General features: G+C 41.9%; 1 protein-coding gene across 1 annotated transcript; it reads left to right on the top strand.

The window, feature by feature from the left end:
- The first annotated feature begins 2,471 nt into the window (after positions 1-2,471).
- Positions 2,472-49,144, top strand: ZDHHC5 (zDHHC palmitoyltransferase 5). Its single transcript, XM_082211454.1, has 12 exons — positions 2,472-2,622; positions 17,565-18,924; positions 37,205-37,326; positions 38,330-38,487; positions 39,106-39,278; positions 39,449-39,551; positions 39,631-39,722; positions 41,161-41,293; positions 41,686-41,809; positions 42,754-42,866; positions 45,658-46,547; positions 47,445-49,144. Exons 2-12 carry the CDS (start codon positions 18,821-18,823, stop codon positions 47,608-47,610), a joined length of 2,178 nt encoding a protein of 725 aa, XP_082067580.1. The 5' UTR covers positions 2,472-2,622; positions 17,565-18,820; the 3' UTR covers positions 47,611-49,144.
- Positions 49,145-57,339: the final 8,195 nt, after the last annotated feature.

The raw sequence follows: 57,339 nt of genomic DNA, 5'->3' as shown, positions 1-57,339 counted from the left end.
ATCGCGCGGCGGCAGCGGGAGGCCCCATTAGCTAAAGTGGTGCTTCAGGTTAAGAATAGTTTCAGGTTAAGAACGGACCTCTGGAACGAATTAAGTACTTAACCAGAGGTACCACTGTAATGTCAGAGAATTTTCATAAACACAGTTGTTCGAGCTTCTGTGACCCCTTCCAAAGCTGGCAAACAGCAGGCAGGATGAAATCCTGCTGCTTAAAGTCTGCAAATCGAGAGCAGATAGTGAAGATAAATATCCTGGTGAGTAAGGGGAAGAAGACAACACTTCTGTCCCCTGCAGGGTACTCCCCTCCCCCATGTTGTAGTGCTCAGCCCGTCACTGTTAGGTGGAAAAAACTGTAGACGCTAGCTGTAATTTAATAAACTGGAACTAAATCATTTCAGTTTAGTCTGTTCCAACCACTACTACTTAAATTGCCTGGCTTGTGTCTGGACATCTTAGTTCTTGTGAAGTATTACACCACAGAGGAAAGTGATCAAGGGATCATATGATCATGAATACAAAAGCTTATTTATTTTAGTAATGTTATCTTACTGTAGCCCTATTTATCTACAAACTATGTGCTATGGAGCAGTTTTATGTGACATTTCCCACCCTGCTTTGTAGCAGATGCTAATTCAGCCAAACCAAAATTGTAGGTTCAAAGTATTCAGTGCCCCCTAAAAATATTCAGTGTCACACACTGATACGATGCCTGCATATCTCAAAAAAACCACTGTAAATGTCTATACAGTATATCTTGGTGCTTCCTTCTGGAACATACTCTGTTGAAGTCTTGTTTTTTAATAGAAAAAAGGTGCCGGTACTCACCATGAAGTTGTTACAGTAAGTGCCACACTTTTAACATTTGGGGGGAAAGGTACTGCGTACTCTTGAGTACTCCCAGGGGAAAAAAACACTGAATGCATCTAAAGCACAAACTTCTATGTTTAACAGTCATGTCTGTAAACTACCATTTAGCAAATGTGCTGGAAACTTCTATAGCCTTTCTGCACAAAATTATCATTCCTTGGGAAGAAGGAATGAATGGCTGTTTAAACTATTTTAAGTCTATGCAGTACTGTAGATATGCTTTCAATCCTTGTTACCGCAACATATCTTGCTTCTCTGTTTTCTCCACAACTTATGGTCTTTTGTCATTTCATTAAACCTGCAATCCCATGGTGTTTATTTGTCATCAATCTCAAGTATTGCCCTCAGGTTCCAAATCCTAGGGATGTGTGACACTGTACTCACCATCCCTCTTTCATCACCTTTTAGACAACTGCTCTCTTGACTTTCTGCATTCCATGTTTCCAAATACAGTAAGTTTTATTCTGAAAATAGAATACTGTACAGGATACAAGAATTGCATTTTTTAAAAAAAATCACATCTCTCACAGCTAGATGGAGAGATTGCTTCACAAGGTGTAGATGAAATATGGTCTTAATTAAAGTACAGATCAAATAATACATTTTCAGGCTAATATTAAATACAACAGAAACTTTGATCAGTGTCAGCATACTTCAGATACAGAACTGTATAAATATTAAGGTAGGAACACGAGATGACATGCAAATTTGTTTTCACACATGCTGACTGTGAAATGTTTATGTTTAAGAGTCCAAACTTGTCTTGTGCAATGAGTCCTTTTGTCAAAAGTAGAAGTGTGTTTAATGCTGCAGCGATCCTATAATTTACTAGGGATTAAGACCCTTTGAAATAAATGAGTATACACGTTTAAGGTTGTGCTACAGGACAGTGCCCAGCACATTTTAAACATTAATTTTTTTAAAAAAACAAAAACAGATTTTTTAAAAAGGTGCAGATGAAAATGTTTGCGTAATATTTAATTAAACTCATATATATACATACACAAACCACATTTATGTATATTAAAAGAACGTTGAGATATCTAGAAATACAATTACTGTACAAATGATCCACTACAAACTGCAACAGAGATTTTAATCAGCAATTCCGTGTTAAATCAATGACACCACTAGATCGTCACCTTATATGAAGTCTAATAAACGACTGGATATCAGGTTTGTCAATCTCAGCCGCAGCGTTCCAATAAGGTGCTTGGAAGCGGGACGTCAAGAAATAATCTGCATACGGGAGGACGATTCACGCATGCTCGCCCTATACTTTCGTCCCTACCCCTCCCAGTTCTTTCGTAAGGTGGTCCTGGTCCTCTCGGGTACCACGAGACCGAGCATGCGTGTGGAAATGCCGCTGTTGCTATTGCTGCTGCTCCTCTCTTCCCTCAGTCACGATTTGTAGACGCGCGGCTCCTCCCCTTTTACGCAAACGAATCCTTTCCTTCATTCAGCCTATCGCTTCCCGCGCATGCCCGCGAGAGCGCGAGCGAAGGAAGGCGAAGGCGGGGTGAACTGGGGAGCGAGTGCGCACGCGCGCGTGGGGGAGCGCGGGCGAGCAGCAACCTGACCAACCGGCGAGCCGCGTCGCGAGCCCGGACGGCTTTGAGAGCGCGCGTGCGCGCCCCGCGCCCCTTGCTTGGTGCTTCTCCTCACTGCTTGGGCCGAGCGAGCGAGTTCCTCGCCTCACAGGGCGGGAGCCAGGCGCGGCGGCGGCGGCGGCACCAGTGGGAACGTTTTTGGCGGGTGAGTTGCCAGGCGAGGCGGGCCGGGGGGTGACGGTAGCGAGGGCACGGGAGGGAGAGGCTCACCTCCACCTAAGGGCGAGGCGGGCGTGGAGGGGGACTCCCTCAGCAACGGCTCGGCGGGGCCTAACGTCTCCCTGCCCTTCCTCGGGGTAGTGAAGAGTGAGGGAGTAGAGAAGGAAGTAGCCGCGTCGCCTGCTTCCCCCTCGCTCGCCTTACCTCCCCATCCCACCCTTTTCCTGCCGTGGGCTGGCCGAGAGTGTAACTTCCACCCCACCTACGTCCCCTCAGGGCCCTTCCCGCGTAGGTGGCCCCCGCCGCACCCCCGCTCTCTCTTTGCGACAGCTACTGTTACTTTCGCTTTTAGAGGGTTGCGAAGTGTTTTTCTTTTGAGTTCCGTGCCGGTAGCAGCTTGTGTTGTCGGTAATACTCATGAGTGGATAAGTTCCTTTCCCGATAAGCTCCTTCTCTCTCCTCTCTTCCTCCCCCCCCACCACTTTTTGTTCTATAAAACCGTGGTCACTTGACAAGGTGGTGGCCTACTTAAGGCCGCTTGTTTTAAGGGTAACGTATCTACTAATAGGTTTGTAATTATAGTTTTGGGCCCGGCCTATAGGTGTGTGGCGATAGTTGGAGTGAGGGGACCAAGTTGGAAATATAGAAACGGGGCTTGTCTTCCATACTGTGTTGGGTGTGTAATCATAGCCTTGCAAAATGTAGATGGCATTGCTTATTCTCCTGAGGATAACGCTTTCCATAAGTAACCCTTTGAAAGATCTTGCTGAAAAGCAAAGATACTTGTTAACTAGCTGATACTTTTATATCTTGTACATCATATTTCACTTCTTACCTTTACCAAGCCCTCCTCCCCTTTGCTTCTTACTTTGTGTTCATATGGTGGAAAAGTGAAGAAGTTTAGTTTCTTCTCTAGGGATTATTCAGGAGAGCATGCCATCTGTATTTCTCACAAATGCTTCCTGGGCAGTTATATAGACCCCATGTTTTTACTTAAGGAAGACTGATTGAAAGTGTTAAGATATCCCAGCATTTGCCTCTGCCCTGCTTTTCAGGAAGTAAACCTTTTTATCTCCAGTACACAAAGTCACCTTGGTAATGGATGGAGCAGGTCCTCCCTCATCTGTTAATGTTTGCTTGAACAAGCACTTCAGGAATTGAAGTATCTTATGTTTTCCTTATTATCCTAACTCCTCAACAAGAAAACCAGGCATGTACAATTTAAATGAATTTGAAGGCCACTTTTAGATATTAACTTAGATTGCATGGTAACATTAACTAGGAAATTTGGGGGGTACTATTCTAGCTTGTTGTTTTTCCTTTTAAGTCATTACCTGTTAATCCTTTTTCTTCCTGAACCCCCTCTCTCTCTTAAGCCTCTTTCTGCGCCTATACAGCATGCACACTCCTTGATCAGTACAATCATTTATCAATTGTTTCCTCCTTTATATTTCCATACTTGATAATTCTCCCTGCAACCCCAACTGTTCCCCTCTGTTCTATATGGCATGTCACCTATACAGTATTCTGATGCCCACTATTTTCTATGCTCTGTAACACCTAGGCTTAATTACTGAAATGTATTATATGTGGGAATCTTTGAAGAATTAACTGCAGTTAGTTCTAGATATAGCCACCAGGGGCTGGTCAGTAGAAACGCATCGCACTGGTCTTCAGAAACTTACATTGGCTTCCAGTCCATTTCCAAGTACCATTCAAAGTGCTGCAGCTTATCTTTAAAGTCCTACAAGGCTTAGGACTCAAGTACTCAAAGGGATGCCTGCTCTTGCACCAACCTGTATGTGCATTAAGGTCCTCTTTGGAAACTTCACTCCAGGCACTTCTGTCATCTGAGTATAGCCTTCTTGGTAGTAGTGCCCATCTGTGGAATACCCAGAGAGACTCACATGGCATTGTTTTATTTCTGAAAATTTATTCTTTTTATATCCTACCTTTCTTCCACTATGGAACCCAAGGCGATGTACATGTGGTTCACAGAGAGTTATTGGGCTTTCAGCTTTGCTTCCATGGTGTGTTTGTGTGAAATCAACACCCATGTCTGAAGGTGGGGCCAGTGTGATTCACATGTGATAGAGGCTTTGATTAGGTAAAAGTTACACTACATCATATCTAAATCTTGATAAAGTTTAACTAATTAGTGAGTATACTGTGGTAATGTCTCCATTCCTTAAATGTATTTTATCATGAAAAGTATAAATCACAGTAATGAATCACAGCTGTATATGTGTTTCCCGTTCTTTCCAGTTGTTTGGAAAACCTGGTTCACTTAGAAGAGACAGTATATAGTGATAAGCTGATCTTTGTGCAAGAAAACATATCCTGTACTGTATGATGAGAACTTTGCCCTTCCCTGTAGATAATGAAGAGAAGAAGGTTCTAGCAACTATTCAGGCAAGGACACATGTCAGAATATTTCAGAGATCCCTTCAAATGTGATTGGAAAAATAAAAGGAAAGCAGGAAATATTGAACCCAAATAGAATTGTAAAGCACTTTAAAGAATAAGTGTACATTTTAAAGTTGAGTGTGGGTGCATTTCAGTTGGTGCCCTTACTTTCACTTAAGTGCTTTTGATCCAGCAAAGAGAAAGCAAGCAATTTTTTGTTGATTTCACCTCTCCCGCCTCTGTGTCACCTTCTTCCCTCTTCTGGCAGGTGTGCCAATTATCTGCAGCCTGTTTTCAGGGGCTGGGGGGATAATATGCAAATATAGCCCCCACACTTCCATTAGTAGCGGCATATGCTGGTTCAGAAGCTCTTTAGTGAGCTCAAGAGCACCAGCTTGAGTCTTCCCAGCCAGCAAGCTTTAATTTAATATGAGCAGGGTGGATATTACTGCAAGACTGTGTGTCTTTATTGCACTGTACAACGACAACAAACTTTATTAAGGTCGCAGACCAGCATAAGATACTAACATGCGAATAAAATAAAGCACATAAGACTTAAAGAGGAGAGGGGTAAAAGCAAATAGTTAAAAGTGGTTATAACTCACATAAATTTAAAGCAGAAAGAGAGAAAAGACAAACAGTTAAAAGTGACTATAAGGGAAGGAACGTGAAGCAGCAGAGGTCTTGCATTATGGGCCTTCTGTTTAGGCCTGGTTTGTGAGACAAACCGTCCTTTGACGTATGTCCATCAGGGCAGTGCAAAATCTAGCAACTGAGTATGTGACATTGCACTGTATATATTTTGCGTGCTATTCTTTTTGCTATACAGTGGAACCTTGTGTTACGTACCGCCCTCCTTACGAATGCTTCGGGTTACGAGCTCCGCTAACCCAGAAGTAGGTCTCCTGGTTGGGAACTTTGTCCCAGGATGCGAGCGGAAATTGTGCAGCAGCAGTGGGAGACACCATTAGCAAAAGCGCACCTCATGTTAAGAACGGTTTCGGGTTACAAACAGACTTCCTGAATGAATTAAGTTCGTAACCGGAGGTACCACTGTAGAGGTAATGTCCTATATAAGAATTATAGCACTTGTGACAGTTTGTGTATTTAAATATGGGAATATAGGAACCTGCTGACTGGGTAATATTGTAATTGCTGCTGTAATGTGTTTTCTACTTTATTTTGCCTTGGTCCAGCCTCCCACCCTGCAAAATTCCATACTTACATGTAGAAGCGAGATCTGATGGTGACTGGTCAGACTAGAGCTGTTTTTTTATCAATGAGAATGAAATGCATATGTTTAGGTGTAAATATTCATATCTGAAAAAAGAACAAAATGGTTCTTCATTTTACATAGAATATCTTCTTTTCACTCAGTGAATCTGTTAGGGCAGGGACGTCCAACTCCCAACAAACTGCAATCTACTCACAGAATAAAAAACTGGCAGTAATCTACCGCTTTGTTGTGGGGGGGAGGTTTCAGGTCAGAACCTCCTGGTGATCCCAGTCAAACACAATCAACCTGTTGGACATCTGTGTTAGGGCATTGATTTGGTTTAATGATGAACTGTAGAACTAGCATTCTTATGGCTAAATTAATATTAACCTAGTTGTTTAAGATGGCAGGAAAGTGACATTTTAAAAAACAACTATTCAAGCCAAACTTTTTTTAATATGATGGAAAGCTGTTGACAATAATTTGAAGTTAGCTGTTTAAGAGACACTCCTCTTTAGGATCTGAATAAAGATATTCTTGGAACTTTGCAGCACTAGAGCTAAAAACTGGACCTTATTTGGATAAACATCTTTATAAACAGTTGCTAGCTCTTGTGAGATTGCTTTTAGGAAGCTTTGTAGTTACATCTATATTGTGCAAAGTGGCTTGAGAAACAAACCAACAGCTTAATTTGTAAAGTGGCTTGAAGAAGTGGGCTTGTGTATCGTATATGCCGCTACTTCCTCTCCACCTATTATGATCATTATTTCCCACCTTTTACTCTGTCTGGGACTCAAGGCAGCTTACAGATAAAATAGAAAAAGCTAAAAACCTACAGCAGCATGTGGCACAGAATTGTATCCTTAGAATTCTAGTCTAGTAAGGCTTGGTGAATACAGATAGCATCACCGTATTTTTGCTCCATAAGACGCACCTGACCATAAGATGCACCTAGTTTTTAGAGGAGGAAAGCAAGAAAAAAGCTCCCCGTCCCAATTTGACAGAGCACGCGAGGGAGGAAGATCACCCTCCGTGCTGGCTCCTGGCTGCTCTCATGCAAGTCACAGAGCCCTTCAGACGGAGGGAACTCTAAAGAGTGTTCTAAAGCCCTCTTCCCCCGTCTCACCTCTCCCCACCCACTCGCACAGGCGGGGGACGCTTGCACGGGTGACGTGCCACTCCGGGAACCAAAGTCCCCAGCTCCACCGCTGCCAGGGACCACACATTTGCTCCATAAGACACACAGACATTTCCCTTTACTTTTTAGGAGGGAAAACGTGCATCTTATGGAGCGAAAAATACGGTACTTTGAGGTGGTGAGTGAGATGCCAATAAGTTTTTGAAAAAAGAATATGGTATTGTTTCAGGAAGACTAATGCCTAATATAAACACTGTTGATAGTGTTCTAGAGTGAGGAAATTATGGGTTTAGGGAGCAGAAGAAATTGTAATCAGTAGTACAGCCTTTGTATATGTATGAATTGGAGGTGTAAAGAATAATGGAGCTTCTGTAAGGAGGCAGATTGAAGGTACTGGTGTGATGGTTCACCTGAGACTATTGACGCTTTAATGAAAATTTAAAGGATAAGGAATTGGGGAAAGTTGTGGGGGGGAAATGGGTGAATTTCAAAACTGGCTGCCTTGAATAAGGGTTTGGAGTTGAGTTCAGTGAGGTGAAAAAACAGTATGGGTAAGTAAAGACCTGAGTAATGGTGTCTGGGGAAAGGTGGGGGAAATCACGAAACAGATTCTTCTAAAAGGAAGCTTAGGTGGATAAGAGACAACTAGAAAGGCTATAGAAGGTAATATTTGGACATGAAGAAAATAATACCAGGGAACACTTTAGAGAGTCATTTTACTTATTCTGTATTGGTAGCCTTGGTAAATCGGGAAGCATGGTGGCTGAATGAAAGGACTTCAGTGTGAAAATCAGCAATACAGTCATACCTCGGGTTACAGCCACTTCAGGTTGCGTTTTTTCAGGTTGCGGACCGCCAAAACCCGGAAGTACCAGAACGGGTTACTTCCGGGTTTCGGCGGTTACGCATGCACAGAAGTGCTAAATTGCGCTTCGTGCATGCGCAGAAGCGCCGAACCACAACCTGCGCGTGCACAGACGCAGATTGCGAACGTGCATCCCACACAGATCACGTTCACCACCCAAGCGTCCACTGTACATGTTCATGATTTAACTATAGGAAGATGATAATGTGTGAAAAGTGTGAGGGCTGATAATTCAAGTCAAAAAATATTTTTTTTTAAGAAGGAAGAGTGAATAAAGAGGGTAATATCAGATGTACTGGAAATGAGGTATCTGAGTCACATTGGAAGAAGAAATTGCAGAAAATTAAAACTGAACACCAAGTATTTTTTCTAATTTGATATAACATAAATAACAGAATAAGCAGTTTGCTGAGGATGGTTCAGGTAAAGCTGCTGCATGAAACTCCATTGACAAGCTCTTACCTGTATTAGAATTATTCTTATTCTGTATGCCAGCAAACAACACAGTACTCTTTGAGTTTTCATTATTATATACAGTTGAAATTTAGGGTAATTGTTTGAAATACCAATTGTTGATTTGGATTGAGTCTTGTGGTCAGAGTACTGGTGTGCTGGCAGAAGGGTACAGGGAGATGATTTTTGCCAATACCCTCTTCCCTATGTGCCCCCTAAAAAGCTGATATAGGGCATTGGGGTACTTTTCAAAACAGTATGGTAGGTCACCCTGGGGGGCTGTAGGGAGGCATATGCCCTTTCCTCTAGCAGGATGTTGTTGTTGAAACTGTACAATTTATGGAGGTGCAAATCTGCATATAAACGGTTGTAATTTGAGCATTTGGGGGGGTGGAGACGGGCATCTTGAAAGGAAAATATTGCAACTGGTATTTTTCTAGAGAGAAATGCATTTATTTGACCTGTGCCTGGGAAAAGATGGACCTATACTGAAGATAATGGAGCAAACAAATAGATTTGCTGCTTTTAAAAGGATTCTGGAAGTATATTGTCTAGCTGAGATAGTGATATGGGTGTAACATTTTCCAGTGCTTTATTTCTCCATAGAAACTTTTCACTCATAAGTTTGTTCGTAATACTGAATGCACGCCAGTTACTAATAAATATTTAAAAAGCTTGGCAATGTTTTTGGCTTTTTCCTCTAAATACAAATAAAATAAATATTCTAATTTAAATCACTTAACGAACCACAAATTATCTCACGCAATTTACTCTATAATTTGTATCGAAATTCCCTCCAGAAGTTTTCCAGAAACCCCACATCACTGGTTGACAGTGACAACTAATTACTGCTGTTACATGCAAAAGTTAAATCATGGTTAGTTTTCAGTATTGCTTCCAATCTTAGTTCTGTTCATAGTAAGTTCTGTTGAAATTAATTGATGTGATTAACTTAGATCCATTAATTTCAGTGTACCTTGACTAGCATCAGTTTCTGAATTCTTAACCACTTTTCAAGTGGCATATAAGTAGAAAATGTAGGAACATAAATGCTTGTTGTTTTCACTCAGTTGCTGGTGGGTAAAGCAACAAAAGCTTTTTGGGGGACCATAGGTCTGTCAGATAACATTTCTGGTTTTAAAAAGCCCACATATTTTGCCATGCAACAATTAGTCATACAACCAATAAAATGAGGCAACTATTGAATTATCCAAAGTAGTGCTCAGGATCTAATAGAAGATGTAAGTGCTGTCCGAGTGGTTGGTGTGCGTCTGTCTTGGGAGACAATAGGAGTCAATTTGAGGGTTAAACTGTTGGAAGGTTACAGCGCTTGTTGCGATTGTAGAGACTGATACGGGAGAGGCATGGTTGTTGCAGCTGGGGCAGATTGTTCTGCTGCTGCAGATGCAGCTTGATGTTTCTTCTCTCTGCACTCTCTGCAGTAGTCATTCCTCCTGTGGTCACTTCTAGAAATGCTGTCAGTCTGCTTGGAAATAATTGCACAAATGCTATCAGATTTATTTTTAATTTAATTTAGCATGTGAGTGTGGGAAATTTCCCAAAAAGGCCAACATTTCACTATATTTCTTTGTGTGTGTGTAGAGTGCTGCAGTTCCAACAAATTAGAAATTCAGTGTCATGTTCTTCCTTGCCATGCATAGCAATCCCCCTCCCATCCAGGGTTTTCCCTGATCCTCCCAGAGTCAATTACTTTTAGCATGTGTATGGGGTGGGGGAAGCCCCATTGCACAGAGAAACAGAAGAGGGCCTTCTCGGTAGTGATGCCCGCTCTGTGGAACGCCCTCCCATCAGATGTCAAAGAAATAAACAACTATCTCACATTTAGAAGACAACTGAAGGCAGCCCTGTTTAGAGAAGTTTTTAATGATTGATGTCTTACTGTATTTTAAATCTTTTGTTGGAAGCCGCCCAGAGTGGCTGGGGAAGCCCAGCCAGATGGGCGGGGTATAAATACATTATTCTTATTCTTATTAGTCTTTGCACAGGACTTTCACTGAGAGGACCCATTAGTTTAAACCCACCCTTTGAATCTGTTAAAAGGAAGATGGTAAGACACAGAAGTGGTAAGACACAGAAGTATCAGATCTCACCAGGAACCCTGGAAGTTATTTAAAGCTATGTAGAAGGTCAAATAAAATTCATGTCACTGTTCGAAAAAGACGCAAATAAGACAAAGGGGGATCAGCATGGTTAAACAGCAGTGGAGGATGGTTTCCATAAAAATGGTCTTAGTATAGTTACTGTCTGCAAGGTCTTGTCTGTCCTCTCTCACTGCCTGCTGCCTGCCCTGGAAATTACATTAGCACCATTTCTTACCCCTTTGCTCCAGAGAGCCCAAATGGCTACATTCTGGATGTACAGTTAAATTATATACAGATTCATTGCCTTTGCCTCCTTATGTTCTTCCTTTCTCTAGTTCCTTTGTCCTTTGTATTTCGACTCCCTTTTTTATTGGAGATGGGTAACTTTGAACTTGAGGTATTGTAACAAAAAATTGTACATATTCATTTATTGTACCGTCCTGCAGGGTTCTGTGATATTCTGAGTTTGCAGGGCAGCAGTTGAAGAAGGAGCAAAAAGGGTTTTCTTGTCTGTGTCTGTTTCTTTGTGGCTGATTAGCTGTTTTCCCTGTGTAAAGGTCAGAGGGGGCAGGGTTTCTGTTGAGGCAGGGGATTAGCTGTGGGAGGAGCTTATCAGAGTTTGCAGGGCAGCAGTTGAAGAAGGAGCAAAAAGGGTTTTCTTGTCTGTGTCTGTTTCTTTGTGGCTGATTAGCTGTTTTCCCTGTGTAAAGGTCAGAGGGGGCAGGGTTTCTGTTGAGGCAGGGGATTAGCTGTGGGAGGAGCTTATCAGAGTTTGCAGGCCAGCGGCGCGCGCCTAGCGGCGCGCGCAGTTATACCCATCTTTTAGATTTAGGGGAGCTAGTCTCAAACGTTTGTTGGGGGAGACCTAGGGTTTTTTTGTGGGGGAAGTTATTTGTCCTGTCTTCAAGCTTTTTATGATGGAGGACCTCTGTAGCCACCCCCAACGACACGATCTCAAGATGGAAGGGGAGGGAACAGCTGCAGTCGCCTGCGATTCCTGCGCAATGTTTGCCATCTTGCCAAAGGTTGCAGGCAGCTTTACCTGCAGCAATTGCATGTTGATTGCCCTTTTAAAAGACAAAGTCCAGCAACTGGAGGAACGTGTAGCTACGCTCCAAAGAATTAGAGAGCTGGAGCTCTTCTTGGAAGCAACAGAGCACACCGTCCCCACCAAGGAGGAGACAGGGGACTCCCCTGAGAAGGAGGCTAGTTCACCAACACAGGAGCCAGATATATGGAGAAACGTGACTCAAAGAAGTAGGAGGCCCAGGGTTCACTCTGATTGTTTAGAAACACACAATCGCTTTGAGGTCCTCTCCCCTAGCATGGAAGACGGAGAGCAGACTCCATTTGAGGATCTCTCCCTCATTACAGTCGATCAGGTAAATAAAGACGAGCAGCAAAGTCAGTCCTCAGGGAATGTGCAGGCGACCTTGGAACGGACAGCTCACGGAAGAACCCCGACCAAACCCAAGAGGAGGCGTGTAGTGGTGATAGGGGATTCCCTACTGAGGGGAACAGAAGCAGTGATCTGTGGGCCTGACAAGATGTCTCGGGAAGTGTGCTGTCTCCCCGGGGCTAAGATCCAAGATGTAACTGAACGACTGCAAGGAATCATAAAACCCACTGACAATTACCCCTTCCTCTTGGTTCATGTGGGAACCAATGACACTGCAAGCAATAGCCTCCAGAAGATCAAAAGAGACTACGAGGCTCTCGGCAGGAAATTGAAGCAACTAAATGCACAAATTGTCATCTCGTCTGTCCTCCCAGTTGAACAACGTGGCCCAGGGAGAGAGGGGAAAATAGTGGAAGTGAACAGCTGGCTTCGCAAATGGTGTAAACAGGAACGGTTTGGATTCTTAGATCACGGACTGCAGTTTCTTGAAGATGGACTTCTGGCAAGTGATGGGCTGCACCTCACAACGGTTGGGAGAAATGTTTTTGCCAAAAATATCAGAAACCTCATCAGGAGGGCTTTAAACTGACTAATGTGGGGGAGGGAGACAGTGCTCCTGAAGGTAGGAGTTTATCAATTAATGAAGATGATCATCCAGATGTCATAGACCAAATGGAGCAAACAGCACGCAGACCTAGTGGTGGGAGGAAAAAATCCTTAAATAAGAGACACGGGGGAATGATTAATGGACTTCAATGTCTGTACACTAATGCGCAAAGCATGGGAAATAAACAAGATGAGCTTGAGCTCTTGGTACAGCAAACTAAATATGACATAATAGGCATCACTGAAACCTGGTGGGATAAGTCCCACGATTGGAATGTAATAATGGGGGGATACAATCTATTTCAGAGAAACAGACCAGACAAGAAAGGAGGAGGAGTGGCGTTATATGTCAGGGATATGTATACCTGTGAAGAGATCCAAGATTTAGAACCTCAAAGCCAAAGTGAGAGCATTTGGGTCAAAATTAAGGGAGAGAAGAATAACAGAGACCTCATTGTGGGAGTTTACTATAGATCCCCAAGCCAAACGGAGGACATAGATGATGCCTTCCTGGAACAGATGGCCAAGCATGCAAAAGGAAGGGAGATAGTAATGGGGGACTTCAATTACCCGGATATTTGTTGGACGTCAAACTCAGCCAAGAGCATAAGGTCAAACAGATTCCTCACTGGCCTTGCAGACAACTTCATTGTCCAGAAAGTGGGAGAGGCAACAAGAGGAACAGCCATTTTAGATCTGGTCCTAACCAATGTCGATGACCTGGTTGGTGGGGTAGATGTGGAAGGATCATTAGGCGCGAGTGATCATGCTCTTCTGAAGTTTACTATACAGCGGAAAGGAGCAGCCAAGCATACTAGGACTCAATTTCTTGACTTTAAGAAAGCCGACTTCATAAAACTTAGGGAAGTGCTGGGTGAGATCCCATGGACAACAATACTAAAAGGAAAGGGAGTTCATGATGGCTGGGAGTTTGTTAAGAGGGAGATAGTAAAAGCACAACGTCAGGCAATACCAATGAGACGGAAACATGGAAGGTGCCTAAAGAAGCCAGGGTGGCTATCTAAAGAACTTTTAACTGAATTAAGATTAAAAAAGGATGTGTACAAAAAATGGAAAAGGGGGGAAACCACCAAAGAGGAATTCAAACAAATAGCCAGCACGTGTAGACACAAAGTCAGAAAAGCTAAAGCACAGAATGAACTCAGGCTTGCTAGAGAGGTTAAAAGCAACAAAAAAGGCTTTTATGGGTATGTTCGTAGCAAAAGGAAGAACAAAGAAACAGTGGGGTCACTCAGAGGAGAAGATGGTGAAATGCAAACAGGGGACACAGAAAGGGCTGAACTCCTCAATGCCTTCTTTGCCTCAGTCTTCTCCGATAAAGAAAACAATGCCCGACCTGAAGAATTTGGAGCAAATGATTCAGCAAAGGAAACACAGCCCAGAATAACTAAGGAGATAGTACAAGAATATTTGGCTAGTTTAGATGTATTCAAGTCTCCAGGGCCAGATGAACTGCATCCAAGAGTATTAAAAGAACTGGCAGATGTGATCTCAGAACCACTGGCAGTCATCTTTGAGAATTCCTGGAGAACAGGCGAAGTCCCGGCAGACTGGAGGAGGGCAAATGTTGTCCCTATTTTCAAAAAGGGGAAAAGAGAGGACCCAAATAATTACCGCCCAGTCAGTCTGACATCAATACCAGGGAAGATTCTGGAGCAGATCATTAAGCAAACAGTCTGTGAGCACCTAGAAAGGAATGCTGTGATCACCAATAGTCAGCATGGATTTCTGAAAAATAAGTCATGTCAGACTAACCTGATCTCGTTTTTTGACAGAATTACAAGCCTGGTAGATGAAGGGAACGCAGTGGATGTAGCCTACCTTGATTTCAGCAAGGCATTTGACAAGGTGCCCCATGATATTCTTGTAAAGAAGCTGGTAAAATGCGGTCTTGACTATGCTACCACTCAGTGGATTTGTAACTGGCTGACTGACCGAACCCAAAGGGTGCTCATCAATGGTTCCTCTTCATCCTGGAGAAGAGTGACTAGTGGGGTGCCACAGGGTTCTGTCTTGGGCCCGGTCTTATTCAACATCTTTATCAACGACTTGGATGATGGACTCAAGGGCATCCTGATCAAATTTGCAGATGACACCAAACTGGGAGGGGTGGCTAACACCCCAGAGGACAGGATCACACTTCAAAATGACCTTGACAGATTAGAGAACTGGGCAAAAACAAACAAGATGAATTTTAACAGGGAGAAATGTAAAGTATTGCACTTGGGCAAAAAAAATGAGAGGCACAAATACAAGATGGGGGACACCTGGCTTGAGAGCAGTACATGTGAAAAGGATCTAGGAGTCTTGGTTGACCACAAACTTGACATGAGCCAACAGTGTGACGCGGCAGCTAAAAAAGCCAATGCAATTCTGGGCTGCATCAATAGGAGTATAGCATCTAGATCAAGGGAAGTAATAGTGCCACTGTATTCTGCTCTGGTCAGACCACACCTGGAGTACTGTGTCCAGTTCTGGGCACCACAGTTCAGGAAGGACACTGACAAACTGGAACGTGTCCAGAGGAGGGCAACCAAAATGGTCAAAGGCCTGGAAACGATGCCTTATGAGGAACGGCTAAGGGAGCTGGGCATGTTTAGCCTGGAGAAGAGGAGGTTAAGGGGTGATATGATAGCCATGTTCAAATATATAAAAGGATGTCACATAGAGGAGGGAGAAAGGTTGTTTTCTGCTGCTCCAGAGAAGCGGACACGGAGCAATGGATCCAAACTACAAGAAAGAAGATTCCACCTAAACATTAGGAAGAACTTCCTGACAGTAAGAGCTGTTCGACAGTGGAATTTGCTGCCAAGGAGTGTGGTGGAGTCTCCTACTTTGGAGGTCTTTAAGCAGAGGCTTGACAACCATATGTCAGGAGTGCTCTGATGGTGTTTCCTGCTTGGCAGGGGGTTGGACTCGATGGCCCTTGTGGTCTCTTCCAACTCTATGATTCTATGATTCTATGATTCTAGTGGGAACATCACATTTAATATAGTTACTCCTAGACATTGAGTACCACATCTTCTTGCTATGTTTCTATTGGCCTTGCAATTTTTTGTCTGGTCCAGTTAAAATAACTCAGTCTATAGTTGGCTCTAGGCCCTAGGGAATAGCTTTTTAGTGAAATTTTATTTGGATTTGGGTAGTCAAAGTATACAGACCTCATACTGTATTTCTAGGGGCCTGACTCATCCTGTAATCTCAAACAATAGTCTTATTCTACTCTGATCATTGATGTTTCTTTTTCCAAAGTTGTTCTGAGAGACAGTACTATCATACTTAGTAAATAATTAGAAAAGTGGGTTTTAAGGTTCTGAAACGTCTTTGTTAAATGAATTAATCCCACAGTTCCCTGTATCATGTCAATTAGTTCACTCTTCAGGTGTCTCATTTCTCATATGAGTTTTTCATTACTACTGATCACACCTCCCTTCTTTGTGGGATGTTCTTGTTGATAGATAGCAAAGAAGCTAAACTGTGACTGCAGTTTGGGGGAAGGGTTGCTATGGGAGCTGGGTGCTGGCTGTTCACCAGGCTGTTTCTCTGTTCCAGTGTCCTCAGGGCAAGTTGGTTCTACAGGAATCCATGTGATGACATTTGGATGATGGAGGGGCCACAATGGGAGCAGGATGGGTGGAATCCCCAAGCTTCTTTCTTCTCCCCTTCCTTCAGGGCAAGGTGGTTTTCCAGATGCCCCTACAGAAAAATGGCATGAAGTTAAAAAGAAAAAAGCACATATTTTCCCTTTACCACACGTCTTAGAAGCCCCCCCCCCATATTGTTATAAACTGCTCAGTTATAAACTGGGCTTGCAACCAGTCCAGATAGTGGGGTAAGAAAAGGCTTGGGGGAGTCAAAAATAATCTCCCTGAAACCCCACCCAATGGCGGGGGGGGGGGAGCAACACTGACCATTCATTCCAGGCTGGCTGCAGGAGTTATTTTATTGGTTGGGGATGCACAACAGCATTATGAGCTGGAAAACACTACAAGGTTCCTGCTTGTAGGAATCTATTTGTTAAACCTACAAGGGAAAGAGAAGGCTATTAATCATCTTGCAAGCAACATCCAGAAGGCATATCAGAAGGAAGGAGAGAGAATCTGACCAATAGGAAATACAGTCAAAGGGGATGTGCATAGCTGGGGAGAGGCTTAAAGGACTGATGGGCAAAGTAACAGATCTGAAAGTTAGGTTCTGCAAATCTATTTTAAGGATAAAAACTTTATAACAGTAAAGAGTCTGCCTTTTAAGATACAAGCCATGAAATATTTGACCCTGACATTTTGAGAAACAATCACCTAATTCTGGTAGAACAAAGAGTTAGCTGTCTTAATGTATACTGTCTTTTGAAAAGAAAATCTGCCTTTTTAAAAGAGTGGAGTCCTGGCTCTGAATATGCTGAAAATAAAGGTAAGCCACCGGGTTTTGGGTTTCAGTTTTATTAACATTAATAGATAATTTTAGATAATCCCAAAATCCGGAATGAGTTAATGGATGTTTGAAGTTCCCTGAGTGCAAAATATGTCCTGGTGTGTGTCCTAAATATAACATGTCTCACAAGTTTTACAGATGTGGAAACTGAGTCACATAAGACTGTTACCCATAATTATAGGTTCTCATATGGGAAAAGTACTTTGGCTCTTAACTCTCAGATCTGTACTAAGGATCAGTACTGCATTGCACTTTCTCTTGAATGCTTAACCTTATTTTTATCTCTTCTAGGTACAAGAAGCTCAAGATGACAAGTTGGCAAAATGATTTAAAGACTTTTAAAGCAAATATGAATGAATAAGGATTAATTTTATTTGTGTGAGAATGCAACAGTTTGGAGCAGACAAAGTGCTCTAGGACATGGGTGTGGAGGTCCCAGGCATCTTTTCTTTTTACTGTCAGTTACATTTTGGATTTTTAGGAAAACATTTGAAAACTCAGTCTCTAACTGGGTCTACTCCAGACACAACTGATCCATAATTAATGAAGCAATCTCAAACTTAATTTTCAGTTTTTACCAGTAAAACTGGACTTGTTGAAGGATTTTTGGTGCACACAAGGGAACAAATAAGGAGACTAAAACGCAAGACCTGCCTTCCAGTGTGCCCCCTACTCCCCCTTGAAAGAAAAGGATTTTCAGCTCAACCTTGCACCAGCTGTTACCCGGATTTAGTAGTCAAGAGAGAAATAAACAAAATTAAACAACGAATGCCAGACAACCCTAGTTCCTGGTGAAATCAGGGGAGAGTGCTCCTACTTTAAAAGAAGAGAACATTTGCGGCACGAGGTGGGGGGGCAGAGAATGATGTGCACAAGCATGGCAGATTTGCTAGCACAATAACCTGCTGAGCAACAACAAACAGATTAAAAAGGAGAAACTTGCTCCAGAGTCTACATTGCAAAATTACCATGTGTTTTCTGAAACAAAAATAACAAAGCAAACCATACCTTGTGTCTTTCATTGATCACCTTCCTTGGGCTGCTTATTTGGCTCATCCTGCACTCTTGCACTAAAACGTCTAGCCCAATTCTGATACTTCATTTGCTGCATTTTCAACTCTGTGTCACCTCAGAAGAGGATCATCTCTACTCTAGGAAGCGCACATTTTTACAGGGCTTTCCTGGTACAGGAACCTGTGCAATTTCTTGAACCACTAGAATTTTCAATTGGAGTACAAGCTCTCATTTTATATTTTTAATTTTCCTTGCCCCACAAGAATCTTGGGACTACATATAGAATTCCCATTGTTGTCTTCTGTGACACTTGCTTTGGTTGTGCATACTACTATTCATTTTCATCTGGATCATACTGTAAATCTGATCTGACTCGTAACAGCTAACTACAAGAACTTGAATGCAGATTTAAAAGTCTCTCCTTTGCACAGTTGCTTTTCTTTTTGAAGGTCCCTCCTGCATTTTCTTGTCCTTTCTGACTCCAGTTGGGCCTAGGCTATGCTGCAGGGCGGATCATCGATCAGAGCTCCAACATGCCAGCAGCATCTGGAAAGAGATTCAAACCCAGCAAGTATGTCCCTGTATCAGCAGCTGCAATCTTCCTAGTAGGATCCACCACACTCTTCTTTGCTTTTACGTGAGTCAAGAAAATATATAGTATTTGGGGAAGGGGGGCATGGATAGACTGGGTTGGCAGTTTTGCATGTGAGTCTAGAGGCTGTTAAGAAAATCCAGTACTCCTGGATAGAAAAAGCCAGCCGTGTATTCATTTTTGTTATGCTGACAGAAATGGTAATCTGAATCAGGGCACTCAGAACCCACTGATTTGATGGCTAATTTTGTTTAGCTTTGTTGAACTTTGCAGTCATGTTTATGGTCATATTAAATACATTGGTTGTATATGCACTTGCTTTTGCTCCTACAATACTGTATAGGTATGTGGAAACAAACCAGGAAGCCAGAGTTAAGCATAGTTTCCCGTTATGTGTGAAGTGAAGTTGGCTTTAGATTCTGGAAGAGGACTGCCAGAGAAGCCATAGTTTTCAGTTAGCAAAGAACCAGCAAGTGAGTGTATAATACTAGGGCATATCCTGTCTTACTAAGGCAGGATTTGTTTGTGCAAACCAGGCCACCACATCTTGCTCACTTGCAATGGCCAAGGTTACACTTCAGTTTTTCTGTGGTGGAAGAGTGCCATTCCTACAGCTTTTATTATAGGGACCTCTTGGAAAGAAATGTAAGTAGAACCTAGATTAAAATGCACATCCAGTAGATAAAATAATGTTTCACTGTGCTGGGAAGTGTGAGAGCTTCGTTTGGGCACAAGCACTGAGGTTACTGTATATATTGGGGTTCACAACTCTACCTGCAATGCAGAGGAGTGATGTTTTGTTGTTCAGCATTGGGAGGCTTATTTGTAGTCAAAATAATCAGATATGTTGACTGTATAGAGTAATATCTGTTAAGCATAACTTAATTGAAGGCTGTGAGACCATTAAAATAGCCTAAATAACTTGTCTGGTTGTTATTTGTTTTATTTAACATATTTATATGCTGCTTAACTACCAGAGTCTAAATGGTGTATTTAAAAATCATACAGTGAGTAAGATCAATTACAATTAATTATAAAAACTGAAAGCCTCCTTACCTTCAAAGTTGTCAGTTGTGTTTCAGAATCTGTTGCTGTGGAAAATGTCCACTGACATTTATAAAAGAGAATTGCAATAGGCAATCTGAGATTGTGAATGGCATACTACAAAAACATCAGTTTCTGTTGAACAGAATGCTTGTCATACAAGGAGTTTGGATACTTAGGGAGGAAAATAAGCCACAGGTAGGAGCTGTTATCCTGGTTTACCATTGAGGTTGTTATTGGTCTTCATGTTAAATAATTGCAGTGATGTGTATGAAAAAATGGCTAAATTGTGCACACTTGAAGGAATAATTTTATGCAATATATGATTCAAATACTTTTTAAAACATTTGCACACACACAGTGATATAGTTTTCAGTGATGGCTTTTTGTGAAGTCAAGTTGAAATAAGTAATGTTCAGGGTGAGAAGACTGATTTGTGCACATATTTGGGCATACAAAATATGATTGTTTAAAGTGCTGTATAGCAGAAAGTTTAAGTTTGCTAGCACATAGTCTCTGGATAAATAAATATACCACTTCTTCACCAGGTAGTATAACAAGTAATGCTTAAGGAAGAGGCTGTCTTAGAATCATAGAATTGTAAAGTTGGGACCACATGAGTTATCTCGTCCAACTCCCTGCAATGCAGAAATCTTTTGCCCAACATGGGGTTCAAACCCACAACTCTGAGATTAAGAGTTTCATGTTCTACCAACAGAGCTATCTCAGCAGCTCATAACTTCGGTGATATACCACAACTGTTGGCAGACCTTGTCTGAAATGTATATATCACTTCCATGTGATGTGCTTGAATTCCATCAGTGGAATCCTTTGAGTTACTCCTTTTATTTAATACATAATCAGTGAACTTAGTAACAGGAAAGCAATTTTTGATGGCATTTATGGGACTAGTTGCTGTAACAGGTATGTATTTTCAGATCCACAGAAGGTAGTCATAAAAAGTACAGTATTTAAACTTTTCCCCCACCATACGTATACTATAGAAGCATTCTGCAGAGAGCTACAATTGTATTTACTGGATGTTCCTATGCTTTGTAAGCTAGAAATATGTATACATATATATGGCTTGTTCAGAATGAAAATTCAGTCAGTTAATTCTAGGCTAGTTGAAGTTGGCTAGCCTACTTTATAACATTTTAAAATTGAATCATAACTATCCTTCTCTTCAAGAAGGATTGAAGCCCTCCTGACATTTAAGTTTTATTCAGAGTCATTTGGGGTGGGAGCCATGGATTTAATGTAATTCTCTCCATGCTCCATGGCATTTCTGAACATCACCTCTATTTCTGAGGGCTGCTTCTGTCTCATAGTTAAAAGTTTCACAAGCAACATAGCTGTACTCCTGATGTTTGAAGACCTATTAACATGTAGTGTCTGAAGCATACTTTAAAAAATACTTCCCAACATGTACCTGAGATGGGCATGTAGCATTTTCACATTGTTGTAGGAATAGGGGTACGAGTTTAATAGTTTCTTTCAAAAGTGATGCAGGGTTTTACTGAAGTATAAAGATAGCTTTAACTCCCGCATCTGCATCACTTATTTTCTCATTTGACTGGCTTAAGCTGATTCTGTACTTATTCCATTGAAGCCTTGTGTCTGAGATGATACAAAAGTTCAAATTAATTATGACATAAGCTTTTGTTGTCTACTGTCAACTTCATCACCAGTGTTAGGAACTTAGATGTATAAGCTAACCTTATATATCTTAAACCAAGATGCCATGGGTGTGTGTTTGAAGAAATAATAATAAAAATAATAGCTATTATTTCTATACTGCTTTATATTTTTTTTAAAAAAAAGCTCAAAGTGGTATACAACACATTAAAACATTGAGTAAAACTATTCTGAATAAAACAAATTCAAGCCTCATGGAAAATATTTCAGATCCTTCTGTAAGTGACATTTTGCTTTCCCCATATTTATATGTCCACTTAATTTTTACAGCTGCCCATAGCAGAAGTGCTCTTGGAAGTCAGTGTGGTGTAGTGGTTAGAGTGTCAGACTAGGATCTGGGAGATCAGGGTTCAGATTCCCACTCAGTCATGAAGCTCACTGGATGACCTTGGACCAGTCACAGCCTCTTTGTTTAACCTACCTTACAGAGTTGTTGTAGGGATTAACTAAGGAGGAGGGTGAACCATGTACTCCTTGGAGAAAAGGATGGGATGTAAATGCAATAAATAAGTTCTTCTGCTTACCTGCTTAAGAAAGCTGGAGGGCCCAGATAGATGGAGATATTAGTCGCCAACCTGGCATCCAGAGATCTCCACATGGTAATAATTCACCCTGCGCCAGTAGCAAAACGCGTCTGGCACCTGTGGGGTTTCGAACACTGTAATTAATAAATAGTAATTAATAATACACTGATGATGATTAGTATGAGCCGACATGTCAGCAGTGGTCATTGGACTGTGCTACATGGTTTCCCATTCACAATATGATGCAATTCTGCTATGCTGTGATGAGGGCAGAGCTATTGTTTGGCTGCTATAGTGTTCATTTAGCTGAGCTCCTCAGCAGTACACACATATAATTTAGCTTTCTTTCACTAATTTATTTGCTGCTTGTAGCAGACATTCTTAACCTTGCAGGTTACTAGATGCAAGATTCTTGAATGTGTGCTTTAAAGCTTCTTTTTTACTAAAAGAATTGGAGCAAATATCTCAGTTCAGTTCCAGCTGTTGATTAAAAGAGAGCCTTCTAGGTCTGAAGATGTGACTCAGTATATTTGGCAGGCAGTAATAGCTGAGCTTCCAAGAAGCCTGTTATCTACAGTGAAAAACATGATTCAACAGATCTTGGGGGTGTCTACATTCAAGAGTACTTGAAGTTGTTTTTCATGATTATTTGGTAAGCAGTTGCATGAACCCTCCCACAACTATGATCTTATAGACTTCTGTGTTGTATGCTACGAATTTCTCAATTGTAAATGCTGATTACTCTTTTTGCAGAGTGACAGCAGGAAAAAATCTTGTTTTTCTAGTAGGCTTATTTTGCTGTCTTCAGAATATCTTTCCTTGTAACATTAACCATTAGCAAAATATACAAAGATTGATTGTCACATTCAAGCTTGTTAACCATGCCGGCATTCTCTTGGCCCTGGTGTACTTTTCTTGATCTCTAGAATACATTCTAGCTGAAATTCTAATTTATAATTTAAAACAACATTTAAACATTTTGGGTAGATATGACCTCCTTGACTTTGCCTTTCAGCTTCCTTTTTTAACTTCCTTTTTCTGGGAAGTTTCCTCTTTTTGAAGTCATATGTGACTGGGTTCAGGGGTTGTGGGTTTTTTGTGGGTTTTTTGTTTTTTTTGCAATTGTCTGTTTACATATACATTGAATTTGATAGTATTATGACCACAGTTCTCAACTAATTCAACTACACTTGCACCAGGTCCTGGGGGCCACTCAAGATTAAGTCCCCAGGGTCATCACTCCTCTATTCAGTTCCATTACCTGTTGTTCTAAGGCAGAGTCATTTTGAGTATCTAGAAACAAATATGCACTTAGTCCATGTGAGGATAATGGTAGTCACCTATTACTGCAGCATTTCCTCTTTTAGATGCCACCTTGATTTAATTCTCCATTGATTTCTCATTCTCCTTTTCAAGATCATTGAGCATTTTGGTCAGGGGGAGCAACAGCATTTCTCTAGTGCTAAATTACCTTTTGAGGCTTGATATCACTACCCACAACAACTCTAAGGAAGAATCTGTGCCTTTGGGAATTTCCAGCTTATTGGATGTCTTCTTTGGCATACAGAGTGACACCACCTCAGTATGCCCCATCCTGTCCTTCCTATAGGGTTTGTATCTAGAGATAACTGTGTGCATTGGTTCTGTCCATTCTACCAGGTTTCTGTTATGCCTACTGTTATGTCTGAAGCTTTAATCCTAGAATAATAGGCAGGTAGGATTTTAGAATGTAAAATTTTAGAAGGGAAGTTTGAACCAGCCTATCGGGTGTGGCTCTGTCTGTGCTTGCCTGCTTGGCCCTCCCAGACCCCAGGCTATATATCCTTTATTCACACCCTAGGTCACACCTGATAGGCTGGTTTAAACTTCCCTTCTGGAGCTGGATTGGACAACTCCAACAGCCAATCAGATTACTACATTCTAAAATCCTACCTGCCTGTTATTCTAGCATTAAAGCTCCAGACATAACACCTACTATATCTGTATTTTCCTCAGTCCAAGTAGAATCATAGAATCATAGAGTTGGAAGAGACCACAAGGGCCATCGAGTCCAACCCCCTGCCAAGCAGGAAACACCATCAGAGCACTCCTGACATATGGTTGTCAAGCCTCTGCTTAAAGACCTCCAAAGAAGGAGACTCCACCACACTCCTTGGCAGCAAATTCCACTGTCGAACAGCTCTCACTGTCAGGAAGTAGTCCAGCTCATCCATCTTGACTCTTCTAGCATATAAACCCTTAAATTTTGTTGGTTGTATCCAACCTACTTTTAAGTAAATGGCTCTTTTTGCTGTCCTCAAATATTATTCAGAGTGGTGGGGAAATCTCTAGAACAGATTAAGAGGGTACCAAATGAGAGGACATGCACAAGCAGAAATCCTTGCACTAATGGGACACTTATTCAGTTGTATCCAACATAGCATTAAGTCACTGTCTTTGTCATTTTTCATTTTAGTCTATGGTGCTTTCGTCTTTATGAACTTCTGTCATGTGCCACTGCACTGCCAGTACCCATTTAAACAATCATACCCCTTATGCCTAAGTGGGAAGATTTGCTTCCATTGGCTTCACCCCCTGCAATCAATTTAAAAACTGCTGTGACACATTTTTTGTTTTAAGCATCAGCAGTCAGGTTCCATCCTTTTTCAAGTGGAGCTTGACCCTTTTGCACAGGCTCAGCTTGTCCTAAAACATTCCCTAGTGCCTAAAAAATCCAAATCCTTCCTCCTGACACCACCATCTCATCCATTCATTGATACTGCAAAGCTGTGCCTAGCTGGCTCTGTATGTGAAACTGGTAGGATTTCAGAGAAAGCTATCTTGAAAGTCCTGGTTCTCATCATCCTACCTCAAAACCTAAATTTCACTTCCAGGGTTTCCTAACTACATTTCCTCACCTATTAGTGCAAGCACAACCGCTGGCCCTTCTCTAGCAGTATTTACTAGGCTATCTAGATAATGAATGGCATCCACATCCTTCACACCAGGTAGGCAATTCACCCTGGCATCTACATGGCCATCACTCAGCCATATTTCTATATTCCTAATTATCAAATCCACTACCAGGGGTCCTCCACCCCATGAAGGAACCAAAGAGGAGAACAGCTTGTCTCCCATGGAATAGGTGCCTTCTAATGGATATTTCCCCTCTTTTTCAGAGTGATACCTTCCTTCCCTGAAACCCTAATTCTTCATGATGGCAGGGGAGCTGTCATCATTGAAATGAGACACAGCTATCATGTCTTTGAAGGCCTCACCTACTAATCTCTTTGCTTTCTTCAGGTCAGCCGCCTTGGCCTTAAGGAAACAAATCTGTTTTCTCAGGGGTCAGGAGCTCATTGCACTGAGCACACACCCATGACCCATGAGCAAGCAGAGTGACAAACGTGACAAACTGTAATGCACTGGAAAGCCCCACACCTTTGCTGGCTTTCTAACTGCATATCTATTTGGCGCTGTGGTCTAAACCACTGAGCCTCTTGGGCTTGCAGATCAGAAGGTCGGCGGTTCGAATCTCCGTGATGAGATGAACTCCTGTTGCTCTGTTCCAGCTCCTGTCAACCTAGCAGTTTGAAAGCACACCAGTGCAAGTAGATAAATAGGTACCGCTGAAGCGGGAAGGTAAACAGCGTTTCTTTGTGCTCTGGTTTCCATCACGGTGTTCCGTTGCCCCAGAAGCGGTTTAGTCATGCTGGCCACATGACCCGGAAAGGTGTCTGTGGACAAATGCTGGCTCCCTCGGCCTGAAAGCAAGATGAGCGCTGCAACCCCATAGTCGCCTTTGAGTGGACTTAACCGTCCAGGGGTCCTTTACCTTTTACCTAGGGTAGTTCACTTGGGGGCTTGTGATTTGTTAGGTGAATGGACAGAGGGACAAAGATGATAGGCTCTGATTACATACATAAATTATTTTTTTCTGATCTTTCGGTACCTCTTCTCTAAGTATACCTAGAAAAAGACTTCTGGTTTCTTAACAAAGGTTATTTTCAGCAGATTTTTTCCAATTCATGGATCAGTTCCCAGAACACTTTTGCAATCTTACAGGACCATCACATGTGAAAAAGGTACCTTCTTTCTCTTTCCAGCAAATATTGGATTCAGACTTATACATTTTAGCTAGCTTACTAGGCGTCAAGTACCATCTATACATCATCTCCATATAATTTTCTTTTAGTGCATAGCAAGCTGTAGTTTTAAATCCACCTTCCCATGCTGTCACATCAATATTTCAAACCAATTCATCCTTTGTTTGCCATTCTAATAAAATTTTGTTCATTTTAGACATCACCTTTTGATTATTCTTTAGCAGGTATTTTTCTAATTGAGAGGTTTTAGTTCTAAAACCGTTTTTAATTCATCTTGAATATCTCATTTAGTTGGCAATGTTGTAGCCAACCTGTTAATATTCTACTTATTTCTTCAAACTTATTTAGTTTAACCTCCCTTTTCACCTTTATTAACAACTCCCTGTATGTTACCCAATCCTCCTCCATATTCTTTTATTTCACTGCTATGGCTTCTATTGGAGAGAGCCACATTGGTGTTTTATTTTCCAGCAAGTTTTTATATTTATCCCATACTGTATATAATTTTTTCCTCATGATATGGTTAATGAAACCTTATTCATTCCTGTTTTCCCATACCACAAATATGCGTTCCAGCTCAATTTGTTGTCATGTCCTTCTAAGTCCCAAATCTGCATATTCTTCAATAAAAACCACTCCTTTAACCAGCAAAGACAGGATGCCTCATAGTATAATCTTAAGTCTGGCAGGGTAAAACCACATCTTTCTTTTGTTTCATTTTATTCTTGGTTTCTTCCCCTACCAGATAAATTTTGTTATATCTCTTTGCCATTCCTTAAAGCATCCCGTGTTACTGATAAATGGAGCTATCTGAAATAGAAAAGTCATTCTCGGCAGAACATTCATTTTTATGAAGAGAGTTTCATCTTTCCTCATCTCTCCAATTTTTTCTTAATATCTCTCCATGTTTTGACATAATTATCTTGAAACAAAATTTCTTGCTGTTCACCATACCCCCAAGTATTTTACTTTTTTCTCTATCATAAGACCTGTTTTTCCTTTAATTCTTTTCTCCCCGCTCTCCTTCATATTTTTCACTAACATTTTGCTTTTATTCAGTTTAAAGCCTGCCATTTCTCCAATATTTTTAAAATTTTCTTCTAAAATCTTTGGGGTGGACTCCAATGGTTCTTCTAGTGATAACACCACATCATATGCAAAAGCTTTTAATTTATAGGATCATTGCCCCACTGCAATTCCTTTAATCTCCTGATTACTTCTTATTCTTTGCACCAAGACTTCTGAGGCTTATATAAACAATAATGGTGATAGTGGGACAACCCTGTCTTGTGGTAGGAATATTACCCACAATTAACCTTGCAAAATGCAAGGGTACAAACTAAACTCTTACTGAGTATGCTAAAGTGCAGGTGTTTGCAGCTCCATCTAACATTTGGGACTAAATATTTGCTGTTTGGAAAACGTTGCCACAAATACTTTTACACTTCATAGACTGAATGATACAATTCTATGTAATGTATATTGCTGTTCATATTTTTAAAGTAGTAAAGTAGTTTAGATTTTTTGGTTTTTTTACTTGATAGTTTCAGTTCTGCTCCCCCACCTGCAAATTTCAGGTTTTTCCAGGAATCCCACTTTTATTCTCACCCCTACCCCCTTTGTTTAAATGTTTTGGAAGCTTATTAAAAATACACTTACTACAGGGCATTTTGAGTTTCTTCTAGAGCCTCTGAGGGGCCTCTCATACATTATTTCATGTCTATATATTCAAAATATTTATATACCACTCTTCTGATGGAAAACTGCCCAGAGTGGCTTACAAATCAATTGTTCACCAGTGTACAGTCTAAAAAGCCGTAACAGAAGAGGGAAGAAGATGTAGAGGGGAGAGGAAAACAAGTAGTCTCAGTCACCCCATTCTTAAGTTACAAAATCCTTATATCATCTTGCATGAAAATGGGTTGCTCAGGTTTTTTTTTTGGGGGGGGGGTGTTTAAGGCCTTTGTGGCCTCTGAGAAAAATCCCTGGCAACCAACCTTTCTGAAACTGTCTATAATGTAGCTGGAAGCTGTAGTTTGATACAGGGTGGATTGTTTCCTTCTGGGATCTATCTGGAAACTGCCAGCTTCTTAGCACTCCTATTGCAGCAGGTAGGTTTTGGGGGTCCAGTTGTTGTTGTTGTTGTTGTTGTTATTTTATTTATACCCCACCAATCTGGCTGGGGTTCCCCAGCCACTCTGGGTGGCTTCCAACAAAATATTTAAAATACAATAAAACATCAGACATTAAAAACTTCCCTAAGCAGGGCTGCCTTCAGATGTCTTCTAAAAGTCAGATAGTTATTTATTTCCTTGACATCTGATGGGAGGGTGTTCCACAAGGCGGGCGCCACCAGCGAGAAGGCCTTCTGCCTGGTTCCCTGTAACCTCACTTCTCTCAGTGAGGAAACCGCCAGAAGGCCCTCAGTGCTGGATCTCAGTGTCTGGGCTGTACGATAGGCGTGGAGATATTCCTTCAGGTATACAGGGCCAAGGCCATTTAGGGATTTAAAGATCAGCACCAACTCTTAGAAGTGTGCTCGGAAACGTACTGGGAGCCAATGTAGGTCTTTCAAGACTGGTGTTATGTGGTCTCGGCAGCTGCTCCCAGTCACTGGTTTAGCTGCACATTCTGGATGGAGTTTCCAGGTCACCTTCAAAGGTAGCCCCACGTAGAGTGCATTGCAGTAGTCCAAGCGGGAGATAACTAGAGCATGCACCACTCTGGTGAGACAGTCTGCGAGCAGATAGGGTCTCAGCTTGCGTACCAGATGGAGCTGGTAGACAGCTGCCCTGGACACAGAATTGACCTGTGCCTCCATGGACAGCTGTGAGTCCAAAATGACTCACAGGCTGCGCACCTGGTCCATCAGGAGCAGAGTTAACCCCATTCAGGACCAGGGAGTCTTCTTTATGATCCAGCTCTCACTTCCATCGATCACTCCTGGGAAAACCATAGCTTTAACTATACTGACCTTTGTTGGCAAGGTGATGTCTCTGCTTTTTAAGATGTTGTCTAGGTTTGTCATTGCTTTTCTCCCAAGATGCAGACGTCTTTTAATTTCGCGGCTGCTGCCACCATCTGCAGTGATCATGGAGCCCAAGAAAGTAAAATCTCTCAGTGCCTCCATTTCTTCCCCTTCTATTTGCCAGGAGGTGATGGGACCAGTGGCCATGATCTTCGTTTTTTTGATGTTGAGCTTCAGACCATATTTTGCGCTCTCCTCTTTCACCCTCATTAAAAGGTTCTTTAATTCCTCCTCACTTTCTGCCATCAAGGTTGTGTCATCTGCATATCTGAGGTTGTTGATATTTCTTCTGGCAAGCTTAAGTGGCATAACTAACTGGCATATTTGCCTGCAAATATCTTTAGAGTAATAGTAGGCAGCTGCCTCATTTTAATCTTCAGAACACTAGTACTTGGTTAAATGATTCTCGTATATATTATGTAGTTGCCTTTCCATTGATGGCTGTACAAAAATAAAGAGTTAAAATTTGTTGCAAATGCCTTAGTACCAGCTTCACATTTCCAGAAACGTGCTCCCCCTTCCTCTTCTTTGCACCCTCCCTGATAATAAAACCAGAATGTTAATGTGAACAGAATTTCTAGAGTTCAAGTAATAGAATGCCATTCATGCATGATGGACAGGATGTATAAAGTGAAATGAAAGAAACAAAAACCTGAGCAAGCGTGTTAGTGAAGCAGTTTGCTTAAACATACCATTTGCATCTCTTTTCTTAGGGGATCTAGAAACTAGAACAGGCATAGGCAAACTTGACCCTCCAGATTTTTTTGGGACTACAGCTCCCATGATCCCTAGCTATGGTCAGGGATTATGGGAATTGTCGTCCCAAAACATCTGGAGGGCTGAGTTTGCCTATGCCTGAGCTAGAGGGCTAAAATCGTAAGAGGAAACCACTGAACTTTTCTCTCTAATACTGGTAGATCCTGATTGGGTCAGGGTTCTAGACACAGGTTACATAGGCATCTTAAGAAACTGAATGGGCTGTGCTTCTAATAGAAGCAGTTCCATTAAGTATAGGTCGCAGTTTCCATGTGTCATTGAAATTCATTGTCCAGCCCCATTTCCCTGGTCTAGGTGAAAAACAGTTGGAACCAACGGATCATTGATGCCACAAAAATTTCATTCATCCATATCACGATTTGATATTTTAATGTAGAGTTTTGGAAGCACCATCCCTCCTACATTAAGGTAGTTGGTTAAATGGGCACTAACTATGTCAATAGCGTGCTTACTGGCGAGTGGCTTCTCATATAAGTATGTATACTTTTCATATTTTATTTTGCATGCAAAACAATCACTTTGAAGCTTCCGAGCTGGTTGAGTAACTTTTTCATTTGTCCAAAACATAATAGATTTTTGTAGCACCCGTAAGGAATTCCTAAGAAGTTGAATGTTGGAGGTTGGCCTAGATATAAGAACTTATGAGAAAGTTGGACTCAAACAGTAATTTAGCAGAAATGCAGTAATTATGACTGGCATGATCAGGAACACAATGTGGGTATCCAACTTCTTCAGAGTAGGGCCTATATTCTATTCTCCTTTTGCACTATTAGCTGTCTCTTAAACAGCCAAGAACTTCACTAGTGTATAGCTTGGAGGCCTAAAACAGTTCACTAATGGATGTGGAGCTGCGAATGAGTCACCTCTTCATCCCTTCAGTTGTAGCAGAGAAAATACAAACACGGGCTGGGCATGTCTGTGTCATTAGATGTTTGGGAAGGTTTCTGACCTAGATCTCTTCTGTAGGGAGAAAGTTATAAAATAAATTGGGTTAACTACTGGGATAGGACTTGAGAGTTCCTGTCTGAGTCCTTTAAACATTACCTCCTCTGACAGGGTGGAGTCTCCATCACCTGCCTGTCTACTTTGAATACCTTGACCACCTTTTATTTTGTCACTAGCCTTCTTACTTGTTTTCCCTCGTTTCCTTTATTTTTTCCACAGTAGGAAAAAGCTTTATCATTAAAATATAGGTATGTGAATCCTAGGTAAAAGATGTATAATTCCCAGCTTTTAGATGCTTGACCTGTGATGTATATGCAGTACATAATAACTTCTCTAAAAAATTATCAAGAATCAGCAACATCATTGTCATTGTCTGGCTTTAAGACTGTTTCTGTAGACATATTGAATGCTAGTGGTTTTGAGATGTGTACATATATAATAATTTGAATGTGTTCATTTATCCTTTTGCATATCACTGTGACACCTGGACAACATTGCTCTAGTCTCATGGAACAAAAAGGCTCCATATCATGTTCTTTTGATTCACCCATAAGCTCAAGTTTCTATCCTTAGGTCGTACAGGAAATATCAACTTGTGTTGTATTCTCTCTACATAGCAAATTATTGTCTTCCTAGCTTTGGTGTGTGTTTGCATTGCCTAATTCTGCTGTTCAGAATACACTGACAGTACCTCCCTGCCTCTAGCTACCAGCCCACCATTAATGATTCACAGGCCTGATGCCAGTAGGCAGGGTTTGTTGAGTCGGTTTTTAGCTGCCGCTTCAGCCTCTTTTTGGCCTGTATTGTAGATTAAGCCTGTGTTCTCACTGACCCACAAATGAAAAGAGTTGAACTGGCATTTGCCTTATAGATATTTTGATAATGAGGGGGAGGAGAGGAAGACTATATTGGGAGGGATGCCTCATCCTCCCTGCTAATCTAATATATGCCCCTTAGATACCCTTAGTGGGCTCTGAGCATTCTGTCAATTGGTTTACTCCATATGTCATTTTTTAGAGGTAGCCTTGCATTTCCCTTCCCTGCTCTTTGCTCCTGCTGCCTAAATCCATCTGTTTATCACAGACTGCTCTGATTGGAGAAAGAAGGACAGATGCTGCCCTAAATCTATGGGATTAAACTCCCAGCAGCAAAGCAGATTAGGGTATTACACAGGCGTCTTCAAGGGGGAAGCCCGCTGGGTCCTGAGCCCAGGCTTTTCTGTGGAAAGGATTCTTCAGTATAGTACTTTTGTCAGTGGGTACCATCTTAACATTTTCCAACCTCCAAGACTGTGCCTGTGTGTTTGCTTGTGGATTAGTCATATGAATGAGTACCTTGTCCTGGAAGAATTGACCTGCATTGTCCCTCTAAGGAATGGAATTATATGACATAGGTCTGGCTTCTGTCCTAAGACACAGTTGCATGTGAGATATGTATAGTGTTTGTGGCATATTAACTTGTGGTGTTACTAATATTTCCAGAGTTGTAATTAACACCTATTCTGAGCAGCACATAGATACTGTGGCCAGCTGAAATACCTGGCTACACAGATGCAAAGGTAACCCCCCCCCCATTCCCATCACTGAATATGGCCACACACCCTGCAGTGAACAAGCCCAGAGAGGCACAAGTTATAATCACACTTGCTCTCAATTTTCCTGGTGTCTCCCAGTACCACATACTGATTCAAGGTGGATATTCTCTTCCTTAACTCCCCCCACCACATTCACAGAACCTTCATCTTACTATAGGATATGTAGGAGGCCAAGTGAACACAGTGGTGGGTTCACAGTTATTTGGGAAATTAGTGTGGCTATCCAGGGTGGCTAATGGGGTGTGAAGTAACAAGTTGCTAAATGTTGATGGTGCATGGTAATGTGCCATTATTTGGCACATTGGACTTAGAAAAAAAATCCTCTGCCCTTCCATTGTACTCTGATGTTCAGGGCAGGTTACAGCAGCTTAAAAATATCTGCAAAACATAAAAAATATTAAGGATTGCAATAAGGATCAGCAAATTCTTGGACTAGATGAACCTCGGGTTCCTTCTAACTCTATAATTCTAATCTGATACAGGTGGATAGTGACCTGCATCAGATTATGAGTCCACTTCAGAATTCACAGCCTTGCAGATCACTTTACAAGGTAGTCCAAGGGCTGAAGCACTTCCTCTTAAAACAATATCTATTGTTTAGCATTTTAAAAATGGGTAATCCAGCTGCCCACAGCCTGGAGTGACTAGAATGCAATACGCCTTGCTGCCATGCACTTTGAATGCAATATAGCAAGTCCCCCTAGGAGTGATGGGATGAGGTTCTGTCATTGTCAGGGGGGGGGTTATGTAGACAAACTGTGATTAGCTCTAGTGCTTGAATTAAGTTTGACTAAATTGGCTTATATTTGCAAAGGGGGAAAGGCTGATTTAAATATTTTTTTTCTATTGATTTCCTCTTCATATATTTCCTACACAATGGTGCATATTTGACCATTAAATCATGTTAATTTACAACTAAATGGAATTTATATAGTTTATTTCTTAAAACAAAGGATTGCATCTTGCACTTGTCAAAAAAGTAACAAAAAAAGGGGGGGGGAAATACCCATGACATCAAAGTATGTCCAGATAATTAGTGGGCAGAGTAGAGCTGGCTATTTTCATTCAAGTGAAAATGAAAAGCTAATGTTTGGTGGATGAGTGTAAATAATGAAATTTGAGAAATTGTCAAATTGATTCTTAGTTTATATAGGAAAGTGTCACTTAACTCAATGTATCGGGTAGAGGCATTGCTATAGTTAAGAGACTAACTGTAGAGCTAATATCCATTTCTTCAGATTAATATCCTAAACTTTCCTGAAAAGAAACTTGGCATTTATCTTTTTAAATAAAATAAAATCTTGATTTAAATGTTTATAATTTTTTAATTGGTTTTTATTTACGCTTCTCAGTCAGGACTGAGCATACACTGCAGCTACTAGATGTGATGAGGAGTGGAATGAAGTGTCCTTCTAGGAGAATACATTGCTGGCTGGCACGCTGAACATGAACGCTCCAAACTGCAATACTTTGTTGCACATCCCACTTATTTCTATGTAGTGCTCAAACAAGTAATGTAATGAAAGGAGCAGCCCTAGCTACTTGGTGGGTGGCATGTGCAGCATTATGCAGCAGTTACCATTCTGTATGTAAAGGCCAGTTGCCCATGAAGAGGGCATAGGCACACCCATATCCCACATGGTGTTGCAGGTGTGCCAAGGTTTTCTTTCTGCCAGTCTTAGTTGACAGGAGCAATTGTTCTCTTCCCACTGGTGACCAGGCAACTCCTGGATTACAGCACTGGGTAAATACCAAATCAAAAACAGCTTTTAAGAGTGGTGACCTCACGTTTGTGCATTAAGTTGCATTTTGCACAGCAACATAGCTTGAAGAGTAAAATAGCAAACTCACTGAATCTTCACTGCACCAAGAAAGTGAGGGAGTTGCCTGGCTTTCATTCTAAAGATGTCTCAGGTTAGAGCAAATGTAAACCCAGTGTGTCTAGTATATAGTAGGACAGTTGCCAGGACTGACATGCCATATCAACACCTTTCCCGCCCACCCCATGGGAAGCCATGCAATAGAACCAGTGCAGACTGTTCTGTGCAATCCCTGTGGTGAACTGCAATATCTTATTCAGAGTAGCGGTAGCCTCTAAATCTCATCAATTTACCTTTGCAAACCAAAAATAATAATAAAAAGGTGTGACAGTTTTTAAAATGGCTATTTACAGTTCTAATATCACCTATAATTACATTCTTGCATAATAAAAGAATTAAAGACTCCAATAAAACCTTAGATTTCTAAATTATTCTTGTACCACTATGTGGATTTAGGGAATAAGGCTGTTATGTACAGAACCAGTTGCAGTTATCTGCCTGCCTATTTAATTTTTTTAGCCTGCTATACATATTTCTCTCATCCAGGCCCTAATCTAAGCCTTATCAGTTTTATGGTGTTTATTGCAAACCACTTCAAAAACCTTGTTGCCCAAAGCAGTATAAATAATGTTTGTTTGGGGTTTTTTAAGTTGAAAGCTTTAAAAGTTTCAGAGCTTATTTTGACATCAAATTTACAAAACCACATCCTTTTCTTTCACTGGCAGCACCCATCTCCAGGCTCTTGATTTGTATTTCCTAACATAGATTAGAATCCTAATTCATTCATAACCATGTGTTTAAAAGGATGAAAAAGTGCAGTCTTTCACAAATGTGTAAATGAAAATAATATGTTACGGGGCAACTGATCTGAAATGAATTGACTCATTTGTCTTAAGATACAAATGGAGGTGTAATTCCTTTCCCTATTGGGCTGGGAACATTATTGGGTGGTATCCAGTGTTTGCCAAGTAAACCCACTGAAATCAGTAGACCAAAGCAATTTAAGTTCATTGATCTCAATGCATCTACTTTTGATCATCCTTGATCAAACTTTATAGTTTAGTTACATTTACATTCAGATAACTTAAGGCTACTCCTAGCTTTTTTGTCTACCTAATTAAAAATAAATAGGAGCTTGCTCTGATACTCTTCTGGCTGTGCTGCATTAAAGTTTTGACTCTAGTGGGCAAATATTTTAGGTTTATCTAACTTAGTTCTAAGCAGACTTTTGTTGCGCCTTCCCTCCTTAACCTGTAGCCTTACTGTAGGTTTTATGTGGGATGTTCTTCTGCATATGGATCTTCTAGTCAAACAAGTTAAACTTGTTTTTCTTTCTTGCTTTGTTCTGTTCATTGACAAATTTGGTTACAGCTGATTATAGTGTGTCCAAAATGCCAAACCTCATAGAGCTCATACGCATACTCAAGTAGTGTCTGGGAAAGCAAATGTTACTAATCGTACTTTCTTATTTATGTAAACATTTTCAGCAGTATTAACTTAACGCTCCATGCTGTGTACATTGAATAGAGAGCAATAACCATTTAAAACTGGTAACTGCTATATATATGTACCAATGATGAAAGTTGCTATTTCACAAAAATGTCTTTTATTGTACTTTTCCTAAGTGTTGAAAGTACTTTATGCACATTATCTCCATAATCCTTGCAATAGCTCTGCAAGGTGGTTAATAATGGTATCATATTGCATACTGGTAAATGAAGCTCAGAATATTGACTTGCTTTAAAACCATCTAATGAATTCATAGCTGAGGTAAAATTGGAACCGGGGCCATTCCAACTTGCACTTTACTATACTAACTGCTTTCTTAAACTTCCCAGCACTTCGAGTGCACAAATTGAGCTCACATAAATGTTAGAGGTACACATTGGCATCTATAGGAACACTGGTAGCATTATATCATTAAGAATTTCAGCTATGTATGTTAATGGGTTCTTCATCACTGGAGTGAGGAGAAACTAAAAATATTTACAGTACTTAGGCCTCAGCAGAGCTGACATTTGCTATAAACGGGAAAATGCCACTTAAATACAACTATTAAAAGCACAGAAGACCAGTACTACACAGAGTTGGGTGATCTCAATGCTACACGATCATGATGGCAGTGGTACATAAGCAGTGGTTCACCTTGAAGAACTTTATACATTTTGGAGTTATCCAAATATTACAGCCAATCAGGTTTGTGCTGGAAAATGTTGTTCAGTGAATAATTTTGAAGAACTTTATCCACATCTTTAGGAACCAAAGTGGGTGGTGTGGGGCCATGTGTTGAAATTCATATTTATATTGTTTTGTTAATTCTTAAGTGATTTGACAGAGTGATGCTTCCACACTGCTAATAGGTTCCTATGCATATTTGGATTAATGCTGGCCATTTGCCATGAAGTGAGCGGAGTATAGGCTTTGTAGGATCCCAAACTACCTACATACTCCTTTAGAGGGGGTGTGATCCTATCCAGAACAGGCAACTGTTCTATCTTTGGGACATGGGACCTCCATCTTCCAAGAATTCAAACTCAACCCTCATCCAGTCCATCACCACATTCAGGTACTGGTCCAGGGCTTGCACAACTACTACTGATTCAGATGTTATAGCGAAATAGAACTGTGTGCCCTCAGCTTACAGATGACACTTTACTCCAAAACTCCTGATGAGTTTTCTCTTTCATTTGCTGGTTATCCAGGTTTATTTAGGTGGAATGATCTCAGTGCTTTTACTTAAGGTTGAATAACTTTATAGTTAATCTTAAAATGTTACTAGATCTGTTTTAACTTACTTTTTCTTTGTGTAGGTGCCCAGGGCTGAGCTTGCATATCTCCCCAATCATCCCCATTTACAATGCTGTGGTCTTCCTCTTTGTGCTGGCCAACTTTAGTATGGCCACCTTCATGGATCCAGGCATATTTCCTCGAGGTGAGAACTGAAAATTGCCTGTGAAGCATTTTCCAAGGCACTGATTGATCTGAAAATGTTTTGATTAGGGATGGCTACTTCCACTCTCCAGATCCAGAGCATAAATTATTGTAATCTGGATAGGTAGGAATCTTCCAGCTCAACAGTGTTTATAGTGTGAATTATGCTGGATTCATTATTGGAAGTTATTGCTATACTTGGGAGGAGGGAGGTTCTACAAATTTTGGCTGGTCTTGATAGCTAGCCAAATGTGTTCTTTCCACTAAACCTGGTCTAAGGTGGGGGGGGGAGTATTGATTGTGGTGTCACACTACAAATTTTTGAAGGCCCTAGCTGTGGGGACAAACCTTGTTCTTCTGCCTAGCATCAAGCTGAGTGGGAGTTTATCCATGTCCTGGGATCACTCAGAAGACCCAGGCATCTCACTGCTTTCAGAGCTTCTCTATGACTTATTACAGGACAGTCTAGTATGTAGCAGCTCACTGGTAACCGTAGGTGGCAAGGCTCATTCCATGCAGGCAGCTGAGCGAGCTAGTAGAGGAGAGATGGATTTTTCCACTCCTGGTCTGTTTTATGTACTGGCTGAGGAGGAAGGGAAGCCAATCCTTTAGCTCTGCCGAGCCTATGGGAGCATTCTTGACAAAACAGGTTTTTACAAGCCTGCAAAAAAATCTGGTGTCCTGGGTTTCCATAGCAGACACCAATTAGGGGACTTCCTCTCCTCCTCTGACCAGCATGGAAATGCAGAATACTAGACTCCTAGACTTTTTTAAAAAAACAGGAACCCTTCAAGCTGTTGTGGGCTTATTTACAAAATGGATCAAGGGTCAACAGAATCCATCCCCTTTTCTCTAAACTTGTGAGAGGGGGTAGGGTGCCTCACCAGAAGCACAAAAACAAAAAGTCAGCGCCAGGGTGAATGCGTTTGTGAAACTGGGGGCAAGGACATGTTGGACATGCTCTGTACTTCATTGGATTTTATAATTTTTTCTTGCTGCTTCAGCTGAAGAAGATGAGGACAAGGAGGATGATTTCCGAGCTCCATTATACAAGACTGTGGAGATAAAGGGTATTCAAGTGCGCATGAAATGGTGTGCAACGTGTCGCTTCTACCGGCCCCCACGCTGCTCTCATTGCAGTGTCTGCGACAACTGTGTGGAGGTGAGAGACTGGGAAGAGAAGGGCTTTATTGGAGCTACTGGAATTGCTTGTTGGATTGTTGATAATGAACTTGGGACACTCTGTAATCTTTGAGATCCAGTTCAGGAACTGTTTGGGCTGCAAGATTCAGTTTTGTGTGTTATAGGTTGGAATAGACACCTCAGACTTGCATGCTTTCCTTTTTTACCAGTGCCCCAGGGTCCACACTCCGGCACTTGATACAAAATGGTGGTTTGAGAGGGAGGGGGCAGAATCAATTGCATAATTGTGGGTAAGGTAATCCATAGCAAATACATTAATCTAGTATTTGTCTTTGTTTATTTTATATTTATTTTTCACCTTCCATAATGAAATTCAAGGTGATGTGTGTACAAGTGTTTTCAACACATATTGAAAGGCAGGAGAGGTGATGAAGCACCATTCAACTATAATTCACAATCTGCTGGTTGACCACAGCCATTCTACTTACCCCTGTTATAGGAGTTGCATCTTCTGTTGTGGAAATGAAAATCTGGGTGGGATTCAGGTTTCCTGGAGTTTCAAGGGGTTCTACAGGTGTTGTATTGTTTTACAGAGGTGATGTCCTTCTAACTCTGTTCTTTATCCTTTCACTGATAGGAATTTGACCATCACTGTCCCTGGGTAAACAACTGTATTGGGCGGCGCAATTATCGCTATTTCTTCCTGTTCCTGCTCTCACTTACAGCACATATCATGGGTGTATTCGGTTTTGGCTTGCTGTTTGTCCTGTGTCAAGTTGAAGAGCTCTCTGGGATCCGTATGGCCGTCACGTATCCTCTTTTTCTAGAGTGCAAAGAATTCCTTAATCAAATTCTGGTGAACAATTGGGCTGTTCACCTGAGATACTGCCAACTGATGGGTGGTGGGAGGGAAAGGAATCCCCCCCAAAAAAAGTTGTAGGCTGGTCCTTCATGAATTGCTTCCTTGACTTTGTTGACAGTATGGCTGTGATGTGTGTGGCTGGCTTGTTTTTCATACCTGTTGTAGGCCTTACAGGATTTCATGTGGTCTTGGTAGCCAGAGGTCGTACTACAAATGAGCAGGTAGATATTATTTTACGGTTAGTTTTTGACTTCACTACATGGTATCTCTATTTTCCTGATATATCTTTTCTCCTTGCAGGTTACAGGCAAATTCCGGGGTGGAGTAAACCCATTCACCAATGGCTGTTGTAACAACGTCAGTCGTGTTCTCTGCAGCTCCCCAGCCCCCAGGTAAATTCTGCCTCACCTAAAAAATTTGTAGAGGCCCTATTCTTTCTTGGAGAGAGAAGAGCTAGATTGTCTTAATTGCTAATGGAGACAAGCAGAGAAGCAGAGGAAGATTCTCTGGGATCAGTCATATGAATGGTTCCAACAGTGAGGTGGTGGGATGTGGGAAGTCATTGCTCACAGCCAGATCACACCTTGAAGTACAGTTGTCTAACACAGCAGCTATAAGCTTCTTCCTCTTGTAGATTGAAGTAAAGAAAGGGGTTGCTGGCAACTATCTAAAGATGTGGCAGAAAGATTAATTTTTATACTGTTTTTCCTGGGATCTGTATGTCAAGGTGCGTCTATACCACTGAGTATAATCAGTCTTTGGGAGTGGGTTGTGAGCTTACTTGAACTATCCACAGAACAAAAATACGTGGTATTCGTGCTTGAGGTTATATGCAAGGCTCATTAAACAATAGATCATTCTGTTATGTTTCCTTGATACCTCCAATTCCAACAGCTCTAGTGTTCCTCACACATATGTATGTAACGTTAGAGAGAACAGAACGCTGTATGACTTTATATCACTACATGTCTATACTCATGTAAATCATAATCCAGTAACTCTTTGCTGTGCATTTTTTAGTGTTTCTTGTATAAACTATTTCAGCATGCTCTGTGTTTTGCACTCATCACAGCTGCCTGTAAGTGTGAACAGACTACAGGTGTGAAAAAGCTGTTTACTTTTATTACATCAATGAATGTAACTTGTGAAGAAGGAATGCATTACTTACTCCATGATTTGACACTTTTTGTAATTATTCATCTGTTTTGTTCTGGTGACTGTTATCTCTTGGCCTCTAATTTTCTCCAGTTTTCCTAGATAGAAGGTGTATCTTGTTCCCCAATGCCTTATATCCTTGAAGGATGGCTGTGTTCAGTTTTTAATCCTAGGTTCCTATCCAGAGAAACAAAGGGATAAAAAATGCACCTTGGCTTGTTTCTGTTCTCAGCTAGTGAGACCTGTTATACATCAGTTTGTTAAGTATTTTGTTAAAAATAATAATTGTTTTGACAGCACACTTACATCAGGGAAATGTACATTCTCTCAGATATTGTCACATCACTGCTTGACTTTCTTCCTTCACTCTGGCAATATGGCCTGTAATGTAACAGAAACTCAAAGGGTGTAAAGACACTACTTTGAGTGCATTCTGTACAGCAGGGAAGCACATAAGGGAATGTACAGTGAAGCCACAGGTGATACCAGGACTCGATTTTAGAGAATGAGAGAACTGTGACCTGCAGTATTGCCTTTGCAGTTCTTTGGATACAAATAACTTCATGCCTCCAACATTTCTCAGGCTTTCTTGCCAGAGCATGTAAACATCATCATTGGTTCACATGTTTGCAGGAGGCACTGTCTCATCTTTGCTGACTTCCCATGATTCACTAGGTATCTTGGACGGCCAAAGGCAGAGCAGACTGTTACAGTGAAGCCACCATTCCTGCGACCAGAAATATCAGATGGACAGATAGCTGTAAAGATAATGGACAATGGTATCCAGGCTGAGCTAAAGAGAACAAAGGTAAGGAGGAGATGACGGTGCTACCGAGGCACTGGCTTTCTCCAGACCTTGAGGGTGCCACTGCATTCGTGAGTAGGAACCAAATGAGCCTCTTGGACATCCTTCCCCCATGTTATCACAACTTGTACTTAGTTTTCCCTGACAAGTGAAGGTCTGTTTTCCTCCCATGTGACTATTGCTGCATGAGAGTTGTCCCCTTTTATATCCTATATAATTTTTACTTGTCCTTTCCCTTCTCATCCAGCAACTGAGACATGCACAGTCTACAACTACACTTGCAGAAATGCTAGATGGCTGCAGGTCCTTCTAATAACACTTTCAACCTTTTAGAGCTGGGGACAATGCTCAGGACTTTGGGTCCTGTCTCATTCTTCTGCACTTTGTCTCTGCAGTCCAAAGGAAGCCTTGAGGTGACGGAGAGCCAGTCTGCTGATGCTGAGCCGCCACCACCACCCAAGCCAGACCTCAGCCGCTACACAGGTCTGAGGACGCATTTAACCCTGGCCACCAATGAGGGTAAGAGGAGCATTCCAGAGAGATAAGGGATCCAATCAGCTGTGCACCTCTACAGTGATCTGCCATCAGAGAAGTAGTCTCTGACTGCAGTGCCAAGTAGTGAAGCTGGTCAGTACTACACTGTTTACCAAAGCCAGTGGCAGCTCTGTGCTGGTATTCACAGCACTGCTGACCATACAGCCACCTGCTTGCCTAAGTGCTCAGGCAGGTTATTAGAGCAGGTGCTGAGCCGGTAGCTAGGTTATGACCTTTTAGATGTTATGATCATGTAAATCTCCAGCTTTAGCTCTTGTCCACATGTGAAGGCTGCTGTCAGGATTGGGGGATTTATTGACTGTTCCTCCCTCTGTTGACTGTTCCACACTCAGGTGGAAACAGGGGTTACTTGGAAGGACAGGTCTGTGCTTTGTTCTGCTGTCATAGAGCTTATATAGAACAATAACAGAAGGCTAGAGTTATTTCCCAGTTCGTGTAGTTGTGAAACCACCTGCTTTTGCTGTTGCTGTAGTGTTTCCAGGGTGTAGCACCTTGAAATAAAATGTGATCATGGAGAAATGCTTGGAGCTTTCTTTTCTAGTCAGTGCTACTGTTTCCCATCTAGCAGTGCTCAAAATTGAACACCCCAAGGGTCAGGACTAGCAAAGTGTGCATGTACAGATTGGAAGCTTCTTGTGTGATGTCTTTATTGAGGAAATGTTCCTCTTGCTCCATTTCACCTCCACTCCTGCAATACACCCCTTACCTCCTGACTGATTCCTTGACCTCCATGGTGTGTCCACCTGCCTGAGGCTCTTAACTGGTTCTCACGGATCAGTCACTTGTGATATGTGGAATTTCTACAAAAGCATTCAAACCAGGATTGCTGGGAACTCCCCAGGAAAAGCTGTAAGTAACTATATTATATTGCTTGTAAGTATGTGTGTGATTCCCATTTATCTCCACAGACAGCAGTTTGCTAAGCAAGGACAGCCCTCCAACTCCAACAATGTACAAGTACCGACCTGGCTATAGCAGCAGCAGTACTTCAGCTGCACTGCCTCACTCCACCAGCGCCAAGGTAATGAAAAACCAAGGGGGTTAAACATGAAGAGTGGGGTTTTTAGGAGACCATGCAGGGTGTGGAGTTGAAAAGGGAATTCTCTTTGAGATTGTGCAGTGGTTTAGTGCCTTAATTTGACAATTTCTCTATAAGAAATTTCTCTAGTGTATTGTACAGCTGCTATTATGCCATAAATGGAGAATTCTAGCATGGTACAATGTTGGGAATCGTGGGGCTGAGAGGGGTCTTTCATTGGCCAGAATAACCATTTCACCAATTTCAGTTCTCTGTCTCTTCCCATGAACTCCAGTTCCTATTTCCATGCTCCTTATTGCTGTCCAATAGTGTGTGAGTCTCACTACCATTTTCCTATTTCTTGATTGCACTGTTTTGTGGTCAGACCTTACCTGCCCAAATTGGTGTACATCTAATAAGCAGTTTCCTGAGGAGCAGCTGATTTAGTCTTGTCACAGGAAAAACAACAAAAAGTATTGTGGTAAGGGCTGAGAGTCTTACAGTGCAATAGTGTGTTTGTTTATTTCAAAAGCAAGTCCTGTTTGCTAAGTGTGTATATGATTGTAACCTAATTGCAGCATAAGTATTCATGGACTGGAGTTCATCAAATATATGAAGCATTGTCTTCAGTTAGCAATGAAGACAAGTGGTACATACAGCAAAATTTTAGTGCCTCCCCCCAGGACTGCCCTTGTTCCGAGTTCAAATCTCGCTTAAAAAAAATGTGGAGAAGGAAATTTGGTAGCAGTGCATGTGAGGAAGGGCAAGACATTTTGAGCAGATGAAGCCAATCCTGGCCAGACTGATTTTGAACTATAAGGCCTTACCTTATGCTGATTTTGAACTATAAGGCCTTAAATGGTTCAGGACCACAATACCTCAAAGACTGCCTCTCCCCATATGAACCAACTGGCACCCTGTGCTCATCATCTGAAGCCCTCATTTGTGTGCTATTTCCGTGAAGGGTCCAGAGGCGATAGCACGAGAACAGGCCTTTTCTGCAGTGGCTCTCCATTGTGGAATGCTCTCCCCAGGGAGGCTCGCCTGGCACCTTTGTTACATATCTTTAGGGACCAGGCAGAAGCATTCCTCCTCTTCCAGGCCTTTGGCCAATTAAACTATGGTCTTTTAAAGTGTGTGTGGCGGGGTTATCGTTGTTGTTATCTGTTACTATGTTCGAAAGCATGCCAGTGCGAGTAAATAAATAGGTACCGCTGTGGCGGGAAGGTAAAAGGCATTTCCATGCACTCTGGTTTCCGTCACGGTGTTCCGTTGTGCCAGAAGCGGTTTAGTCGTGCTGGCCGCATGATCTGGAAAGCTGTCTGTGGACAAACACCAGGTCCCTCGGCCTGAAAGCGAGATGAGTTCCACACCCCATAGTTGCCTTTGGCTGGACTTAACCGTCCAGGGGTCCTTTACCTTTTACCTTTACCTTACTATGTTAGGTATTTTTGTGTTTCTGTATTGTAAACTGCCCTGTGGTTCCCCAGATGAAGGGCGGCATAGAAATTTAAATAAATACGTAAGTTCTCAAGCATAAACTAGTTAGCCTCATTATGAGTGCCCAACTTCTGGTTCATTTTAGACCAAGAGTAGCTAATCTTGTTTGGGCCAAGGGCCACATTGACCCATTAGCAACCCTTCGGACCACATTTCAAAGTGGATGTGGCCAATTTGTAAAAGTAGTTGTGGTGAGAATTGCAGTTCTCGAGACTGCCTTCCAAAAGGATTTCCTGTCAGTTATCGTATGATATTCTAAATACTTTTTATCATTCCGGTTTTTGTTTTTTTAATGGACAAATCTTTGGACGTGGGCTCAAAAACTTTATGAATATCATGGCATCATGGGGGAGGGAACAAGAGTGATCAGTTAAAATTTTTTTTGTCAGGTTTTGAGGGTAGTCTTGAGGGAGCACAAAAATCCTTTTGTGGGTTAGATATAAGCCACTGGTTAGCCACCCTGATTTAGTCCCTTCTTGTAAATGTGGAAGCTAAGATCCTTTCAGGCTCTGTAAGCATTGCCTTTTCTTTTAATTCACCAATCTATGTATTCCTTCCTACCTAGGGAGTCCCATTAGTATGTAGAAACCATTACCTTATCTTGGGTTGGCTCTATTTCGCTTCCAAATTACTGGCACTCAGCCACTTGAGTTTGATGTTAGATGCAATGGTGAATACGTGTAAATGGTCCCCTATTAAACTCTTAATGCTTCTTCCATGGCTGGCTAGAATTTGATCAGTGAAGTAATGATTTATTAAATAAGAACCCCCCCCCCAAAATGAATTTCTTTTTACATTTGTAAATACCCTTAGTGGAGCTTTGGGTGAAGTAAGTGAAGTTCTTCTACTTTATATAAGGAATGGTCTGTATACCTCAGTGGTAGAATATATGCTTGGAAGCAGAAGATCCCAGGTTCAATCCTTATGTATAAAGCAATCCTGTGAAATAGGTTAGATGAAGGAATGCGACTGAGCCACTGGCACACAGTGAAATTTACAGCTTTGGGGAGGATTTAAACCAAGGTCCAACAGTCTTTTACACCACATTGACTCTTAATAAGTAATAACTTGATTATCTAGTTTACATAATTGTGTTTACAATGTTTTTGAAAAAATGAGGTTTCTGCATCAAGAAATGTGGGAACTTCATTTACATTAAGCAGAGATCCTTGCTTATGGGAGCTTTGAGAAAGCAAACTCTGCACCCAATAGTTATGAATTAATATCCACAGCCCAGGACGCTTGCTAATGACTATTACATATGTTCCTCTTCCCTCCTTCTCTCCTGCTGCAGCTAAGCCGAGGAGACAGCTTGAAGGAGGCAACCTCCATTGCTGAGGGCAGTCGAAACCCCAGCTACCGTTCTGAGCCAAGTCTGGAGCCAGAGAGTTTTCGGTCTCCTACTTTTGGCAAAAGTTTCCATTTTGATCCACTATCCAGTGGCTCCCGTTCGTCCAGCCTCAAGTCTGCCCAAGGGATGGGCTTTGAATTGGGCCATCTTCAGTCGATCCGCTCCGAGGGCACCACATCCACATCTTACAAGAGCTTGGTGAACCAGACACGCAATGGGAGCTTGTCCTACGACAGCCTTCTCACACCCTCTGACAGCCCTGACTTTGAGTCAGTGCAGGCAGGCCCAGAGCCAGAGGCCCCCATGGGCTACACATCTCCTTTCCTCTCGGCACGTATTGCCCAGCAGCGGGAGGCTGACCTGCACAGTCGTTTCCCAAGTTCTGGCTCACCCAAGCACCAGCCACCCCGTGACCCTTCACCGGTCCGTTATGACAATCTTTCACGCCACATTGTGGCCTCCATGCAGGAGCGGGAGAAGCTGCTACAGCAGTCACCCACGCCACCACCCCTGGCCAAAGAGGAGGATACAGCACTGGGGGACTCAGGCATCCAGTCCACCCCAGGCTCCAGTAATGCTCCACGTACCAGCTCCTCCTCGGACGATTCAAAACGCTCACCTCTGGGCAAGAACCCACTCACCCGCCCAGTGCCACCTCGCTTTGGCAAGCCAGAACCACCACATGCACTCAGAGTGCGCTCTCTGGGCTCACCAGACCAGCCTGCAGCCCCACACTTGGGCAAATCTGTGTCTTACAGCAGCCAAAAACAGTCCTCGCAGGCCATTGTCCCAGAGACTGAGGAGGTGGCCTTGCAGCCTTTACTGGCACCAAAGTAAGTACAAGTGACACCTGCCTCGCGCTTTAAGTGTTCCTTGACTTGGTGGAGGATGAGCCGCATTCAACCCTGTCCTATCTTTGATCTGACCAGAGACCCCAAGATAATTTTTGTTCCTTTCAGCAGCATTTGGAGGGAGTAGCTGGGGGAGATCTACAAATAATGCCTGCACTCGTCTGCCCTTTCCTCCCTCCCTCCCTCCCTCCTTTCCTTCCTTCCCTCCAGTGTGTGAACCAGCCCATTTCCTCCACTATACAATGCAGTGCATATCTCCAGAGTACCACATTCCTTTTTGTGAAGTGTGTGTGGCTTTGAACACCCCTACTTTCCTTGGGTGTGTGTGATGGCCATTGGCTTTCCTAGAAGATACCTGGATCTGTGTGAAAGCTGCTTGGTTTCTACTTCATATATAAAACTTTTATATATGAGTCTGCCTTTCTACCTTACCCAAGTGTGGTCCTTTTCCCTGTCTTGTTGGCATGCATGAAAGAGACACTTGGGTCCACCAGGGAAAGGACAGATTGTAAGAAATCACCTGCTCCTCTCATGATGGTGGAAGCATGAGCCCTTCTGTCAGTTTCCTGAAAAGCTTTCTTCCCACTGCACCTCCTTTTTTTTTCCTTCTAGAGAGTGTTGTATTGGTTACATGTAGCATCTTTTCTTAATAATTCTCTGTGTGTAGTATCCTATCCTCTTCTAGATTAGTGTGTTTACCTGGGTGGTGAAAGTATTTAGAATAAGTTCTCTGTAGATACAAAAAGTGCACTGTTCCTTAAGCAGTGTAAGATGTATCCCAAGCTTTCCTTTCCTTACCGAGTGTGAGGCATCCTCCATTTCCATTGCCATGAATGAGTGGTCACTTCCTGACATCCTTGTATCCTTCCTTTTCCCCAGAGACGAGATGCAGATGAGACCCTCCTACAGCAAGTCCAATGGACAGCCCAAAAGCCTGAGCTCAACCTCGCCCACCCCTGGTCAGCCACCTCTCAACAGCCCCACTCGTGGAGGAGTCAAGAAGGTCTCTGGAGTGGGTGGGACTACGTATGAGATCTCTGTATGAGGAGGTGATATCCCCACTGTTGACTCCTCCCTGGCTGATTCCAAAATGCTCTATCCCTGATGAGCAGGAGATTGGGACTTGCTCACCAAATGGTTGCCCCATCAGATGCATGGACCTTTTTTTACAAATACAGTTTTGTGGGGGGTGGGGGGGAGAGCTGAAGGGACAGCTACCTTTTTAAACTAAAGTATCTGGGATTGGGAGAGTCCCTAAACACTACAGCAGGATTCTAGCCTTGCTCATCTCCACAGCCTGCACTCTTCCTCTCAACCAACAAAGAGACTGCAATTTGTAGCGCACACTGCCCAGAGAGAAGGGGAGGGAGTTGCTCTCAGCACCCTCTGTGAGAGAAGGTACAGGCTGCAGGCTGCCCCACTACCAACAGGACAGTCAGTTGTGGACCTTGTGCAATCGCTCGCCTAGTGCGGTAGGAGTGGATCATTTTTAAATTTTTTTTATTGTTAACGGATGCTATTTTTTCCTGTTCTGAGTTACTGGGTGTGTGTATATATAAATATCTATAAATATATAAATATAAATATTAAAATATATATATATATCCATATGGAGCGTGGGGTGGCCCTGGCAGACCCCGTTAGCTGGGCCTGAGGAAGCCATGTGTGGAGCATTTTAATTTTTGAGGAGTCCAAAGGGCTGTATCAGATTAATCATTTTGTTTACTTTTGAATGGGTCAGGCAAAATACAAAAACTGCTGTTAAATCACTATCCTTGGACAAGTATTGCTGAGGAAATGCTAATATGTTACCTAATTGGTACCACTGACTTGGTCATCCCAGTGCCTGTGGCCAGGCTTGAGTTTGGCTTGTTCTGCCCCACTCTGGATTCCAGGAAATGAAGGGAATAGACAAAGGCTTCCTAATCCCTGCTCTATCCTTCTGGAAGATTTTCCCCATGAATAAATCCTTCTTTTCTGGGGGGCTTGGGGGCTTTAAGAAGACTATGGGAGTGTTTGGCTTCCCATGTTTTCAGCTCCAAACAGGCTTTGACTTCTCAGTAAAATGACTCCCAGTGAAAGGATGCCATACCCTACAAACCAGGCCAATCAGCATGCACAGGTGCCAGTTGCATACTATTAGGATACAGGAACGTGCTTTGGGTGCTGAGCAGGAGGAGGGTGGCAGTGGCATTGGAGCTGTGTCGCCTATGTGGATATATTACTTGTATTTAGTAAATCCCTCCCCCAGGTGGTTTCCCCTGCTTTTTTACATTGCTTTTATGATTTGTTCCATATTGATTTATTGTGGTATCATGGTTCTTTATTCACAAACTGGGCAAGAGAAAGAAGAGGGAAAACAAACAAACCAAAAAGCAATATTTTTCCATATGCCAAAAATCTTTTAATCCCTAAAAGCCAATGAGTAAAAATCAGAGCAACCCAGGAATCCAACAATCTCCAGTCGCTACTGACTCTTTCTCTATGGCAATATCTTTACTGTGGCCTGCAGTGGGCCACACTTTTATTTTTATTATGACTAGCCATTTTAAAATGAGGAATAAAAAATTATATAATGAGCCACTCCCTCCATGCTTGTGTAGTTTTGTTTTGTTTTGTTAACCTGGGGAGGAGAGAGGTCCTGGTGGTTGTCCTTCAGTATTGCTTGCTGTGCCACCCAAAATGGTTCCATAGGAAGGACATTACTAGCTTCTGATCCTTGGTAATTCGAACTGCAGGCATTGTGCTGATTCCCAGAGCTGGTGCAAAAGGTTTCCCAAGAAGGTAAGTAAGGAATGCTCATTCAGTCGTCTACATTCCAAACCTCGTTACAGAGGAGGCTTACAATGGAGGACTGGTTCAGAAAGTAGTTGCATCTAGAGTGAACATCTTCAGGTAGTGGAAAAGAAGCAACTGTCATTTATTACACATCTCCTGTACGAAACAAAGGCCATCCTTCACCAACTGCATTATGCTTTGGAACCCAAACCATAAGCATAGCTCACATGCCCCACACAAGGTTATTGCAGAGCAACTACATCCCAGCAAATTCAAGCAAGAAAACCAAGCCATCAACCACGGGGGAGGGCAAAATTCCCTCCCTGAAGAAGTAACAATTCCTCCAATCAGTCAGAGCTGTGAAGAATTTCCTCTTAAAACCAAATAATTATATATCAGAATCAAAGTGATATGTTTCTATTGAGTAACCTGAAAGAAAACTATTGAACATAGTTCCATCCCACCTATGTGACATTGTATTAAAGGAGTAAACATGCATGGGGGGCGGGGCGGGGAGTGAAGCAAGATCAGAATGGTGATTTCCCTGCCTCTCTCAGCCACATTTCTGCCAGAAAGCCCTCCCTGTAAGTGCTCTTCATTTGAGGAGGGAAGTTCTGTCAGCACTTCCCTTCTGATGCAAATAGCAAGCTTCAGCAGGGAAAGTGTTAAACTTCCCCTCCCTGCCCAACACAGTCCAAATCCTGCTACAGTTGTTAGAGAAGGATGTACAGTACATTTAATTCCTTACGTGTAAGTAGTGGTCCATGTATTTTGCCTCTTAATCTTGAACCTCTGGAGATTTCTTTGATCATACAAGTGCTCTAAGGTGACTACACCTCATACAGAAAAAAATAGTTTCCCCCCACTAACTTCATTTTCAGGGGTTGAAAATAATATTTTTCTGAATCTAAAATGCTGTTTGTTAACCTTGATATACGGCACAGTTTTTGATTCCAAGTGTTATAGCATGGTAATATTGACAGCAAGCCTTTTTGAAGGTATGTTGCAAGATGATGTTGTGAGACAGAGAAGAGTCTTAAAAGGAGTGTACTAATAGAAGGTGTAACCTTGCTTACATAGTCTGGCAGATGGTTTCAAAAGCCAGGAGGAATAAAAATTGTACTTCAATGTTGTTATGACTTTAATGCAGATAGAAAGTGGAAGTCCAACAGTTCTCTCCTGAACCAAAGCAAATATTTCCAGTCAGCATCCTTTGAGTGGACTATAGTACTATGTTGGGGGCTCGTAAAATTATCTGTTATGACAGAAGATGTGCTACTGTGAATAAGATACGAAGCAGTTAAGATTGCCAGCAAATAAAGTAATAAGGGAGGGGAACTTCCGTCCTTAAGTGTGGAAGTTAGGATTAAATCCAGTTTTTTGAATGGGGTGAGTTTTAATGTTCAGCAGCCTTTCTAGTTCAGCATTTCTAAGCACAGTTCTTTGTCATGTCAGAAATCAAGGGGGAGATTTTTGTCAGCCACTACCTGAAACATTTAAGAGTAATTACAACTTACCTTATTTCATTATATTAATTGAAAAGCTTGAAATTTGTGTAGCTCTTTTCTAACTAGTAACATTATAATCGCAAAGCTGAATTTATTGCTGAACCATTTTGTGCTAATGTTTATCTCAATTGATAAAACTGCACAGCATTCCAAATGAGGCTTGGGAATTGAAGTTCTGTGTTATTAGTGAAATTTCCATCTTTACTACATTCAAGTCTACATTCTCTTTGTTTTTGTTTTCTTCACACCTTGATGAAAATATTGGACATTAAGCATATATATATCCTCCTTACCCTGCAGTTCTGATACAGATGGTTGGAAAACCACTTCTTGTGAGGAGCATGTGGCTCAGCTGCAGCCTGTAATTTTTATATTCAAATAATAGAATTTCACAGAAAAGGAATCTAAAGGACTTTGGAGAAAGCTATGAGCAAGTGATGCAGCTATCTATATGGCAACAGTTGCCGGGTGAGATGTCTTAATCCAGCCAAAACAAGGCAGGACAAAGTCCCCTTGACTTCAGTATTAAACCTATGCTTCTCATTGATTCCAGTGTGGGAAAGTTATTGACATGCCAATATTACCTAAATAGTACTGTTTATATAGAAGGTAAAAGAGATGCCCTGAGTGATGCTTTATAGAACAAGGGTGGAGTATAAAAGTGCATTAAATAAATAAATACGCACAATTGTTTTTTGTATACATCCACATAATATGATTTCTAATTTCTGGTAGATAAACATGTAAAATATATATGTCATAAGTGCTAATAACAACCATGATGTTCATTCAGAAAGTCAGTGCTTTATTTCATTAATTCTTTTATTAACTATGGAAACAGATTCTCCTTAATTCTTCTACTTTAGAGACTAAGGAAGGGGCTTGGCTCAGAACCGGCTACAGCAGTAATGGCTTTAGGCCTGCTTGGTCCTTCTAGAGTGATTCAGTTTCCATAGATGTTTCCACCTTGGTGAGTTAGTTTAAATTATCCCAGAATGTGTGCTTAAGCTCTTCAACGGCTCTTTTAAGTGTTCTGCTTCTTGTTGATGACAGCAAGAGTGCTAATTGCCCCAATTACACTTCTGACCCAGAGCCTTGATGTTGCTTACTTTGCCTCAAGGAGAAGCCTTTGAACCTAGTTTGTATCTCCCAATACCTGCTCATCATCTGGAAGAGCTGAGTAAGGCTGTGGTAGTACCGTAATGGCGACTAAGCATCTGACAGACACCTTCATGAAAGCAGGCTATAATCCTATGGCAGGCAGTCTTCAAGAAAAGGGAGTTCCTGGTGAAGACTAGTAGGATTGTAGAAAGGCTTACCGGTAATTCTAATAGCCTGTGGGTGGGACTCATTAGGCTGCTCTGTAATAAATTATAATTCAAGTGATCTAGGCTAGGGAACCCTGGCTTTTCACTAGCTGCTTTCATTTGCCTTTTTGCTAAGGAGACAAGACTAACTTAACTTCCACAACAGTGCGCATTGCCATGGTACGCTTCCATACCGGCAAATCTTCATGCAGTGTAAGTTGGAAGGGACAGCCTCAACCAGTTTCTGCTGCAAATTGCACAGAAGTTATTATGAAAACTGTCCCTGTTGAATTTCTACTCAACATATAGCAGCTAGACACAGCCTCATACTGGGATTGGGGGCGGGGGAGAAACACATGGTATATTTTGTCAGGGATAGAGAGGGTGGGGGCTTCCCCTATGGGATGCTCCTTTAGTTGTTTGGAACTATGGGCTCTGCTGGCAGTTTGATTTGGAGATTTTATTCGGTTCCCCTCCCACCTGAAGTACATATAATTGTGATAACTGCATATTCTTCCCTCATCTGTCCCTGCCTCTGTTCTTTGCCTTTTTTTAGCTTGAAGGCTGCTTGGGATAAGGGCATGTCAGACCTGTACTTTATAACATGCCATACACATAGATGGTGCTGTGTGAAAAACAACTGCAGTATTGTAAGTGATTGTGTGGAGGATCCTTCCTTGAAACTGATGACCTTCTAAGCTTCCGTTCCCAGCATTTCCTTGGTGATCTTTTAAGGAAGAAGATTCTACAACTTGCCTAAGCAGCTGGTTCCATTGCTGATCAGCAATATAATAATATATAATTTTAAATGTGGTCGTCCCCCCCTTTTTTTGTTTTATAACCCCTTTTGTATCTGTGCTATTTTTGAGATGGTCAACAGCATCCCTTAATCTTCTGTGAGCTGAACACACTCAGCTCCTTTAGCTTCTCCTTGTATTCATAAGTCTCATATTCTTTTGAACTGTGGTACTGTTTTAAATATCTCTTTCTGACACTGCTGCACAGAATGGTATTATGGGTTCTGTTAATACAGGTTGGATTGGCCTAGCTGTACAGCTTTGCACAGGCTTGTCGGACTGAACCCTCCCCCTCTCACACAGTGACGCATTAAGAATCTGCAAGTCTTGTCATACCACATTTCAAGAGACCCCCTTGGAGAGTAATGATGCAACTTCGTTATGAAATTAACTTAAAATTATGTTTGAGTCACACCGTTGCAGAGGGAAACCAATGAACAGGGAGTGATTTGTTGAGCGTCAGTCAACAATATGGGCTTTTGGCTGCAAGAAGCTAATGGTTAGCATTGAAGAAGTCTGCCACCCCCACAAAGCAGATGTGGTCATGAGTAAAGAATAGGGCTAAGCACTAGGCAGGAGATCTGGATCCATCTTCTGCTTCTGCCGTAGTTTCTCACTGAGCAAATCATTTTTGATCCCAGTTCCAAATTTTTAAAATGGAGTACAGCAGTGACCTACCCCACAGGGGTGTTGTGAGGGCGCAAATAAAGATTGTAACACACTTTGCTAATTAAAAGTGCCACAGACGTGATTAGTGATGGTGTCTACTTGGGTAATAGTCCAGTTAATGGTCCAGTTGTGTAACATTAATTTGTCTGTTCTACAGATTTTTTAACTATTGGCTGTGTTGCATGTTAAACAGCTGCCCACAAAATGAAATATAATACTTGATCAAAAATAGAAATCAAAGTAATGTACATTTGACAAAGATAAGAGCATGGGTAGCTATTCCCATCACTCAAAAAGGTGTTATTTACTCCTCAAAAACATTTGACAGAAGCACAGATATCTGTTTTTTATACAACGTTCTCTGTGTGTCTTGCAAAACTAAAACTAAAAACATAGCTAGCTGTATGTATAGTATGGTTATGTCCACAAAGATGGTTGTCTTTGCATAGAATACATTGGTCTGCGAGGCAGCTATGCCCTATGGACCACTCAAGTTCTTTTGCAGCCTTCACAAAAAAAGAAAGAAACCCCACCAAAGCAGACCTTTCAGGGCCATAATTTTTCCCAAATTACAAAATAATACTCTTTAACCTTGCCTACCTTGGTACCTGCCACTTGTAATCCATCTAAGCTTACTTGTGCCTAAATCTTAGAAGGAGGAATGGAATGTGATTTTGTTGTGACTTCTGTTTCGAAGGGAAAGCCACAATTTTTGTTGAATTTAATCATTGTTTCAAACCATTTGAGCTCTGCAATTTACTTCAGTGCTAGTATCTGCTGTCAATATAGGTAAACCAAAATGTTCAATACAGTGGATGTTTTATGTTGAGGCATATTCGTGTATGTAAATAATAGTTCCATGCACCACTGGTCTTCAGCTGGTGCATCGGGGCCTGATCCAAGGTGGGTCGCAACAGGAGCTGTGCCACCATGCAAGTATTAAGGTAAGAGATTAAGAAATGGGTCCCTAAATGCATGTTTGAGTTAAAAGTGGGCCCTGGGTCTGCAAAAGTTGAACATCTGCCATACAGCATGACCTGGTAGCAGATTTCAGACCGCTTACTATTTCCTTGGCAGAAGGACAAAACCTCATTGTTTGTGACCCATTTCTTCTCTTTTGTGGGAATATGTAGGACCCAGACAAAAAAGAGGGGGATTGTCTACACATCATTACACCAGCAGGTGTCTGCATTCAAAGGTTGCTAGTGGATCTGGGACCAGCTACCAGCTGTCAACGGATAAGCCAGCCAAGGACTGGACCTCTTTCAATGTGTAAACTTTTTAGATTGGTGGGGGAGGGTAAGAAAATATGGCAGAGGCTTGTAATGTTATGCATAATGTTGGATGAGCTTTACTGCCTTTCTGTCAACACCAGGAATTGGGATTCCCAAGTGAACTTTGCTGGGGAGTAGATTGAAGATTAAAAAAGGAGCACTTCATCCAGTGCATACTTAAAAGGTATGGCATTCACTGCTCCAAGCAGTGATGGTTGCTACATTAGATGGCTGGAGAATAGGTTTGACAGTGGTGCCTCAGTCTTCACAAAGCATTATGCCACTAAATGCTTTTAGGTTAATGGCAGCAAAGGGCTGTCACTCTCCTGTCCTCATAGGCTTGCTTAGAGGCAGGTGGTTTAACATGGTGTGAAGCAGAATGTTGGATGAGATGGGTGATTGGTCTGATTCAGCTGGGCTATTGCATTGTTAAAGAGATTGTGGTGCAGATTTACCTGTGGACTGAAGGAGGTGGTGCCGGGAGCCCTGTGGCTGTATAGCAGAAGAGGTGCTGTGGGGCGCAGAGAGAAAAAGGCTAACATAAAAGTTTAAAAGAAACCAGTAAAAAGGGAGAGAGGCATATTTTTCTGCAATTAGCACACCACTCGAACCTTCGTCCCAAAGCCCTCTTGTAAATATGCAAATCTCCACACAAAATTTAGCAGTTTAATTGTACCTTTAACAAAATTTATTGCAGAAAAAACTGTCATGAGCTAGAGATCACTTTGTCAGATAGTACCAAGTGTTATCTTAAATGGGTGGAGATGTGCATCTGTGCAGAAACACAACAGTCAGAGGGCTCAGTAATACAAGAGAGAGTTGTGCTACATTATGCTGCAGAGCACAAATAATCAGGCAAAAGGATGAAAGATATAATCAGCTAGGGCGTGGCGCATTCCCAACTGCTAATAAAGTATGGCAGCTTTCATGTTACAGGAGTCTGTCTGGCCATTGTGTAAGAGACTTTATAAAGTTACCATACTTTGGAACAAAAAAGATTTCAAAGGGAGGCTCCAGAATGATGTTGCCAAGTTGGAATTCATTTTCAGATCCGACACCCAAACTTACGTCTCAGTATAGTTAGGGAGTGCCTCTCTCACTGCGGTCCCACTTTCAGTGTTCCTGTTCACCATCTTGTTTTTGGAAGTTAGTATTTGGGGAGGTTTGCACCTACTCTGCTAGGATTGCATTGCATTATAATGCTTCCTCCCCTTTTACATGTGAACCAAGGAAGCCGTTTTGTGCATTGTACAAAGTGGGCTCTGGCCCATGAAACCTTATGACACAATAACTATTAAGTCTTTTAAAGTGCCACTATCCGTTTTTGTTAATGTATGATTTACGCATTATTGGTGTGATGCATTTCTATGTACAAAGAAATATTGCACACCTTCCTGGTGCTCCTAGTCGTTGATGGGTGTTGTCTCATTTCAAAACTGTTCCAGTGCACTGCTTTGGGTGTTGGTAGGACTGCCATACACCCAGAATTTCCCAGACATACTGGAATACTGCATTTTCCAGCAGAAATTGGCCAAATGTCCGGGGAAATTCAAAGATATGGCAGCCCATGTTGGCAGTGCTCATTTTCCCTTAAAACTAAAAAAAGCTCAACAATTTTTCAGTCTGGATTTTCACTGTTTGAAATAATGGCAACCCTATGGTTAGTCCTACTTGTATCGTCTTGCGGCTGACATGACGACTTCGTTCCTCTCAGGTGTGTACGCCTGTGCTGCCTATTTACATTGTTCTAAAGAATATAGAAGCAGATAGTTCACACCAGTCTCTGTTACCTTCCACAATTCCCATTGATGCTGCCCAGTTCAGCCTGGATATTTTTCTTAATACTAAAATGCTGCCTGTGGAGCTACTTGCATGGGAACACCCACCTGACACATAGGATGATCTGGAGTGGGGAATCTTTGGTCCTCCAGATGTTCTTGAACTACAATGCCCATCAACCCATGGCCAATGGGTGTTGAAGTTCTGTAACATTCCAGGGGGGGGGGTAGGCTGAAGGCATGTTTCCCTTCCCTGAAACATATCCCCAGGGCTGCAGAGGAGATGACAGTATTTTTCTGATGGTTCTGGGTTGGGAACAGAAAGTATTCCTTACCTGTTCTTCAGGATGCAGAAATCACCAGTGACTTAGAGGAACAGGACCAGCCAGTTTTGCCCCACCTTTCCTACTAGCAATGGCTTTTAATTTAGATGCATGGGATAATTGGGGGTAGAGAGGAGTCGGGAGTGGAGTAGACTTTCATCCTTTCCCTTTATTATCATCAGCTTTCTTTTGTAAGCACATGGAAGAGTAGCAAGCAAAGCATTATTCTATGAACCCCATTTACTGCCGCAGCTCAGTTTTGCTCTCTGTAGCAAAAGCGTGAAGAGGATGGTGATGGAATAAACACCTCATACTGCTCTTCTGAAAGTACTGAGAGCAA

Source organism: Podarcis vaucheri (genome assembly GCF_965113315.1).
Source record: "Podarcis vaucheri genome assembly, chromosome: 1".
In the NCBI taxonomy this organism is placed as follows: Eukaryota; Metazoa; Chordata; class Lepidosauria; order Squamata; family Lacertidae; genus Podarcis; species Podarcis vaucheri.
This window is presented reverse-complemented; position numbering and strand designations above follow the sequence as displayed.

Excerpts from the sequence above, each read along its gene's own strand:
- ZDHHC5 (XM_082211454.1), top strand. The coding sequence starts at position 18,821 with ATGCCAGCAGCATCTGGAAAGAGATTCAAACCCAGCAAGTATGTCCCT. Across the intron at positions 39,552-39,630 it reads GTCGTACTACAAATGAGCAG|GTTACAGGCAAATTCCGGGG; the intron begins GTAGATATTATT and ends TTCTCCTTGCAG. Across the intron at positions 39,723-41,160 it reads TGCAGCTCCCCAGCCCCCAG|GTATCTTGGACGGCCAAAGG; the intron begins GTAAATTCTGCC and ends ATGATTCACTAG.